Source organism: Chiroxiphia lanceolata, chromosome 1, assembly GCF_009829145.1.
Source record: "Chiroxiphia lanceolata isolate bChiLan1 chromosome 1, bChiLan1.pri, whole genome shotgun sequence".
Lineage (NCBI taxonomy): Eukaryota > Metazoa > Chordata > Aves > Passeriformes > Pipridae > Chiroxiphia > Chiroxiphia lanceolata.
This window is the reverse complement of record NC_045637.1, coordinates 122,063,241-122,134,518: the sequence shown is the minus strand read 5'-3', so window position 1 is coordinate 122,134,518 and position 71,278 is coordinate 122,063,241. Positions and strand designations below refer to the sequence as shown.

The 71,278-nt window shown below is 40.5% G+C and overlaps 3 protein-coding genes across 18 annotated transcripts; 2 read left to right on the top strand and 1 right to left on the bottom strand.

The window, feature by feature from the left end:
* Positions 1-22,324: 22,324 nt before the first annotated feature.
* On the top strand, positions 22,325-39,469 carry NFE2L3 (nuclear factor, erythroid 2 like 3). Its single transcript, XM_032689156.1, has 4 exons — positions 22,325-22,394; positions 32,930-33,034; positions 33,764-33,847; positions 36,650-39,469. The coding sequence occupies exons 1-4, from the start codon at positions 22,347-22,349 to the stop codon at positions 37,850-37,852; spliced, it is 1,440 nt and encodes a 479-aa protein (XP_032545047.1). The 5' UTR covers positions 22,325-22,346; the 3' UTR covers positions 37,853-39,469.
* Positions 39,470-41,599: 2,130 nt separating this feature from the next.
* HNRNPA2B1 (heterogeneous nuclear ribonucleoprotein A2/B1) lies at positions 41,600-57,928 on the bottom strand. Of its 9 annotated transcripts, none has more exons than XR_004357314.1 (12): positions 57,669-57,928; positions 52,641-52,751; positions 51,525-51,671; positions 49,978-50,188; positions 49,546-49,647; positions 49,367-49,456; positions 48,879-48,941; positions 48,302-48,421; positions 47,908-48,030; positions 46,838-46,920; positions 45,392-45,522; positions 41,600-44,557 (listed from the first exon to the last, which is right to left on the bottom strand). XR_004357314.1 is itself a non-coding variant. In XM_032689191.1 (11 exons), exons 1-10 carry the CDS (start codon positions 57,696-57,698, stop codon positions 46,859-46,861), a joined length of 1,059 nt encoding a protein of 352 aa, XP_032545082.1. In that variant the 5' UTR covers positions 57,699-57,928; the 3' UTR covers positions 41,600-44,557; positions 46,838-46,858. The 9 variants fall into 9 exon arrangements, 7 of the variants coding, with proteins under 7 accessions (XP_032545082.1, XP_032545103.1, XP_032545061.1 ...); XR_004357318.1 differs by having other exon boundaries at positions 49,376-49,456; XM_032689191.1 differs by lacking the exon at positions 45,392-45,522.
* CBX3 (chromobox 3) lies at positions 57,928-68,921 on the top strand. Of its 8 annotated transcripts, none has more exons than XM_032689259.1 (7): positions 57,935-58,059; positions 59,609-59,659; positions 62,830-62,973; positions 63,425-63,567; positions 65,102-65,267; positions 66,617-66,711; positions 68,254-68,921. In XM_032689259.1, exons 2-7 carry the CDS (start codon positions 59,636-59,638, stop codon positions 68,378-68,380), a joined length of 699 nt encoding a protein of 232 aa, XP_032545150.1. In that variant the 5' UTR covers positions 57,935-58,059; positions 59,609-59,635; the 3' UTR covers positions 68,381-68,921. The 8 variants fall into 8 exon arrangements, with proteins under 8 accessions (XP_032545196.1, XP_032545150.1, XP_032545186.1 ...); XM_032689249.1 differs by lacking the exon at positions 59,609-59,659 and adding an exon at positions 61,434-61,583 and having other exon boundaries at positions 57,949-58,059; XM_032689277.1 differs by lacking the exon at positions 62,830-62,973 and adding an exon at positions 61,434-61,583 and having other exon boundaries at positions 58,015-58,059.
* The last annotated feature ends 2,357 nt before the right edge of the window (positions 68,922-71,278 follow it).

Sequence of the window (71,278 nt, the reverse complement as noted above, 5' to 3'; positions counted from 1 at the left end):
ACAAGAAAAATATTAAGTGAAAATGTAGCAACTTTATCAAAATCTTTACAGTATCTTAGCAGCTAAATGTAAAAGAAGATGAACCATAATGGGTTGAGGTTCTTTTCAACTTCCTTGCACCTACGTATGCATTTATGAGTCTATAAACCAAGTAAAAGAAAACCAGCATAAAAAATTCCTGTTCTGAGCTGACACCATTTAGATCCATTTTGCCTGGGTGTGACTCCAAAGATTTAGGGGTAAAAAGTGGCAAGAGCAGTGTCTGAATGCAATGTAGTGATATGTAGTGTGTACAAAGGTACAAAGTTAGTGACACATATAGATCACATGTGGTTAGAGTCCAAAGAGAAAAAACAGAAGAAAAATAAGATACTAAAAAGGTAGGAACCAGTAAAAAGCAGAAATAATTGAGGTCCATAGAGTAATTTCCAGTAAGAAGTTGAAGAAAACTATGATCTTGTTGTTGACAATTTGCAAACAAAGGAAGTGAAAGATTTTTGATATATTGTTCATAATCCACCAAATTCTAATTAGAACACACCCACACATGAATGCAAGGGTTGAGGGGAGCTTTTTTAGCTAATGTAAGAAGTTTTGATCTGCCTCTTAAAATGCTATAGAGGATTACCCCAAGACTTGTCTCAAACTGGAGCTTTCTTAGGATGTTTATCTAAACAAACCATTTGAGGGTATCCTCACGTGTCAAAAAATGTGCAAATGAAAAGTCTTCCCCTAACAAAGGAAAATGGCATCCCATGGATTATATTGCTAATTGCAGCTATATATTTCTTGACAACTGATTATGGCAATAAAAAAATTTTCTAGACGTACACATCAAAAAAGAAAAATAACTCAAAATCACATGTAATGACTGCAGTTCTTCAGAGCCTGCCAGGAGAACTGGATGCCTCGAGATGCGTTCGGATAGCACTGATTCAGTATCAGCCCATGGAATCCACCTGTCCATAGACTCCATAAGACAAATTTTTAATTCAAGTCCAGCATTTTGAAGATCATATTGCAAAAACCACTGCTAGACTTATATTTAATTGATAGTCCTATCTGGCAGCAGAGTTTTAATAGACAGACAGACTTTGAGTCAATCAATTACCATGAGACTTGGTCCCCTATTCTGTTGATGCCTGGAGTGTCTTTTTTGCACAGAGGGGGGATGTCTTTGAGACCATGAATCTGATATTTATCTCTATTACACCTGCACGTGGACAACTACATGCACAAATATTCCAAAGGGAGATGTCAAGCATTTGCATTTACTTGATTAGTATATGCAAGCAGAGTAGTTGCAATCAGACTGTTATTTGGTCTCAAAAACATGGCCTAAATTCTTCTAGCAAACAACGACAAATTGATTCTATACAAAAAATGGGATCTGGAGACTTAAATCTCTCTGCCATACTCTTGTCACAACCATTGTGAGGAATATGGATATTCTAGAAGATTATACAGAAACAAAGCATATTAAATGTTATTGGTACTCATGAATAATTACGGCTTAACCAAAACACAGTGCATGGCATAGCCTAACTTCTGTCAGGGTACAGTGGGAGGTACAGTAGCTCTGACCCATGCTGAAGCAGGACAGAGAAGTGCTTGCTCGAGACTCAGAACTGAACCTCGCCCATTCATAAGGAGGTATTTGGTGGTGGAGTCAGAGAGCCAAAGGTGGCTGGACTTGATGGTGGCAATGTTATTCTTGTGCTTTAACTGTCTTAGTTATTAAGCTCAAAAGACCATTTGAGCTTGACCAGTTTCATATTCAATTCAGGTCATAAGGATGCAGGTGCAAAGAAAGGAGTTATGACATTAGTAAAGGAAATATCGACAAACATCCTCCTTCAGGAGTGTCATGACACTTTCAGAAGCTTTGGAAAAAGACTTGCAACCTGTTACCCATGTTTTCAGGATTTAAATAATTTTAAAATAAAATTAAAATATTATTTGACCAGGAAAAAAATTTCAGCCCTTAGAATGTCTGCATCTCCAGAGCTGAATCCACTGAGGGGAGGCTGTGCCATGGTACCGGGAGAGTTAAAGTAGTAGAAATTCCCCATGAAAGAAAGGGAGAGCAGCTCCACAGTTCCATTTCTCCTCAAATCCAATTGTGTGCATTCAGACCTCACATTCAGAATAATCTATATACTGGCTTATCTTCAAGAATGAGCACTCTTCTCAAAATCTGTACCCTAAGGCTCTGCCTCCTTTGTTACATAAGTGAGCTACCCCCGCCTTGTGTATAAGCCACAAAAAGATGATGATATATACTTTTTTTTCCTCTCATTGTATACCCATGTGTTTGTATATTGATTGCCTTTACAGCCAACAGATGCTTTTATTTTAGGATTCTTAAATAGAAACCCAAAATCATCTTGTATCTGCATTTTTCTGATTCAGATAGATGTAAAAGGTTTTCTTTATTTACTGAAGGAGAAAGTTTTCCTCTGCTTGCCTTCTACATTAACATTTTTTGAATAATTGATTCCCTTCTGGGGAACAGAAGCAGAGCATCTTCCTCTACCTGCTGATCACTTCTGAAACAAGATGTAAGATCTGATGGACCAAAACTCCTTTTAGATCTGTATGACAAGGGCTCATTCCTTGAATTATTTAATTCCTACAAAAAACAGGAGCCCCTCAGGCTCAACATTTATTGGAATAAACCAATGTCTTGTTTTGCATTGTGGAGGAGGTGCAGAAACCAACTATGAAGAAAAACCTAAGACACTGATAGAAGATTTTGAAAGATACAAGTAATTTAAGGATTACAGTAATTTGCATGCCTCCTATTCTTAGATTTCTTTCAAGTCAGGGTTGTGTTTAGCAGATTTGGCTATTAAATGATAATATGTGCTAATGAATTAGCTATTCATTCCTGTATCTAGGTCTTTACAAATCATAACACATCTCTGGAAAGCAATCTTCTTTCATTTTCTAATTGCTGAGCTCAAGGGTTTGGGGTTTTATTGCTTCTGGAGATTACACAGGTAGATTTTAAACAGTGGTTTCAGTTTGCCTATCCAACAGCAAAATTACAGCTGAAATTTCAGAATAGGATTTGAAAACATTTTCTTCTTGGCTTGTATTCTCCTAGTTCTGCATTCATGGACATGAAAATATCATAAGGGCATAGGAAACAAGATCTCTGCCCTAAGAAGAAGATAATTTAATCCAAATATAGAAGATAAGAACAAAAAGATCAAGTGAAGAGGTGGTTGCAGATAGTGCCGGGGGAGGGGGAGGGAAGGGCGCTTTGAGTGAAGTCTAAGTGGAAGGAAGAACATCTGAAGAGAATTTAGAAAGCAAAGAAGGAATTATCTTAATGAAGGAGTGGCTGATCCAAGTGCAAAGTGTTTCTTGAGAGTACATATGACTCAAGGAGAGGAAGAAGGACAGAGCATTAGGTGAGAGTTAGGTGAGGGCTATGCCTCATTCCCATCAAAAGATGTTTGCTTTTGTAATTTATGCCAATAAATATGTGCTGGCAAAATTAATTTTTTCTTCATGAATACATCTGTTCAGCAAGTGATGAACAAGGAGTTTTACACATATATACATATACACAGTCATATCTACAAAACATTTTTTGTCAGAAACAATACCACAAAGACAACCTGCAAATCTACTACAGTGTTAAAGATCCAGCACATTTCCTGCACAGACCTGGCCAAAATTATGCCAGAGGGCAGTGGAGACAGTTAGGACACCTCACACTACCTAAAAGACCTTTCCTTCTGTGCAGAAATGTAGTCAGACAAAGAATAAGGATAGGGAAAGGATAGGGAGTTTATTTGAATCCAACATGTAAAAGAAAGGAATCAAGGATGGGATGAAGAACACAACCATCAGAGGAGCAAGAGAAAAAAAGAAGTAAGCTATGAAGCCTGTGATCCAAACTTTTGTATATATCAAGTTCAAACTGTCGTCAGATGAATATGGGCTCTGACGATTCAATTTATGCTGGAAAAAATCTTCTGAATCTGAACAGTGCACAGTTTTGAGTAAAAAAAAAAAAAAAAGAAAGAGAAAGAGACATGTACATTGAAAGAAGGTCATTAGTTCCTCCATTTGAAGAATGTGTGAATTCAGCCCACTGGTGTTTACAAGACAAATGTGCTAACTTTCATGCTGGGTGTGGTGCTTTGCTTAATTTTTGATGTGCCCTAATTATTTGCATTTACCCCTGCCCTTACAAAAATCATCTTTTTCAGATCTCCTCCTCCATCACCTCCTTTCCAGTAAAAACAATGTAAATTACTTCACTTAACTTCTGCTGATACTTGGAATAATGTTATTTATTTGAAAAACAAAACCTCACTACTAACTAACTAATAATACTAGCTAATTTTGCAGCCAATAATTTTGCAATGAATTTGCATGGCACTTTTATCTACCAGTACTGATCAAGAACTGCAGCAGTCAGAACAGCTCAGACCTAATGCTTTGGACTAGACACTGTAGTGACCTAAATTCAAGAGCTAATCCCTGTCTCAAGTAGTTTGTACTATAGATTATACCATGACAGAGATTGCAGAATGGGAGATTAAGACTTACCTTTGTGAAGCCCCTTCTCCTCCTCACAAATTACTCTTTCTGGAACATTATCATCAAATAAAACATTATTTATTTATACAGCTCTCTAAAGTATGTTAAATATTTGAAGGGAGAAAGAGGCAGGATGCAGAAGAGAGGCATTTTTTGGTCTGCCAGAATCAAGACAAACTGTTAATTTTCCTTTTTTTTTTTGGTTGGTATTTCATATAGAACAGAACACTGCTTCTTATCTCTTGGCAATGAAGATTGGCAGGTACTGCTTGATACTGTTTTAAAGGTACAGAGCATGATACATTATGTAAATTAAAAAATATTAATAACCTCTTCCAGAGGAGATTTTCCAGTGTTTTATTTGAGAGAAACTGAAGTCCAGAGCATACTCTTTAATGCAAGAAAAAAGCTCATAAATTACATTCATAGATCTTGTCCTGTAAACCTGTCTACCAATGCTGCTTTTTTGTACAGGCAGATCATTAAGGCATTACCTTGACAAGAATTTATTTACCTATTTGTAAATAAAAATGGAGCAACAGTTATACTTCATTTTGAAATTGTATCACATGTTTCTATAATTAATTTGGCTCAACTGCTCTATGATTTCATTTGTTCCTATTAATGTAGAAGCATGTCAGAGCTTACAGAAGATGTAAGCTCTTACTAAGATCTTACTTAGGCATAGTTGTTATACAGTGCAGTGCATCATTTCCTCGTTTGTGCTGAATGTGAATTACTGTGCTAGAAGAAACTTGAATAATGCCCTAAATTCCTCATACCTTCAAGCACAGATGTACATCAGTTTGAGTTGAAATATAATACATTAGATCATTTGTATGTGTTATCTCAGGGATGAATTTTACCCACTCACCCTTTACAAGCTCCCAGGACAGAAAAGCCAGATGAGCCAAGGGAGTTGGATGGGACTTGCCTGGGTGTGGAGGCACAGGTGGACTGTTCCTCAAGATCCTGAGCCCTCTCCTGGCAAGTCTCTGTAGAAGCGCGCGTACTCATGGCCCAGTCTTAACGGGGATGAGATTTTCCAGCTCCCTTCTGACATCATGTCTTCGCTTCAGTGTCTTTATCTAAGCCTCAGCATCCAGATTCTAGAGATGGATTAGGCAAGCTGTGGGCATCAGAGGCTAAAACTGTCTTCCAAAAAGCAACACAGCTGCTGCTGAATCGTGTGGATGCCTGACTTGCCTACCTCCACCCCTGGCAGTGTGTATGGTCCTGCTTCCAGAGGTGCCCAGGCAGCACAAGCTGGAGCTCCTGCCCTGCATCAGCTTGCAGGCTGCCAAAATCTTCCAAGTCTGACCCACCCTGTCCCAGTACACAGATATATAGAGAAAAGGCTGAGCTAGAACAGAAGCTATCATCTCTCTTTTGCATGCAGCCTAAGTAACCTGAAGATTTTCCTTCTTGGCCCAAAGGGGTTCAAATTCCCATCTTTTATATTCAGAATGGTACCAGGCTCCTGGCTGGGCTGAGTGGTTTGTGAAGCTGTGCCACCAGGCAGCACAGCAAGCACAGCTCCCAAGATGGTCATAGATTTTCTGAAAGTGTGAATACCACCACCACCACCCATGCCCTGAACACAAGAATCCTCCCTTCCTGCTGACCACCCCTCTCACCAGGTGAGAGCATCTGAGTCACCCATAAACTTGTAATTTCTTTCCCCTCACGTGGAAGTCATGAAGAGACAGGAGATGAAACATCCCTCTTATGTGGAAAAAAGTCCAAAATTCATGGCTTCTCAGACAGGATATTTTAACCAAACAGACCATTAAATGAAAGGTAAAGAGCTTGAGTGTGCTTTTACTAAAAGGAAAGAAAAAAAGGGGGGGAAAAGGAAAAAGAAGGAAAAAAAGCTGTTCTTATAGTTCCCTAAAAAAATTTAATTATATGCATGTACTCTATGGAGAAGATACCAGACTCAGGGTGCCAAGTGGATGGCAGTGCATGACATGGCCCTGAGACAGGCACTTCAAAAGTGACACCTCCATATTCAACGGGACTGCTTGGAGGATTAGGGGTTAAATGAGCAAGGCAGGAAAGAAAGAGAGAGGGTTTCACCTCTGGGATAGGGAGCCAAGAGCTGCTCTGGGTTTTGAATCCTGCAGGAGAAGGAGGAGAGGAATCTCCTCAACATTTTGGAACAGGGGTTTACACTTTGGACTTCCTTAAATGCTCCCATGTGCAGAGAGAGCTCTGTATAAACACCCTGCTCTTTCAAACAGGGATTTTTGCCAGATTCCTCTGCTAAAGGCAGAACTGCAACTCCCAGAAATCTCTGAGTTACTTTTCCTCTCCAACAGCTGGAGGAAAAGGAGAGGTTAACCCACTCTGCTTGTGGAGCTCCCACCACCGATCCTTACCAGCACACCTAGATGCAAAAAGGGAACTTTTCTCCCCACAAAGACTTTTTCTCCCATGCCTGCCCCCCAAAGCCTCCATTTTTTCTCTGATTCCATCAATAAAAAGAAGATATTACTAAAAATGAAGATTACTTGTCCACAAAGGTTCCCTCCGTTCTGTCATGGTTTAACCCCAGCCCCATGCTAGTGTTACCTTAAAATCTGGAGCCAAAAAAGACTCACCAGGCTAATTTAGTAGGTAAGACAGAGAACAGCTTTTTAATGAAGGCCTTCTGGCACGAGAAGTACAAAAATTGCGCACACCCCCGTGTCCAGGAGTTCCACAATTTATGGTCTAATCCGAAAACTCTGCACCCCCAGATCTGCCCCTCTGGCACACCTCCCTGGAAATTGAGCCAGAGGTCCCAAGACCCCTTTCTTCCTCACCTTCCTTTTCTTCACAGCAGGTACTGTCTTTGGAGCTTCTCCAAGGTTCCTTCCAGGCTTGAAGGTACCTTTGACTATGATGGTATTTTGTTGTTCAGGCCTGGGGTGCAAATGTGCTTAAACAGAACACGTTTATTACAGTCCTACCTTGAAAGGAGCCTAAACAATCTAAAGAATTTAGAAAATTCAGTATGAAATGGGGGAATAAGGTTTAGTAAATATTAACTACTGTTCTAAAGTGTGACAGACTATACAGCTACATTAAAATCTACAAAAATCTAAAAATACTAAAAATTCAAAGGTATCACTAGCTACTATGAAGAAAATTAACTCCATCCCAGCCAGAACCAGTACATTTGCTAAAGTGCAGGACCAGCTCAGAACAGGGGCAATATGATAGATTTAGTTTTAAATCTTGTCTACAGAGAGAAATGAGATCTGACATCTCCAGAGCAGCATCTTTGGATGTGTAAGGACTGAATGTACTGAAAGAATAGGCAGGTGATATGCAGGAATAATGAAGACCTCTGTTAGCTAATCACTTGGAGATCTCTTGCACTGAATGGCAGCCACTCAAATGTGCCCTATTTATTCTTGACAGCTGTCAGCATTTGCAAAGTCACAGAAAATGCTAAAGTCATAGAAAAGGTAATGAAGGAACAAAGACCTAATATGATTTCCTTTGAGGTTGCTTATGAAGCCAGCACCATCCCATTTGATAGAGAGCAGCAGATGTTTACTGTATCTTCGTGGTACACACAGATGTGGCTTTGCTTACTAAGTACACTTAAAATCTAGAAGAACCCAGCACCCTCCTCAGGGATTTATTACGAAATATTTGCAGGTTCTTCTTTGCTAATTTGTAGACATGTATTTAAAATGTATAGGAACACAGTTTAATAATATGGCTAAAAAGAACAAAATTATGGCAACTACTTAACTCTGAATTCAAGTAAAGCCTTAGCAAATATCTTTATTTGCCTAACAGAAAAAGTTGCCTTTTCTACCTACTAGAAGGTCTCATATCTTTACTAGATATCAGGTCTCACCAATCCATTCTCCAATAACTGTAACTCAGTCACTGCCACTAAAAGACGACAGATAACCTGTCTCTCAGTAAAAATGTGACACTGGCTAACAGTGTAAAGGCCCATAGTGCTAAAATTTAATTATTTTACATAATATATGACAAGGTATCACAACCTGCAGTGCTCAGCACAGAAGCATCCTCTATGGTTTCAACTTGGTTTGAGTTCTGTCACATTTCAGGAGTTCCCTACACTGCTGTGCCAGTAATGAACTCTGTCATGACCCTGGGGTCCCTCAGCTGTCCTCAGGGAGATGCCTATGCTAAGACCTGGGGCTGCCCAAGGGTGTCCTGATCCCAGGCTGGGGTGGTGAGACAGGTCCTACCTGCGAGGTCCTGACCTGCTGCCCGTGGGAATCTCAGGGACCCCAGGGAGCACCCAGTCCCCATGGTGCTCTGGCAATCACTGCATATTGATTATGAAATTTTATTGTACTATTTGTTTTTATAAACAATAAAAAATAATTACAGATGGCAAAATAAAAAAGGAGGTAGGAGTGTCTTCCAATGCATTATCCTGACCTTATTTATGTGTGTGTGAATTCTTGCTGAATTTCCTGAATGACAGTGATTAAAAAAAAAAACAATTTGCAGCAGTTCTTGGTTACTTGTGCCAATTATCCTGTTTCTAGAAAATCTGTTATAATAACAAAAGGATGCATAAAGGCAATCTGGCTTTATTCTTTCAAAGTGCACAGAATTGAAGAAATCTACAGAAGCAATGATCGCCTGAGGATGCTCAGGCTTGCCCTCAGCTCCAGCAGCGCTGATGTGGCTGGTGCTAAGAGAGTCTGGGGAGCTGAGGCTTTGCGTCTCCTCTCCTTGTCCCAGGGCCTGCTAAGCCCAGGGATCTCCTAACCACCCTACCAGTAAATAAAATGTTATGCTGTCTTGGAAATCAAATGGGAAACAAACCATCTTTATGCCACTGCATGAACCACCAACACTGTGTGTAGAAAGGTGTGAAAACAGGCAAGAAGGTGGATTGGAAGAATGGACTAGCTCACATGAAGTTTTGACTGAGAAAAATCTCTAACATTTCTACAACAAAGAATGTTTTGTTTCGTTTTGCTTTGTTACTGTTTCTCATAACACAGATCATATGATATAAAGGACAATAAAACAATCAGACAGTGGGTCATCCCAAACAACATATGAGGATATTTTGGACACCTAAAGTGCAAATGAATTCAAAAGGGAATTTGACGAATTCATAAGAAATAGGCCCAGGGACAGCTGAAAAACGTGGCAGCCCAGATGCAACCTCTTGCAAAGGAAGACCCTGTGTGGTGCATTGCCAGCAACTGGAAGGGACCAGCATAGGAAGGATCCTACCCTGATCCTTACACTGTTCCTGTCAGTGCTGGGAACATGTAAATGTAATAGGTGTTGTTTTTAGGCTGCAGTGATCCAAACACTAAAAAACAATTCCACACAAATAACAAGTCCACTTACTAGAAATAGCTGTGAGAATGTGAACTACATCTTTCTTCTATTTGAGCTCTGGAGGGAAACTTTCTTGCAGAACCTGCTGCAGGAAGTTCCACATAAAGGCAAGTGCTGTGACAGCCAGGTGACAGCTGTAACCAAAGCCTCTGAACTCCATCACCCTCGGGAGTAATGCTGGAGGTTTTCAGACCCTCCTCTGTGACATATGTTTCCTTCACCACCAAAGAAATCTTTCACTTCCTTTTGTGTGTGAATTTTCATAGAAATTGTAAGTTGTTTCTTAGACGGAGCGCTTGAGTCAGTCCTTCTTTCATTTTCTTTAACAGCAAAATGGGATTTGTTGGGTTTTTCAGGAAGAGGGAGAAATAATTTTGATATTTCCTCCATGAGATCTTCTATATTGGTGATTAAAAGGATCAGAATTACACAATAAAAGACCCGCAAAACTGCCCGTTCTAAGCCAATGAGTGCATTTCTGGCTCTAAGTGTAAGGACAGTTGTTTAGAATTTTCTTATTGCATTACAGAAGTCTGTGTAATACCATATAGAAATGCAGTTTATAAATAAACACATTTGGGTGAGTGTCTTTAATGCTCATCTATCCAGGGTATATGGACTAGTGTGATGATAAACTCAGTACATGCACATTCAGGATCTCTGGTTAGGCTAAATATTTGCCTGAATCAGCATAGCATGCTTTAATAATGTAATTCGATTTTTTCTCATTTTTAATGTTATTTCAGTCCGTTAACATAATTTGGTGAGCTATTATAGTTGTTACAGCTGCTAGTTTTGCCCCTAATACTGATTTCACTTATGACCTCAGTCAGAACTAGATTTAAAGTTTGAGATGATGTAAGTGAATAAGGATTATTAGATTTATTCATATGGCAATTTAAATAAGAAACTGCCTGGCTTAGAATAAATGGTAAATGAAAAATGCATGTGATTTATAGACCTGTCCACTTTAGAGATTTATATGCAGAGTAGGATGATTAAGGAAGAGACAGACCTGATTACATGAAATATGTAATTTCTGTAATGCAATATTGAAAGCAAGCTGCTAAACAGCAGCAGCATAACAATGATTGCCCAAGCAGCTTTTATTACAATATTACTGTACAGCTGGTATGCAGTCATGTAAACACAAGCAGTAGGCTTACCACCATTTCTTTTCCTTGACAATCGGTAGATGTTGTTATGTTCCAATAAAAAGCATCTTCCTCTCTCAGAGACTGCAGTACCATCTCCTTGAAGCAGGCTATGGGACTGGAGTTGCCTTTAGGCTTTGTCTATCCCTCCCATTTTAGAGCACCATTTTCCTGTGTGTCTCCTACAATGTTCCTATTGTCTTTCCTACCAATGTGTGTTCAAGCACTCCCAAGGCTGCATGCCAGGATTACTGCCTTACATTAAACTCTCCTGTATCAGAAACAGGTAGAGATTTCTGAGACATGGAAGAAGCAATCATATCTGTCCCTCAGGACTTGAGAAGGTCCAGATGCATTATCACAGAAACAACAGGATGAGAAAAAATCCTTTCACTTTTTTTCTACACACCAGAAAGAAAAACCTCTTCCTTTGATTTCCATCAAGCTGGAAAACAAAAATTAAATGTATTTCCTTTCATGGGTTTTAAGGCTGAAAGAATCTGTTGTAATTATTTAGTTTTTCTACCTCTGCATAATACAAGCTGTGGACCTCCATTCAGCAATTCTAGATATCTTCTCTTTAGTTGAGAACTCAGTGAAGCCCTAAAACTAACCATTAATACAGTAAAAGGCCTTCATGAATAACACCAATGAATGGTGTTTTAACACCCCTTGGGTCAGAGCTTTGCTACAACCTGCTGTGTCTCTTAAGGCACTATCTGAGCGTGTGAGAATAAGACAGCAATACTACCTGTGGTTATTGTGGCATTTTTGTGCATATGTATATTTTCTCCATGTGGAAGTTTGAAGACCACATGGGAAACATGCATACATTGTGTATAGGGCTACTAGGCTATGCCATTCTACATAAATTAATACACTTTTTATGAGAAAGCTTAATAAGTATGTTCCAAGCCAGGGGGTCTTCCATAACATAATTTGCAGAGAGCGAATTGACCCAGAAAATTTTAATCTAAATCCCAATCTGATTTGTATAAAGTAATTTAATTTCCTCCCTAGTATTTGTATGGATTTTATCAATTATACCAATTAAATTGTCAAGCAGATTTATTGACCAGTCATCTGCAAGACACTTTCTTTGACTTACTATTCTGGTATCATCAATGGTCATGAATGTCTAGCCTTAGTTTTTTGGTGTCATTATGTGCAGCTAAATACTGGAAAGAGAAAGTTCTAATAAATGAGTGTTGTGAACTGAATATTGAAATGAGGGTCGAAAGCTCTTTGTTTTGAATTGTAGACACAAAATTATAGGTAAGGGCAGATGCAATTCATTTAGGTGCTTAGCCATCCTATGTGGAAACCACACATTTCATTTCTGACCTAAGAGTTGCACCTCAGTTGGAGATCTCCATGCTGATAGCTGTTATCTAAATGTAATAATTCTTGCCAAAATGCACATCCAGTTAATTTCAAATATGAAAACTGAGGCATAAAATTAAAGGTTGGTTTTGAATTTGACAACCCATGTTTTTCAGCACATCATATTTTGTCTACTGCTTAAGTTCTAGAGGAGTGGCAAATCTTCCTGAAAGAACCTTGTTATCCATCTTGAAAAAATTTATTATTAAAATAAATTTTAATTTGCCAGAACAGATTACTTTAATTTGCCAGAATCAGACATCTTACTTCCACTGAGTGAGTCACAGCACAACTTCTGATTTCTTTGTAACCTTGTCCTGATTTTTTTCTACAAGTTTACCAAATGAGAATACTGCTGGTAAAAGAGTCAAGAAGTTACAGGTCTTTGTAGTCAAGGCAAAACCAGACTTACGTAGTTGACAATCAAGGGCATTGCCGTGGAGCATATTCAAAAGTAGCAAATTCTAAAGAAAAAAGCAAATGCAAATAATGAACTTGAGTGCTTTGGTCCCCATTTGGTTACTAGACGAGGCTGCATGGCACACAGGTTCCCCTTCCATTAGGAGTTCAGAGAATATGCACCACAGCCAGTAGTGCCTTTGGTCTCCTGGAATATTCTTCTAGAACTAGGGGGGGGTTAAAAATACTAAACACCCAGCATGAGTAAGAGAGGGCAGAGTTGTCTACCATCAATAAAACTATGTCCTGTGGTGTTGGTTGCAGGGAATCACAAATCTGGTTGTTGTATTATCTCCTATTACAACTAAACCTAAGATTTCGCTTTTCACTCTTGGCATAGGAAGTCTGAATTTTTGATTCATGTCACTGTAATGTTTGAACTCTAGTCTTAAAATATTTTGAGAAGTTTGTAAAAAGCAATAAGTGGCGTGAGATGGTAAACAGAGCTGATAAGTGAAAGACAAAGAATTTTTGGAAAGAAAATAATTTGTTGAAGTACTGAAAAGATGCTTGGACTATTCCAGAAATACTTAGCTATGTGCATAATGTCAGTATTTTTGGAAAGCATGGCTGTGAATGTATGCTTTAGCCAACAGCTCTGCATCACTCTAGTGGATGATGTCATTATGAATAAAAAAAATAAATAGTAGCTAGCTATATCAGTGCCAAATACAGCCTAAATACTCCTCCTTAGCTACTGGATGCCTCAGGACTGTTCCTCTGTCACCCCCTTTCTCATTTCAGATCCACAATTCCTCCTTTTTGTCTTTGAAATCCCCAACATTTCTTGACAGCACTCAAAGTCAGGTTGGATGGGGCTCTGATCAACCTGGTCTAGTGGAAGGTGACCCTACCCATGGCAGGAGGGTTGGAACCAGATGGTCTTTAAAGTCTCTTCCAACCCAAATCAGTCTGTGACTCTATGATTCTTTATGTAAATTTGAAAAATAAAGAATAAGGGGGGAAAAGGTTAACACACAAGCAAACAGTGTGGGAGAATTTTCTTCTTTCAACAGGTAGCTGGTTGCTGACTGTTGTGAAAACAGTTTGCTAGAGGCTGGGACATCAAATACAGCGCTAGCTATTGAAGGTAATATCCCAGATGTTGGACTACATTAAATCCATGTTAAGTAGGCCAGGAAATAGGAGAAAAACTTCATCCCAGATGCATAGTTTTCTTTCACAGGATTTCAGTCTGCTCTCTGATGCAGAGTAGCTGTTTGACTCACAATGGGTGGAAGTGTGCAGGGTATTGAGTAGTCACACTCATGGCTAAACAGAAGAGAGCCATTATAACACATACTCCAAAAAATTCCCTCCACTTTGCCACCTGCTTTGCACAGCTGGAGCAGCACAAATCTGAAGAAGTAGAGAGTACCTTCCAGTCTGCTCTGAGGCACAATACAGACATGATATTGTGGAATTACTGATTGACTTCATCCCATCCAGGAATCCTTTATATGTTTCAGACTGACAAAAATTAGAGTAAGTTGCAGACAGGCAGTGACCCCATCTCCACTGCTCCTGAGTCTAGCATCTCACCTTGAGGAAGACAGCAGTGTTTTTACTGGTAAGTTTTAGGGTGCTTTCCCATTAAAGTTCAGGGGCAGAGAGCCAAAACATACATACCAAAACACAGGGAGTAACTGAGCTCCTCTCATGGAAAAACTCAGATGCTGCTGCAGAAGCAAAAGAATCAAAAGTGTCATAAGCTGAGCTCAGACAATATTTATTAGAGAAGCCCTCTCATTGAGTCATGAGGTGCAGAAAGGACCCTCTTGCTTTCTGAACTCCTTCTCAGAGAACAGTCTACGTGTGGCTGGATCCAATTTTAGCCCCAGACTTTGTCAAGATTTCATGTCTAAAGGATTATACAGGTGTAATTGAACCTTTATGCAACTTTGTCTCACAGCATTACAGGATGACAAACAAAATATATTTCTATAAATAAAACAAACTAATTATTTAAATTCATTACAATAAGGGTAATGACTAGGAAAAAAAGACCTTAATTGGAATTACTACACAATATAGATAGCTATAACTGCTAGTATAGTGCACTTTTTGAAGCAATATTGAAGAAATGATATTAAAGCTATCAAAGGCAATTATTAAGTAGAGATGGATGTTACACACTCATACCAATGACCATGGGCAAATCTCTTTCATTCAGCCTTGAGGAGTAACTCTGATGGGCATCTTCACTCCAGGAAGGATCTTCACACACCTTATGCTAGAAGCCCTCACCATGGAACAGTAGGACTTGCCTTTTATAGTATAAAGTGTTTGACTGTCAGTTATATACATTTGTAGATTATGTGTTGTCAGGCTTACTCAGCAAAATACACTTTGTTGCTGAAAAAGATGCTATGAGCTCTTTGGTTTCTTCTGCCTGACAATTCTGACTCTTACTTCCATATCAGGGCTTGCACATCCTTCCTGATCCCAGTCTCAGTCAGGAAGCACCCGACTTGCATGTCCTCATGGTGTCTCTGACAGTTTAGTCAAGTTGGTCTCAGCACCTTTCAATGCTAAAAACAGCAGACCCTCCTTGCTCAATCTTATCAGGGACCAGCAGATTCTCCTTGCTCAATCCATCACTGATAAGTTGTAAATAAGACAGAGTTTGAGCTGCTGTATCCCAGCTTAGGTAGAGCATCCCGCTACAGAATCATGGGGAATATTATTTTTCAGCCATGGCAATTGCATAGTTTGGGTTTGATTTCTGATCTTCATTGCTTAACCTAGCTGCAATTACCCAGGACTATGATTTAAGGAGACAGTATCTCATTCTTTATTATTATTTTAAATAATTTTTAAAAAGTTTTATTTAAAATGTAGCCAAGAGCGTACTAGTATCATCTGAATGACTCAAGGAACAGGTATAGCAGAGAAGAAAGACCCATTATTAAATTAACTAATTCATCAGGCAGGTCAGCATCTGACACTGTGGGAGGAGGAAAGAAGGTCAGGAGCAAGGTTCTTGTGAGACCCTACTTCAGAAAAAGACGGATGGATCTCATTCAGTCCCCAACAAAGTGATGTGAGGGATATGACTTGGCAGCAATTCACATCTCCTGCTCTGCCAGCTCCTTTTTTGACCACAAATATTGGTGATGCTGCCTTGTGAGCTGTGCAGCCAGCAGCACCTCAGTGGGTTATCCAGCAGGTGTCTGTACTCACTGCATCAACCCACAGATCCACAGGGGATGGTTTCTTTTTTCATTGCCTTCTGTGAAGATCTATGCCATGCAGACATTTAAAAACATCCCCTACTGAGTGGCCAAAAAACCAGCTGTGGATTCAAAATGGTGTCAAGTTTTCACTTACATGAAGTCTTTAAAGAAGGCAAAGGATTTCTGGGGTTTTTGAGAAAGTGGTGATTCTAATTTATTTATGGGATTCCAAGTCCCATAAAGGTTAGGAATAAATGTTACAAATAACCTTTATTCTATTGGTCTTGTGCATCCAATACACACCAAGACAGAAGAGAGTGGTTCAGCCGACATATCATTTGCACATAAATGCAGGTAGTAGCCTCTGTCACTAGCAGAATTTGTGTTCTTTGTGAGCTCTTCAAATATTACTGTTATTGCTATTGTTATCCCTGTTGGTATTTTAGCAACAGCAACCATACCAAGGGATTTAAAATAAATATGAGATGCAGGATCCCAGAAGGTATAAGAGATTTCAGTTTTTATTTAGGCATGCATAGATGGTGCCTTCCAACATGCTCATCACTTGGAGGAATTGGTGCAGAAGATGTTTTGCAGAAGATTTTCAATCTAGTAAAGGTTAATTGTTTTGTGTAAGTCATCCCAGCTGTAAAGGATGTCATGGGTTTGACCCGCTGTAGACTTCAGCTAAAGAAAAGCTCCCATGTTCCAGTTGAAATCTCTAAGCTAAATTCCTAAAATTGCTAAGTCGTTTAAGGCTGAGGTAAATTGCAGAGCTACTTCTCTGAACTCTTTATGTTCCAGCAAATCCAAGAGTCAAAACGTGTTCAGCATTTAGCCACGAACTCCACTGCTGTCTGGATACTAGCTTTCTAAATGCTGTGGCTACAAAAGAGAATGCCATCTCCCCTTTCACCTTGCAGTATCTTGCCTTTCTATCCCGAGTTACCACGGTCTCAGTGACAAATTGTTCCTGGCATACAACTGTTTCAATAAGGAAAAAGAAACCATATATAAACACATCTCAAAAGTGCCAAGTGTTCTGTCTCTGCTGTTCTCCTGTGCTTTGCTAGTTAGTGGCTTAAAGTAGCATAGTGATTCAGGTTGTCAGGAATATCAAGGCATTGATTGCCTCCATAAAGACAGGACTTCTCATCATTCCACACCTGTGGATTCCACAGGTGCCACTACTATGGAAGTGACAGCTTTAACTGAAAAAGAAATGGAAATGTAGTTCTTTCAACTGACAAGTGATAACCAAGTGTAATAAGTGATGACTTTTATCCTCTTCCCAAATATAGCCAACACATTCCTGCCACATACATCAAATTATTGTATTTTCTGCATTTCAGCTTATTTTGTTCTGGTTGAGATTATTTAAGGGATTTCCTCCTTGTATTTTTTTTTTGTCCACCTTCTCTTCCTTAGCTTTCAGCTAGTGTCCCTACTGGGGTTTTTTGTTGTTGTCTTTTGGGTTTCAGTGTCTGGTTCTTTTTTTTGTGTGGAAGACCAATCACTTCTGATTTATCACCCTCTCCAGGAAGAAGCCAAGTGTTCCAGGTCACAGCTGTTATTTCCACAGTCCTGCACTCCAAGTGTGTTTCTGTACATGTGTTCTGTCTTCTCCTGTGGCACATGCCATTGTGACTGTGTTGGTAGGAGGAATTCCTGCTGAGCTGCAGCCTCATCTGGTCCCCAGCTACTGTCTGAAGAAGGAATTTAAGGCATTAAGGTGCAGATTCACAAAAAGCCCGTAGGTGCCTAACACCCAATTATACAGGGCTGCCACCAACTGTCCTTGTACTGGCATTAATTGATATAACAAAAATACGTCATAGAAGAACAAAGGATTTCCTGAGCTAAGGCTACCAGCCCAGGACAAATGGCCTCCCTCATGGAGGATGGAGAGGGAGCTGGGTCATATCCAGGCACACCTTAAAAAACATGATGCTGGACTTTGGAGGTCTGCTATGTTTTGAACTGTATGTAAAGGAGGAAAAATGATACCTCCCCAGTTTTAAAAGGAATTGACATTTATTTTATATTCTCCAGATGGTAGAGAGAAATACACTAAGTAGGTGGACGATATGAGTCAAAAGAGAAAACTAGGGTCCCTCTCTTTTCTATGGGAGACTGCTGTGCAAAGGCGGAGTGCCAGCAATTGGGGGGCAGTTTGGGTAAGGTTTTGGAAAAGGAGAGTGGGCACTTAAAGTAGTCAGGATGAATCTAGAGGATAGGTTGTAAAAAGAAAGTGAGTTTCAGCTTCACGTCACCTCTTGTCACATACTTAACTAGTTAAATCTGTGAATAAGTGTCTCAATGTCCAGGGGGTAAGGCTTTTTACTTTTTACTCTTTCAATACCTAGAACATAAGGTCTCTCTGTGTTGAAACATAATTGGCTTCCTACCCTTGAGTATAAGTAGGTAGGTAGATAGGTAGATAGACAGAGAGAGAGATAGATAGATTGATAGATGGATGGATGATAGGTCTAGATCTGTGTCTGTATCTGTTTATACCACTTGCAAGGGGGTATAATGAGAGACAAGGCATGAAGGCATGTATGCATTACAGACCTGCGTAGGAGGACTTCGTGAGCCACTCTCCCATGATCTGTGTCCAGCTCCAAAAGCCGTGGCCTCAACAGCGCTAATGCAGCTATTTCAGAGCCCTTCCAAAGGATTTGTAGGAAGAGCTTGATAAAATACGTGATCCATCCTGGTATTTATACAGTGATTTCACTGTCGTGGTATCTCTATATCTGTCATAAAGGAGAGCTGTTTTGAGTGTGTTAATGTGATAAAAGCGTGACATATAGAAAAGTGAGTCCAACATATGTGCTCAGCTTGTGCCATTTGATTCAGAACACACTAGATCTGGCCACTGCAGATTCATTCTCTTTTTCTCCTTTCTGCCCACGCAAACACCTGTAATGAATTAATTTTTTTTTAAAAGCAGAGAGCAAAAATCTGACCAAAATTAATTTTTTGTTGTTGTTTTGTTATGTTTTACAGCTAATACTATTAGGTCCAATAACTGAAGCCACTTATGCATGGAAAAATTTGCAAGAGAGTGGCTAAATCCAGTTCAAGTGGTAGAGTCTCCTATGACACATGAAGTATGAAAGTAAAATTAGAACAGAGGCATTAACATTAGCAAAGTATTAAAAATGTTGCTACATTGTCACAGTCAGGGTCATAAGCTAATGCCATGGTGAGAAATCAGTCAGATAATAAAGTAGGAAAATTATTACAGTTTAAAACCAGGCATAAAATTCTTGACATTTGTATGTTTGTGACTGACAGTACCTGCCCGCTCTGAATAAGGGTCCAAACTTCACACTTATCAGCTGCTGAGAGGATTTCTGCTCCATCGCTTGACCTCCACTGTAAATGCTCTGGTGATAAAGAGCCTGTCCTTCCTTTTCCACACTGGCATGAAGCACAAAAGCGTGCTGGGGAGCAATGCATCCATCTAACACAGCAGAATCAATACCAAGAGTTGAGTAACACACTCATCGAAGCTGATGTTAATGCTTCTCTGAGAGAAGATTATTTGAATAGCTTACCTTGATTAAAAGTATGTTTCACAAGAAGTAGGTTTATAAATTGTAATAAGCAGAAATAATGCATGGAGTGTCACATGCAAGAAACTTTGCTCATGTGTTATTAAAAAAAAAATTGTTATTATAATTCAGCAGTTACTGAAAAACAAACGGTTATTTACTAGATTCACTGAATGTAAGACTGAGTACTTGATATTACCGAGAGCTTTCTCTGAAATAAATGACTATAGATGCACTTAGGAGCTGTAAACAGCTGGGATGTAATCTAAGCTCACCTGTGGCTCCATACACAGACACATATGCACTCTTTGTTCTCTATGAATTCAGACAAGAAGTCTTATAAAAACTTTGTGGCACTTACCGGGGCTCTGTGCCCAGCTTTCCTGTATGTAGAGACAAGTGTAAGGGACCACATGCCAGAGGGATTGACTCTGCGATTTGAGTAGGTCAGGAGAAACTCTGAGAAGTTACTACATTGCAAACAAAGGTAAAAAAGGAAAAGGCAGCTTTCATTTTTACATGGCCTGGCAGCCGGGAGGGCAAACCATGTCGGGGGGGGCAACAGGCAAAACATCTCCAGCCGGTCAAGGGAGGGGATTGTCCCACTCTGCTCTGCACTGGTGCAGCCTCACCTTGAACATTGTGTGCAGTTTTGGGTGCCAAAAGAGAGCAATGAAGATGGTGAAGGGCCTAGGGCAGAAGCTGTATGAGGAGCAGCTGAGGGCACTTGGTCTGTTCAGCCTGGAGAAGAGGAGACTGAGGGGAGACCTCATTGCAGTTACAACTTCCTCGTGAGCGGAAGAGGGGGGGCAGGCACTGGTCTCTTCTCTCTGGTGATCAGTGACAGAACCTGAGGGGATGTCCTGAAGTTGTGTCAGGGAGGTTTAGGTTGGATATTAGAAAAAGGTTCTTCACGCAAAGAGTAGCTGGGCACTGGAATAGGTTTCCCAGGGAAGTGATCACAGCGCCAAGCCTGACAGAGTTCAAGAAGTGTTCAGACAATACTCTTGGGCACATGGTGTGACTCTTGGGGATGGTCCTGTGCAGGGCCAGGAGTTGGACTCAATGATTCTTGTGGGTCCCTTCCAACTCGGCATATTCTGTGAATCTGTGACTCAAAACTCAGTTCAAATGAAAAACTAACAGCCAAAAGCTACTGTAACAGTTCAGAGCTTCTGTTAAATATTTGAAACACATCTTGCTAAAAGAAAAGACTAAATGATTAAATAGGCCTGTTTTATGTATATTGTTGTAGTGGCCTACAGTGGCCACAAAGAAGCTCTTGTCTCCCTTGGGGAGTGGAATGTGGCAACCTCATTTTCTTCTCTATCTCTTGCAAGAAATACTACAGGCTATATCCAATTGTCACATAATTTCTTATCTACAAACTTAAAAAATATGTGCAAAGATTTTGATCATGCTGAAAAAAAATCCCAAAACCAAAAGGTTTAACACCAATGAATATGTGGAATATAAGGACTTGTGGTGGCTGTCTGTGCTGGTATTTGTGCAGTGAATCATGATTGTAAATATGGTTAGCTTAACACATATTTAATTTATTTTTCCAACACCAAAATCAACATTGCTTCCACTTTAAAAGCCAGAGACCTCACTCTGGCAGGGAAGAAAAAAAAAATAGCTAGCAATGGAAGATTGTATCCTAGTCCAGTATATTTGGATTTTTTTAAAAGAAAACTGTTACTGTGTTGGAATTCAAGAAACAAATTGCAATAAAACTCTAGGAATACTATAACACACACTACCCCAGGGTGTGGTATCACACTGGACACAACGAAAAAAGGGAAATGTCATCTGTGATAACAGCAAAATTGAGACACTGCACCCTTTACACACAGAGTTATCACTGCAGAAGTGACACTTTCAGAGTCTGCCCAAACAGCGCAAACGCCTTGTAAATGCCAAAACAAGCCTGAAGCACTCAGATAAGTAGAAGTGATGAGAAGCGATAAGAGGGTTTTTTGGGAGGACGGAGAGAACAAAACAGCTGGAAAAGATATCTCTAGCATGTATGAGGGTAAATTTGTGTACTGCTGAGGGAAAATGCAGTTCAATAGGTCGGAAAGCAGAGCCACTGGAGAGATACTTAGACACTGGGTTGATTGTAGCTAAAAGCTTTACCCGTATTTTATTAAATTTTTTTTTAAAAAAGGGGGAGGGCAGGTGGAGAATCTTTTAGCCTTTTTTTTTTTTTTTCCTCCCAGCTGTCCTTCCTAACTTGTCTCTTTTATTTCTAGCTCGCTGCAGCAACCGCAGACTGTTCCTGCCCCCGGGCACGCAGGAAGCCCCCAGGACACAGGTGGGGCTCCCGGGCCCGCGGTGAGAGGGTGCCGAGGTGTCCGCGCCTCCGTCCCGTTCCGGCGCCGCCTCCCGCCCGTGAGAAGGGTCGTGCGGCGGCGCGGGGTGTGCGCGGGGAGCACAGGAGCGCAGGGCGGGTTTGCGGCAGGCTGCGGGGGCCGGGGCTGCTGGTCCCTCTCTGCCCCCGCGCACACACACCTACGAGGCGCGTCGGCTGCGGGGATCGGCGGGGCTGCGCGGGGCAGCCATGGGCCACTGGCCCCCCGAACCTTCCCGACCTGCCCCGCCGGGTGTCAGCCCTAGCTCCAGCCCCTGGCCCCAAGGGAGAAGCGGCACCGCCCGACTCTGCCCGCCCCGCCCGGGCGGAGCCGCCCCCGCCCCGCCGCGGGAGGAGGATGGGGCGGCGCGGTAGCCCCGCGCGGAGTCGCTGCCCCATGGCGGAGGTAAGGGCTCGGAGCGCGGGGGGCTGTCCCGGCCGGGCAGGCACCGGCACAGCAGCGGCGGGCGCGGCTCTGCCCCGGCCGCCTCGGCCGAGCGACGGGGGTGCGCACCGGGCGGGCGGGCGGGCGCTCTGGGGGTGTTCGTGGGGGACGAGCTGTGGGGACGCGAAGGAGGACGGTTTTCTGAGCCAGACGCTCACCTTCCCCTCCTCCCCCACTCAAAAAAAAAAAAGAAAAAAGACACACACCGCCAGAGGGGTGTGTGTGCCCTCCCTGTGTCCCAGGCGGGGGTCCCGGACGGCGGGCAGCCCAAGCGGGGCCGTGCTGCGGAGCGATGCCGCGCAGCCTCTGCTAACGGAGTGACCGGCGGAGGCTCCCGGCAGCGGAGCGGGGGCAGCCCCGTAGAACTGCCCAGGCATACGCCTGGCCCCAGCGCCGCTGGCACCTGCCAGGCAGAGTTGCAAGGCCAGGACGGACAGTTCTGCGTGGCATTTCCTCGGAAATCGTCTCTGTTTTTTTCATGTGGGCGCAAAGGCTTCTCGACAATATCGCGCGGCTGCAGAAATGCAGCTTCTCTACAGTGCATCACACGCTGCACCCCTCATCTTGGCACAGGGCACGTGTGCGTACTTGGGTAACTACACTTGTCAGGAACATTTCTTACATCTCGGGAGACTTACTCTGCAGGGACTAACCTCCAGGCTCCTTTTATCGGCCCTCTGTTATCAGTGCAGCATCTTGACCAGCGTCCCTATCTTGGTCACAGCACATGCAGCCCTTACTGCACTTTTGTCTGCTTGCACCCGTTCAGGCCGTTGTCCTGCAGAGAGCTGTACAGCTGTGCACAGCTGTAGTCTAAAGATTAGCCAAGCCATTCAGCTGCAGGGCCAGCTTTTCTCAGTTAAGTTTCTGTTGGCATAGAGTTTCATTGTTTCCTGAGTAGTTTATGATCTGGGAATTTTGTGATAACACTGAGGGGACACAAAAGATACAGGAATGCCGAGATGGTGGGTTCGTGACTGATGTTCAGTACATTTTGAAATATCAAGTTGAACTACCAACATTTTTCAAGTTGGTTAAGAACCATTGTGAATAGCTGCTTCTTAATATGAATTAATGGACCAGCATTAATGGATATTTATTAAATTTGTCATGCAGGGTAGATTTCTTTTTTTCCTTTTTATTTTGTTTTTTTTTTCATTCCCTATTTCCCCATGTGTTAGCTTGGTTATTTTTGTAAAGTATTTGAAAAACTAGTTTCAACACCCTGACTGTAAGGGATCAGTCCTTTCTGTGGAGAGAAGATGATTCATTTCTTTGCTAAATGTAGGTCTGTGCCTCTCTCTTTAGCACATTTTATTTAAGTGAAATAATGATTGAAACAAAATAAGGCAGTGTTCAGTTCTTGACCTAAAAGGTAAAGGGACTTTTATGTGAAAACCCCTATGTCTCTTCCACCAGACTTTTCTTGAAGCACATGGCAAATCTAAAACATGGAACACAGAGGAAAAAGTTGATCTTTGTTTTAAAGGTGACCTTTGGTAGACTTGACTAAGTGTAGTTGTGTTGTCAAAATGTTATTGTAATAGTATAATGGATTTCAGAGTGGTTCAGCTGATTTATAACCTTCATTTTGCCTTTTGTAAAACTAGATTTGAGCGTCTCTCGTATCCACACTAGGTCAAGACAAGGAATCTCTGTAAACAGATGAAAGTATTTGTTTTGTTCTGCTTGGTATTGTGTGGCATCATGAAAAGTTAGCAGCTGGATTTATCCAACCCTGGATTAATTTTATTCATTGGACTCCAGTCCCTGCTGAGAATGTTTCTGGCAACACAATGCAAGCTGTTGGTCCCCATTGTTAGGGATCGGGTATGCAAAACTACTCTGGAAGACAACTGCCGATGAAAAAGAAAATTAATTCAATGGCTGAAACATGCTAAACTGAATGGGTTTGCCTGGCCTATTTTTCTGTCCTGTGCTAAGATGAGGTGCAGTGTAGTGTTAGGACAGCCTGAGCACTTCATTTTTGACAATGGGTAAAGCAAACAGGTGGGTTCCTACACTCAGCTTGCTGCCCAACAGACTGGAGTCAGCCTGTTCATTTCTGTAATCAAACTTACATTTGCTGATGAAATGTAAGCCCCACAATAATTGCCTTAGTAATAAATATAACAAAACATGTTTCTTCTGGAATACACCTTTTAATGGAGAAAATAATCATATTATCTCAGTGTCTTGCTATTCATTCTCTTAGATGTATGTGTGTAACAGGACCGGGGATAAATATGTTTGTAGCACAGCAGAGACTACATAAAAAGAAGTATTTTTTTCCAGGTCCTGTCCATACTGCGCTGTCCTGCATTGCCTACAGCAGGTCATAGTGGGTGGTTGGTAGAAGATGTGCCCTATGGCTTAGAATATTAGTTTAGTGCCTCTGTGCTGTTCTGATCTGGGTCAGCCCGTAGATTTGGCTTTCGTGGATGTTTAAGATTGAGACTAAGGTACTAGGGTTCCTGTCTGGGAACCATGAGTTACATCTTTGGAGGAAAAGAAGAAAAAAGTAATTAACTTTTACTTCGAATAGCCAGAAAACATGCATCAGTTCATGCAAGGAAATGGATTAATTTCTGTAGTAATGAAAGGTGGTTCAAGTCTGACCTGTTTACAGAGCAACCCAGATCAAGAGTTAAGGCTCCAGTGGCATGTTTGCAAAGGAAGGAGATAAAAAGCCTAAAAGCGAACCTGGTCTTTTGGGGGCTGATTATTTCTCCTGGTATTTTTTTTCCAGATACAACAGTGTTTTTGCTGCACCTAGTCTTTCTCTTCACAGTTTGCTGAAAAAAGTGATTGCAATCCTGGTTTTTTTCTTAAGAAAGGATTTATAAGGGGAGCACCACTTACTCCTTAATATTCAGCGCCTATTTGAATACTGACATCCACTACTGAACACATGGTGCCTAACTTTTTTTTCCTACTCTAACCTATTCACACAAGTAGGTCCCATTGAATAGGCCATATGTGAGTAGGATACATTGACTTACACAGGTAAAGGTAAGGCATGTCTGCTTATTTTTTCCCCAATGTGTTTGTAAATTATTGTTGGATTGCTCAGGGAAATAGCTTTTCTAAGGAAAACACTAAATTGAAATTGAGGCAAGAATGGACTACGTAGCTCTTCAGCTTTTTATCTGTCTAAATCTTAGAGTAAAAATGTTCTTTCCAAATCCCATGAACCCCCAAGCACTGATACAGCCCATGTCACGAAAGAGGCAGTGCCTGAATAAGGGCAGCAGTAGCTGTGCTGGGTCATTGCACAGTTCATGAGACAAGCTCCAGCTCAGGCTGAGACAGAGAAGGAAGGGTCAGCTCCCACCCAAATCAAGTAGGTTTGTTATATCTGGATGTATTAAATTCTTTTTTCAGGTTTTGAAAGCCTTCCCAAAAGCTGAATTCCTGCACTTGATTAAAGAACACTTATTACTAATTAACAGCATAATGTTAACAGTTTGTGAATTACAAAATTTAAGGAAGAAGATGCACAGTGGATAATTTGTATTGTGTGTACTGTTGTCTCTATGTTCCTGTTTAGAAAGGGCAGTTTGAGTCAGGTTATGCAAAACCTCATACAAGCACAGTTCTTTGAACACTGTTAGAGGCAGAGTTTCATGGTATTAAAGTACTGGAAGGCAGGAATCCATCCCAGACTTTTGAAATTTGAAATATTTACATTGAGGAAGAAAATGAGTTACGGATTTTTTTTTTTGTTTTGTTCTGAAGGCTTTTCTCCAGTCCATTTGAGAGCAGTCCCACTGAAGCTGTGTGCTTAGCTTACAGAATGTATTTCAAATTATTCTTTTCTTTTTTTCTTTCAAACTTATTGAGCACTAGGACCTGGAAATATTGCTGTGGAGGAACATCCACAAATAGATAAATGGGCTGGGTCCCTGCTTGTGGATGGCTCTTACCAGTTAGCCAGAACTCACCTAGGTTTAATAAGGAGGTGTGGGAAGGATCACTTGGTGTTCCAGAGACAGGTGGGGTAAGAGAAGAACCTCAAACTTCCAAGGTACATATAATTGAAAGACTGTGATTTTGACTTTTGTTACAGTGTGTTGCAGGAGGCACAAGGGTTTGAAAAACCCAAGTCTATGGAATGTGCAGGAAGGGTGTTTGAGCTGGTGGTGTAGGGCTGACCTATACCAGCATTTTCTTGCTTTCTAGAAAGTGGGGAAGGTATTTCCAGTGGGGGAAGTGCATGAAAAGTGCATGTGAGAGTAGATGAGGGGAATATTGGAATTGGAGTGTGGTAAATGTGGAAAATAGAAGAGGAATTACATAGAGTGTCAGAGGGAAGGTGAAGATATTCAAATCCTAAAGGAATGAAGTGTCAGACTGTGGATTTTAACAGCTCTCCCTATTTAGAGCTATGAGTTGTTAGGCGTTTGGTGTTGCAATGATGTCAGTACCTTAGGAAAGCTGGGAGTAGAATACCTCACAAGGAAAACATCTGGAGCTCAGTTGTGAACAAAGGTTTATCAGAAAAGGTGATCCCTGGATACTTTTATGTTTATTCAGTAGTGACTACATGATACCCATGAGGATATACAACCAATCTAGGGTAAACGTAGAGGAGGAAGGGAGGGAGGTGTCTTACAGAACCCTCATGTCATGTAGTTCACTGACCAGAATAGAAAGCATCTTGGGAGAGCAGAGGCATAGAAAGAGCTCTTGGGTTTCTGGTTTGGGTTTTTTGGGGTTTTTTTTGGTTTGTTTTTTTTTGGGAAGTTGTGTTTTTGTTTTGTTTTTTACTGTGCTCAATCTGAAAGAGTGACTGAATAGATGTAATAACCTTAATCACATTTACTGTCAGGTATATTGCATCCTTTATGATGAAATCAGTTTCTGGTGGAAAACATCAACACAGGCAGGACCAAATGGCTGGAGTGTAAACCTGTTTGGTCTATATGTTAAAAGTGTTTTCAAAGTTCATTTTGAAGAGGATATTGAGCTGTTTTCAGCATGACAACTGATGTCTTAATTGAAATCAGTGGCAACACTATTGCTGTCTGTGTCTTCCACTTGTACTTCTCTGCCTCCATTTGGGGAGTAGATTGGTGTTAATTTTGTGTTTATGTTGTAACAGAGTGCACAGATTATGTGTTTTGTAGTAGCTGAGCCATACTATATAAACCCCTGAAATGCACGTGGTTAGAGAGGGGCTACCATCTCACTGCAACACATGGGAGTGCCTCTCACATGTGTGTTTGATTGAAGCCCAGATGGTATCATTAGGATTTAGAGTAGATATGTCATAAACATTTTACAGGTGCCACATTTGGAGTCACAGCTATGCACCGCTTGATTTCCTCAATTGAATTGCTGATTAGCAGGGTTTATTGTCATTTCAAGTCTAGCTATATATAACATAAAATGGAATCGGTGCTTCCATCCACCATTCCACCCTCCATGCTTTCTAAACTGTGGTTGCATTTCAAATAATAAAGTACCCTTCTATTCTGGTATTTTCAGGATATTATAGGGCTCATTATGAGTATAGAGAAACAGCAAGAAATGTTTTCCTTTTTAACTGAAATTAAGTAGGTATCAATGGGTAAGATTAATTATCATCACATAGTTAAAGTATACAGGCAGAAAGCAACATCATTAACCTTAGAGCTGAATGATATTGGCTATGCATCATTATATTTAATTATTAATTGTATTTAATCCTACAAAGTAGCAAAATGGAACTACTGGTTATGTTACTAGAGGCAGTATTTCTTCTACCTAACTTCTACTGGTATTGGACAATCTTTAAGTTTCATTCTATGATTCTGTTCTGGAAATGCTACTTAATTATTCAAAATGTGCCAAAGATCACCAGGCCTGTGCTAATAACAGCTAATTTCAGCTAATAACAAGGAGAGGGCCAGTTTAACAGAGAAATGCAGTTAATAAAGGAGAAGGGACAGAAGTTTGCAGAAAATCATCTCTAAGGTTAATGACATCAGTGAAGCAATTTAAAGCTTGACAACTAAAATAGAGAATGTAATGTAGAGTAATTAGAAGACAGCACGTGAATGGGATACATGAGTAATCAGCACAAAATAAAACATCCTTTTGCAAATAATTGTGGTCATGTACGTTTGCTCTGGCACTGGGATATTTGCAATGGTAACTCAGAGTCCGACTGCAGTGAAACAGCTTTCAAGGGGCAGGTACCACGTGCCCCTCAGTGCTACGTGTGCACCCAGGCAAACTACCCTGTCTGCTTTGTTCTGCTCTGGCAAGACCTTCCTGTTACTCCAGAGCTAGTTCAGATATTTGTGTGCACTTGTAGCCCTGAGCTGTGTAGTTTTAGCCCTGTTTGCCAACTCCACATAGATCAATAGCTGAAAACAGCATGTTCGTGCTTTCTGCTGCTCCTAGAGAGGTGCCTTGTTCACCCGTCCAATACATCACATAAGCCTATTCGTATTTTGTTATCATTAAAGGTTCTGCTCCCTATACATTCTTTTATGGACAACAGGTAATACATGGGTGTGGGACCACCTTAAGTAGCAGATTTGACATAAATTACTATTTTTCATATTCCGTAGACTGACAAACTGAAGCCAACAGTTCACCTGAGGTAAATTGTGCCTTAGGAAAAGGGCAGATGCACAGTTAGAGCCCAGCCCTCCTCCTACAAGGCTGGTGCATAATTTGGTAAATCAGACTTAGTCTCAGATTGTTCTTTAACCCAACTCAGACTAGCAAATGCAAAAACAAGACGAGAACTTGAGATACTTGGGATTTTATTTTTTTAATTATTCTTTTTTCTTGGAGTTTCAGTGTAATTCTCTGGCTTTGTGCTTGTGCAGAAATCCTTCCAAATGCAAATCAAAGGTTGCCTTCAGGTAGAGTTGCAGTTTAGCGTTTGGAAACAGCCTGCTGTGGGAGGTGTGAACTTCCACACCCTCCAGTGGTAAAAGTGGAAAGGCTGCTGCAGTAAATGGGCTTGGTGGTAACATTAAGTCTTCCACAATCAGCAAAAATCAAGTCTTTTTCTCTGTATGGAGACAACCACATGCTGTCCTGATCTCTTGGGTTCATAGTGGTATTACTGTAATTCAATTATTCTTCTGACACCATTATTGCAAAATAAGGAACAGGACAGAAACACCAAGTGTGGCAGCGCAGTACTGAGTAAGTAGTATCTACACTCAGTCCCTCTTGTCATTAGATGTATATTCAGACTCTAAAATTATGTTATCTTTAAAGAAATGCCTTATTGAAAAGCATAATATGGCTGTTTCTAGGGGAGACATACCTCCTATTCTCCCCATAGCAGTAGTCCAGCAGTCAATCCCAAGTGATGCGCAGGCACTTGGGAAGCATTCTGTTGTTGAGCTGTACTGTTCAGCTGTTCTTCATCACTGGGGAAGACCTTCAAGCTGGTGGAAAGTGCAGTGTCAGGGTATAAACATTTATCAGCATAATCCAGGGGATTTTTGGTAAAAGCCAAAACTAAGAAATGAAGAGGAAAAGGTTCTGGTTGCGTTACTTGATTTCCATAGAGGGTTTCACTGAAATGATCGCATATGTAGAAATTGGTGATGTGAACAATCTTACATGTGCTGTATCTATACCACCACTGTTGTGAAAAGCTGGTTACAGGGCCATGATCCTTCAGCAACTGCCCTAGTAGTGATGAAAACAGGGTTTTTTCTGAGGATGGATAACTTATTGCAGTAATAATCAGTGTGAGCAGCCATGAGTATATTTTAACACTATCTGCTGGAGGAAGAAACAGTGTTAGTAAGAGTAATATTCAAAGCCACACGGTGCAGCATTATTAGACTCTTTCAGAAGAGATGATACATTCCCTTTGGTAAGCTCTACAGGAAATGGTCATGTCTGCAAATGTGAGACCCTACTTCCCTCCCATCCCCATTGGCACCTCTGTTCCATTCACATGAGTAGGAACTTTGTACAAAAAAAAAGCAAAAAGGGTGGAGAGACTGACCTTCATGCTGTGCTTAAGCCAAAGGGTCCTTAGGGCAAAATTGTATGTGATCCTGTAGTGCAGTTGGTGGCTCTCAGCCTGGAAACTAAAGGTACCAAGATACCGTCTCTGGCTGAGCAGAGAAAATAGTCAGATTATATTTTTTTTTCCTAAAAAATACATAAAAATCAATGCAGACTCCAGAGAAATCCTAACATTTGTGGTTGGAAATATTCCCCATCTCCTTAGTGGTAAATAGCTTTATATACTGATAGGAAAAAACCTGAAAATTCAGTTGTCTGTGACACTGGGGAAACTGAATCCATTATAGTCTTCACAAATTTCAGTGAGCTTCAGGAGCATTTAATTTCTCCTCAGAAAAGAGCTGTCCCCTCAGGCACATCAAAAATTCAGTTTTCCTTGCAATGGTCTTGGGAAGGACCATCTCCATTGTAGATTTTAGCAGACCAACATCATTTGCAGTCAGATTTGCACTGTAAGCAAGTTGAACTGTGAGGGCTTAAAATGATCTGTGGACATGCCATGGACTCTTCCCAAAGTTACTGCAAGCTTTTCTTTTCTCTGGCAGTGAAATAAGTTTGTACCCCTGGAAATTTCAATAGGAGTCATTGCATTGTCACTCTTATACTTTCTGTAATCAAAACCAGTGTTTACTGTGGGTTTTTTGAGGCATCACACTATAGATATCACATTTCTAACTATTTCCAGCATTTGCCTCTTCTGCAGCCAAGAGAATAATGAATTTGCTGTTTTGTTCAGCAGCTGAAGACTGCTGCAAGAGCATCTTTCCAAGCCACTTGGCTCTAGGGGAGCTGCTTCAGGTCTTTAATAGCAGTTGTCCTTGATTTCTTATTCACTTTTGATGGTGATGAATTTTATTAATTAGAATGATTAGCAGATCATATTCATTGGATAAATATTAGTTTGGTTCTCTGTAAAATTAAAGACTACCCCTAATCTTGCAAGCACATAACTATGGGACTAATTTCATAACTGTGAGTAGCTCCGTTGAACTCATTTAAGTGTTTGCAAGTAGCTACATACATGTTCTCAGTGTCCTGTGTACTAAATTGCCTCTTCTTCTGTTTTACTACATAGAGAAAACGGTTGGGGGTTTTTTTGTTGTTGTTGTTGTAGTTTTGTGCATGTATGTATGTGTTTAGGCAAGTAAATTTGTCTTCTCATAGTTGGCAATATCAAGTCATCTGGTCATTTCCAACCGTGGCTGACAAAGACATAGTGTATTGGAATATCATTTCTAATGACTGGAAATTGTGTTAGGCATCATTGAAGGAAAGTACTTACATCACAGTGACAGATGAGTGCCCTGTACGTCTGTCTTTTTTTACAAATGACTGTTTATAAAGCTAAAGTTCCCTTCCAATCTTGAAAAGAAAGTTCAGAAAAATTGAAAGCAAAAAATAAAATCAGTTTAAAATAAAAATAATTTTCGTATTTTAAAATATTTAAATAGAATGGATAAAATTGGAAATAATAATTTATTTTGAAAATATATTTAATCTTACTCCAATATCCTGTTTTAAACCTTTTCACATTTAATCTTTAATGTGTTTTGTATGAAGCAATAATTTAAAAACTCTTATACGTTTTTATGACTATTAGAACTGCAGTTTTTATATAGTTTACGCTTTCATATCAAACCTGTAAAGTAAATAAATCTGTTGTGATTTTTAGAACAGAACACCATCTCATTATGTTTGCTGCTGTTGAAAGCTTGTCTTTTCTGCTCCTGCCACAGCATTTTGTTGGGAATATGTGGAACTAATACAGTGTGGCCACTTGGTTTCCTGGCTGCCATTCCACTGAGTTTCACATTTTAATAACATCGACTTGCCCTATAAAAGCTGAAATATCAGTGTATCTTTTAAAAATGCATTTTTAAAAAATATAAATTAGCACTGATTCCTTCTTACCCTAGCAATACAAGCCCTATAATAAATATTTTAGAAGTCTGATGATATGACTATAGATAAAACAAAACTTGAAGATTGCTTCTGAGACCACTATATCTGAACGACTTCATCACTAGAGATTAAAAAAAATCATCATTTGGATAAATGGGAATGGGTGATGGGAAACAGAGCTGCTATTACAATACATGTAAATGAGGGATTTTGCTAACCAGCCATATATAATTCCATCATTGAATATATATCTGGCTCGGATATGTTGTTGTGAAATGACATACAAATGACATTGATAGCCCAAACTTTTTATGAAATCACATCATCCTATGTCTGTATTAGAAGAATGTGTTTCCAGTGTCCATTTCTACTGCAGATGGGTTCAGTGCCTAGGCACCAGAATAGTCAGTGGTGGCTGCCCACCCAAACTGACACTGGTCTCACTCTGCCCTCAAAGTCCACACAGTCAGTTCATCCACATGACCTGTTCAGTGTATATTTTATTTGAAATGCTATAGCTGTAGAAAAAAGAAAAAAGTGCATTTTAAAGATTGATTTTGACAGTGTGTTACATAATAGAACTGTTTTGTTTGTATCTTCAGGATGTTGATCTGAAAGCGTGTCAGGAAGCTTTGGATGACTGCTGTCCACACCGAGGAGATGATCAGCTGGAACTGCAAGAGGAGGAGGAGAAAGACATAAATCAAGTAAATGATGAAAAAAGTGGGAGAAGAGAAAACTCTGAAGAGGAAGTGAGGGAGGATATATCCTTATCAAGATAAGGAGAAGTGAAAAGAAATGGAGTTAAAGGTTTTGAAAGGAATATTTTATTTCCTGTTTTCATTTGGAATATCCCTTGCAAGGACAGGAAAGGAATGGTCACTTTAGAGGATACTTTGTGAATGATGCCGTTGCACACCTTCTCGAAAATCACCTCTTCCTCTCCACCCCCCAGTACAGTTTATGTAGTTGAAATATTCTAAAGTTTACAAAAAACACTTGCAAATAACCGTTTTGCAATTTGGTTTGATTTCCTTCATCATGAAGGTGTTGTGCTTGTGGGCAAGGATTTTATTTTGCCTACAAACACTAGAGACATGGATGATAAATTATACTGTTCTCACCATTTATGTAAAGCTTAATGCTTGGATGTAGAATTCCATTTGGGACACTGGACTGTTCTGTGCATTTTGGGGTTTGTTCTCCCTGAGAGCTACAATGAAAAGGGCACTCAATCTTCTTGAGACCTTGTGAAAGCTGAGCTGTTCTGCTGATTCTAGCAACGTGTTATCTCCCATCAGTATGAGGACTTGATGATGGGGTCAGCAGCATTATTTCACAGAGCTGTGCTCTGTTTCCTCTCAGACTGTGATTTTTACCTCCTTTTATGTAAAATAACTGTCCTTTACAACATGTTTCTCTTTCTTCTGTCACAGAGCAATCGCAACCATGTAGATTCCCTTCTCTCCCTCGAGGGCTATTTACAGCTTCTGTCATCGCAGATGGAAAACATGCTAGAGGTAAATGAGAAAAAACATGTATTGCTAATAGATTGGAATACAGTCAGCAATTACTGGGTAATGACTTATTCTGTTTCATCTAGTAACCACAGCCTACCTCACCCACTCCAGGAATATACCAGCAAATCAATGTAGTAAATCTTACCTGAAGATGCTAAAGATGCTCCTATCCACCTTTTACAGCAGCTGTCATTGGCTCTACTTGAAAAATTTTCCCCAGGAACTTGTCTGGGATATGAAAGCTACAGAGCTCTGTCTTTACTGTGATCTGGCGTTCAAAGTTGGATGGAGCCACTGGACAACCTAATTAGTTCAACTAATAGTTGCTTTTCTGAAACCTAATGCCATTTCATATTTATACAGCAGCTCTTGGTGTGTTTCTCTAGAACCACACTGAGTTATTACACAGTAGCAGCTATTGAGCATTTATGGGGAAAGATTACAGTTGTCATAAATACTGGGTCATGTGCTTACAAGGTCACTACCCTCAAGGAGAACAGACCCATCTTCACTGCAAATCAGGTCAGTCAGCATTAGCAGCAAACCCATTCAGTTTCTGGCCTTCTGATACTATTGTTTACTTTCTGTGTGCCTGTCTTGACAAAAAAACCCCAGTAGTTATTTTAATTGGAGTCTCCCTTCTCTCCCACAGCTCATAGCTGCAATCATTAACCATGAAGCTATTCTCTACATTCCTTTTTTGCAACACTTCAAGGGCATCTTACATCCACTTCATCGTAGGAGCCTCTTCCAGGGCCAATAGTGTTTTCCATATAACTTCATACATTTGGGAACATAACTACCTAGATTTGATAATCTCTGGGTTGGATAGTGCCTCCCAGCCCAGAAATTAGCCTTCTCCTCTGTTCAGTTCTGGTAATGGATTGCACGCTAACAAGATGCAGAAGTTCATCAGTTTAGTTTTCTTCATTCTCATAAGTTGAAAGGAATTTGGCTGTAGCCTTCATGCAGCTCTAACAATACACAGTTCCATATTTTATTTAAGACTATTTATGCAGTGCCATCTTCTGTTGAAAATGGACTGATTCTTCCAGGTATCGAATCTTTATTCTGCAGGGGGTCTAGTCCAAGGTAACTCCCTAGGAGAAATAAGGCAAGACCTTCTTCTGTTACCTGAGCTCTCAGGAAGGATAATAGAGACTTTAAGATGTTCTGGTCTTTATGGTACATCATTCCTTCCCTGTGGAAAGTGCTTTTTACATTGTCTGTCCAATGAACGGCAATCCGAAAGCCCTTTCCTGCAACACAGTAAGGATGGAGGAATCCTTTTTGCTTCCTACTAAACGTATTTACATTCTCAAGTATTTTGTATCCATCCATGGATATGACTACTCTGCTTGTCAGCAAGTACCCTGACATAATCTCAGGCAGTGGCTTTGTACTTCTAGAACCCAGCAGCTATAACTCAGGCCCAGAAAAGGTGGACCTTAATGCTACTGGAGCATTATCAGTCCAGTTTACTGTTTGGACTTCAGGGCTGAGGGATCACACATCAGCTTTATTTTTGTAAAGAAAAAGTGAGTGGTAATTTAAAGTCAAAAGACATCCAAAAAAGCTGTGATCTTGGGGGGGCTGTTTCCTCTAAACTTACTAGCAAAGGAATTTGGTTGAAATCTGGTTGCAACAGATGTCAGTTAAGAAGATCTAAGCCAAATGTGGCACCACACAGCCCCCAAAGCTTTATAAACTGTGAAAGAAAAGTAGTGAGACTGTGACAGCAAGATCCTAATGTTCCTGTCTTCCACCCTTCTTTTATTCACCAGTGTTCTCACTGGTTAACTTCTGTAGGTGAGCTATTTATCTTCTTTAAAAAGTTAATTTTCTAGTGGGTTAGCACATTGAACCAGCTCACCCTTCAATCATCAATACCACTACCAGTGAAGGGCCATTGTTGCAGTCTGAACTGGATACCAAAAGAAAAGGAACCGATAGGATTAAACAGGAAACCTTGGGCCACAGGGGCTGGGGAAAAAACACCATCTAAAAGACCAGACAAGATCCATTGTCCTGATCTCCCCCAGCAGGATGTAAAGAGACTTTGCATGATGCTATCAGATATCCCATTGTTTTCTCCCTCCCTGTGTAAACCCTTCTTTGGGGTAAAAGCTGATCACCCTTCCCCAATGTAACCCTGCTTACTGGAAATATCAAACCTTTTACCCCAAAATGTAAATACTGTATCTGAGAAATGTAAATCCATTTTTCCCCTTATGTCACCCCTGTTACTGGAAATGCTAATAGATTGTGGAAACCCCTGTTCAGAATAACCCTGCCTCCTCATTAGCATGTAAGCCCCCGAGACCCTTAAATAGCACTTGTGTGTTCAATAAATCATTCCAGATTTTGGCCCCATATCTGGGATCATGATAGCTTTGGACCGTTACAGGCCATGACCACTCCTCCAAGAAAGGCCTTTTCTTAGACCAGATCAGGTGTAACACACAAGTGTAGTTTGATGTACACTTGGCAACAGTCCCATTTCTACCTCTCAACGCTCATCAGTCCCACACTGTCCTTTGCAAGTCCTTCTCCCATTCCTTAAGTCACTTACTTCTGCACCCTTTCTATTTCCTTTTGCCAAATGCCAGTACAGATTATGCTTTGTAAAGACAGGAAACAGCATTCAGAATAGCTAGAAGAAGAGTTTGACATATAAAAATTTTGCTTTAATAGAGTCAAGTAGTGGATTATTAAAAAACAAATTGATTGTGACTGTGTAGACAAGAGATATAGAGGCATTAATTCTATAAAGATCCCATTTTTTCCCCCATTATCTTTTAGGTGAGCTTACTGGAAGATACACAAGTTGCTACTTCTAGTAGAGGTCAAAACCCATCATCCTTACACCACAATATAAATTTGACCCAGACACTTCACAACTATTTCAGTCCTCCTGATGCCATGCTACTAAGAACAGAAACTCAATCAAATTCAAAACCAAGACATTTACAAAGGCAAGAGTCTTTTCCTCAGTCAAGTTCTAATATCACGAATCCAGAATCAATACTTCATGGGCCAAATTTGACAGGGCTGGTTTCAGCAGCTGACCTTAGAAACCTAACAGCCCATGATGATAATTTTGATGAAATTAAACTCATGTCTTTGGCTTTGGATGAAGACTTTGGTCCTATAGAAATTTCTCAGATCTTTGAAGAGTCTGGCTCAGATTTGGGACTATCTTTGAATTCAAGTCACAGTACCACCTCTTATTCAGTCTCCTGTGAAGATGCTGTTGGGTACAGCAGTGGTGTTAAATCTGCTCCTTCACATGGCGTAGGAGCTGTTGATGGCCATTGCAAAGAAAACACTAAATATGACCATGGGGAATATCCAGATGATGCTGAGTGTCCTCGAGAAGCCACACTTCAGCAGTTTCTTCATAACCACACTTACAATCAGCTGCCAAGTCAAGGAGCATCCGCTCCAGAGCATCAACAGTCATGGATGAAGAAATCGAACGATGTAAAGGATAGGTGCCATAATTCTACTGATACAAACCACAGCAGTGACGAATGCTCTGCAAAAGCTCTGAAAATACCGTTTTCAAACGATGAAGTTGTGAGCATGCCCATCGACTCTTTCAACACCATGCTAGCGAAGAACCAGCTGACAGACACTCAGGTATCACTTCTACGTGACATCAGACGAAGAGGAAAAAACAAGGTAGCTGCCCAAAATTGCCGTAAACGCAAACTAAATGCAATTCTTGACTTGGAAGAAGATGTGTGTAATCTTCAAACACAAAAGGAGAGCCTTAGAAAGGAGCACTCTCAGTGTAGCCGATCAATCAGCCAGATAAAGCAAAAATTAAACAACTTGTACTGTGATATTTTCAGTAGACTGAGGGATGACCAGGGTAGACCTGTTAACCCACACCAATATGTCATTCACTGCAGTAATAATGGTAGTGCTTTCATAATACCCAAACACTTGGTCAAATCTGAACAGAAACAAGATACCACAAAAGCACAGAAACAAAGATAAAATAGCTGAAGATCAACTAGGTTTTATTTTGCCTGGAAGAACAGGGAGACTTGTGTGAAAACTGGAGGTCAGTGATTACAGTAGTTCAAACAGAAACAACTATACTTGAGGAGAAACACTTCACATTCAAAGGTCTGTCAAACTCACCTGACTGGGATCTGTTATAAAGTCTAAAAGCTGAGGCTTCTGAATGAGGAAATCAGAGTTTTAGTCAGAATTAAAGGAGCTAGCCCATCAGTGTAGGTGTAATTTTATATACCTATGTTAAAACCAGGAATTTCATTGCAGGTGATGGGGGGAAGAGGGGAGAACATCAGTGGGGGGGATAAAAGCCAGCTTTAGATCAAAGTTAGACATGCAAGAAAAATGTGTTTTAGTCTTGAGTACTTGATTCTTCATACAGAAAGTGACCTTATTTTATTCTCTAGCACTGAAAGAAAAATTGTAGCTCTAGTGCATCTCCAACTTAAATTCACTGTGGATTCCCATATTCTCAAGAGATAATCTGTGCTTTGCATTTGTTCAGAACTGTTCTGCTTTTCCTAGTTTTCCATTGAGAAGAGAGGCCCAGGAGGCTACTGTATTTTTCCTCACTACTTTCACCATCACAGCTTCAAGCAAAGATAATGTACCAATTAATTTTACAACTCAAATGATCAATCTGCAAATAGATTTTCTCTGAAAAAGTGTCTGATGCAGTATTGTCTTACCTTCAGCCTCTGCAACTGAATCATTCTCAGCTTTCTTTCCTGAAAACAACTGATGGTGAACAAGTTCCCATTCTGCTTCCTAGTGACTGGGATATATTTACTTGTGTACCTCCCCTTTTCTCACCGTTTTGATATCGTCAAGGAGAAGTACTAGTTTTTCTTTTTGGCTTTATTAAACTGGTATTTTTTAGTGTCTTCAATGTTACAGATTATTTTTTTTTAATATTTTTCCTAATCTTTAAAGTAAATTAAATTGAACCAAATTACTGTTTATCTGTACTTGTGACTATATGAGTTTACATTGATAGCACTGTGAATGAAGTTTTTGGGTTGGACATTTCTTTCTTTGTGCTATGAAAAAGAAGACACTTTATTCACTCACACGCTTACAACATCCTGTCCTTTACTATTTTACAACCTGAAAAGGCTGCAAAAAGAGATGGCCTAAAAGGCATGTAATGAATGACTAGGAAGGAATATTGAGGTATAGTAGTCTCTAAGGTATGAAAATAAATACTAACATCTAGATAGCACAAATAAATTTTTATATATTTTATAAACAAAACATAAAATTGGTGTTAAAAAAAATTCTCATTGGTCATGGCATAATGACAGTGGAGCAAATTTACAGTCAGGTATGTTAAAAAACTGCTTGTACCAAACACATAAGAACTACATATTCAAGCTTAAATGCCAAATTATACCTTTTGAAAAAAACTGCCCTTACCACGTAAATCATGTTGGTTGCTTGCACTTATGTTTAAGAAAACTGATAGTTTATCAAGTGATATTTTCTAAAAAAAGGAGCACTGACTCAGTGCCAAGGGCACTGGAATATCAATAATGAAATCAGCCTGCTTGAACAATTTGCTTAGCATTTTATATTAAAAGATTTCTTTCAAATAAATATGTGCATCTGTTGTTTTATTTTTTTCACCACAGCCTCAAATTCATAGTGTAAATTCATAGCAGAAAGTCTCATTAGTGAGGCCATGAAATTTGTTAAGCAGCAGTGTGAAGCAAATCTACCCTAAATGGTATTCACAAGGAATTCATCTAATAGTTAGATCACGAACATCAACCAAAACACGCAGTAGGTACCAGAAACATGATGAATTGTGAACTTTACTTCTAGTTGCAGGGGGAAAAGGTACATATTTGAGTCAGCATGATTGTAATCTCTTAATTAAATGACATAAGCATTTGAAAGTCCAGGCACTTATCTTTTGCAGGACTAGGCCTTTAAGCCTATTTCTTTTCCCATGTGCACAAATTCTGATACTAGATTAGGCTGATAAATCCAGAAAGCCAAGTAGTTGTTTTGGGGCCTCACAAGGGCAGGGGGAAAAAAAAAAGAAAGTAAAAAAGGCTAAGCCTTTTGGTGCCCACTCCTTCAGTAGCAGTGGCAAGTGGACTCTTGAATAAAAGCCAGCTGCTAATATGACATACACCCAACTGGGAAACAGTTACTGCCCTCAACTAACTCAATAAATGTGTGAATCTCAATTGCTCAGAATTCAACTAGCTACCATACCCTTACAAAAACCTCTTAGGCAAAATACCAATTGTGAGCGGACTGTAACAGCACTGGCACAGACACTGAGCATTAGGTCTAGATGTACTGCACGATTTTCTTGAACATTCAACTATCTGCTCACAGAACAGACAAAACTGTAGGTAGAATTCAAACCAATGTCCTGTTTTTACAGCTTGAGTAGACTGCCATTAATATTACCTAACAACTGGTGTTAGCTTTTGAAGTGTCTTCCCCTTCTGCAGCTAGCCTAGGTTTAAAGAAAAAAAAAAACACAAAAAAAGGCAACTAAGTCCCAAACATTGCTCAGCCTTGACTATGCCTTACAATTTCACATCCTTAAATGACTGGTGGTTAGGCCAGACAGCCTGAAGCTTTTAATACACTTCCTGTAATGGCCTTAGTCTGTATTTGCAACTCATACAAAAAATGTGATAGTGTACAGGACTTACAGAGCTATTCAGGAAGATTGATAACGGAAACTTGCTACTGAAATGGTTGTAAAAGGTGGGTAACACCTGACTGATGTCTGTCCTGGCTTCATTATTGATAAATCTTAACTTTCAAGAAACCAAAACCTGAAGTGTACAAGTCAGGAACTTTATTTTGTAAAAACGTATGATGGATTATCAAACCTGGTGTGTAAAAAGCTATTAAGGCTGCATCCTACCTTACTATGTAGAAAAGCAAGTCTCTGACATAGGAACAATAAAAACATTAGAACACTGCAAAGCTGAAGATTGTAAACGTAGCTGTTGATAGAGCAACAAAAAAATGGAAATGTCCATGGTAAAGCTATTACGTAGCCTGTAACACTTCCAGCTACACTACATTTTTCATTACATTAATAGTGAAAAGAAGTTATCTTCAAGGTAGAAAAAGGTCAGATTATGTATGAAGAAAAAAGAGTGGTGGGGATACCACAGTGCATATATATTACTTCTGTTACTGCTGGAAGCAACATGCTTGGGCACTACAGAGCATGGCTGCTCTTAGATCCACACCTTTCAGGAAAAACATCCAACCAGAAACAAATGCGAGCCACGTACTTTATTAGACTGCAATACGCACGGTATGGTTTATGACATGTAAGGCTGAACACTCCTGGAGAGGCATCCTGCAGACAAGGCCTCCCCGAGGAGTCACAGCACACAGCTCCAACACTACAAACACTGCGAATGACCACTACAGCACCGCGCTGAAGTGTAGCTTTAGCTTCATGGGTTTGGTTTTATTCAACAGATTTGGCTTTTCACAAAGCCAAATTTTACAAGCTAAGGCTGCTCCTGCTCAAGAGCTTACAATCTAGTTTTAGAGGGGAGAACCAGAAAAAAAATTTCAATGAGGAAATAAGAGACAAAGCAGCTTCATATCAGTTTGTCAATCTTTGACCCAAAACACACACACAGCATTTTTATCTTATGGGAGTCAGAAGTACAGTATTAACAAGAAGCTTGAGGAGAGGCAGCAGAGGCCTATAAATGAGGCAACAGGACACTCAACACCAGTTTGTAGTGAAAAACTATTTATTAAATAAACCAAATAGAGATGGCACATGTAACCATGTGAAGTCTTATCACTGTAGGGTACCTCGTAAAAGTGCTGCAACTTGACACCTGCTACACAGCTACTAGAACTCCATTAAGTGCATCAGCCACTCGCTTTCACACATGAATGCCCCAAAATGAACCAAGAGCAAGCATACAAATAAAGAGGGAAAGCGGGGTACTGGTAACAGCAATTGTCTAGGACTTTCCCCCAGTCGCACTTTTTCATACGGTGAAGCAACATGGGAGGTCACACGTAGTTTGTAACTACATGGTCCCCTAATGTGTTCACAGCACTGTCAGACAAGTCACACAGCTATTTATATACTGTTAATTTTACTGCTGATAAACAAGTTCTTTCTCCATTAACTGGAATAACTCCTGACAACACTGAAACTTCTGCTGCAATGCAAATCAACACTAGCTGCAAAGCAAGAACACGACTGTTAAAAGGGACAACTTCTGGAAAAACGGAGCAGTGTTACTGAGACAAACCCTTCCATGTAATACTCCTATACATCCCTAGTACACTGAATGGTACAGCTGAATAAATGAGGACTGGGCATCTACCTTAGGAGAAAAAAACCCCAGGAGCACTACTATGGGGTTTCACTCACATCACACACCCAGCTTTGAAAACAAACTGAAACACTACAGCTACACAGAATGCACTGTTCCAGTATGTTCCCAGAAAATCATCCTGCACCACCGATGTGGTCAAGCTGCCAAAACACGCTCAGCTGACAACTCCTTGAAAATTCGTATCTGTTTCTGGGGCTTGGTTCTTCTTCCCCAGAAGCAGTATGATTTCATCCCCAAGGTATCATGTACATTCATCATAAACCTAAAATACAGTCTTCTTCCCTACATGTAACAAAGTTCAAGTCCTGTTCATTGTACAATATTAAAAGCAATTGTTCACATTTTCCTAAATGGTTTTCACCACCTGCAGGACAACAGAAATTAATAAAATCCAATTTTCATTGTAAGTAACACTGTCTTGATGGCCAGACCCCTAGTATTGACCTTTTCAACATCACTTTATGTGCAAGTCAACCACTGTATTTTTTGGCTCCCATACCAGTTACCAACAAGTTGTTTTTCATTCTTTCCTCAGTCTGCTGCAGAAAGTGTTTTTGCTGGGGGAAAAGTGGGCCTAGTACTGACAACCTGATCCTTAGTTGTTAGTACACTGAAACATGTTATGCTTACTTTGAAAACGAAGGCTATAGTGACATAAACCCAACTTGATAGAAATTCAGAAGTACACACTGTCTACAAATTGATGACCAGGAACTGACCACACACACTGCTGTTTTTATTTGAAGTTGCTGACTTCCAGCATCAGGCTGACTCAAAATGGTGATTTCTTTCACCAAATTCATTGGTGAACACTGCAACTGTCACTTGCTTTAAGAAGGTACCAAGAGATAAGTCATGAAAGTTCAACAGTAAGACATCAGGAAACTTAAAACACCAGGTTTTCAATACTTTAAATATCCACTAACTTCATTTTTGCATAGTGCTGTCCCATTATACACTCCTTTCCCCCACTGCCTGCAGATCAAAATTAAAAAATCCTCATTATGGAAAATATAAGACATTTAATTCAAGTAAATTTTAAACCTTGTTGTAAAACTACTGAAAGACTATCTCAGAAATAATTACTTCCCTTCAAAGTGGTTAGAGTTTTTTTTAATGTTGTATGAATGTGGACTTGGCAACTGTAAAGAAAAAACTTCCATCAGCTAAATCTAAGTTACAGGAAAGAAGGCAAATTCCTTATGATCTGATCAACTCATTCTGTTGGAAAGAAGAAAGTAAAGCAGATTTTATCTTCATTTTCTGCTTCCGTTGCAGCCCACCTGTTACCTATGCAAATATTTTAAAGCTCAATTTAAAAAAACAGAAAAAAGTTGCATGTGAATCCTTAAACAGTATTATAAAGAAGGTTAAAGACACGATGATTCTGCCAAAGCTAGGCATATAAATTTCAAGTACAGAATAAACTGCGTATGAAGGTAACTGGTTAAAACAGTATAAACTGAAGATACTTTCCCTCAAATACATTCCCAACTGAAGTTTTCCCAAGCTCAGACTTAGTGTTTGATTTCGAAGGGCTTTTGTTTTGTTTGGGGTTTTTTTTGTTTGATTTTTTTTTCCGCCCCCAGATGCAGCTATCAATACAGTTCTGGTACAGCAAGAACTCTACATTCCATTTGGTCTTTCTCTCTTCACCCTAAAAGCTCTTTACAGGTGAAAAGGACATTGTCCTATTGCAATTTGACAAACTGACAAACACAGCCAAAAAAATCTATTTTTAAGCACTTGTGTCCCAACAGCAAAGAGATCAGCATTTTTAAGTTGCAGCACTGTTTCTCCCAACAGAGAACAGATGCCTACGGTCAGAGAAACAAGTTTGGTAAATACACTTATCAAACTGGTTCTGGTTTAAATTCACCTCAAAATGGAATGTTTCAAATCATGAAAGGGTCTAAAAGCTGCACATAAACATTATTTAATGTTAGATACACACTAAGTTTTTATTAAGCATTACACTAGAACTACTTTGGTATAAAAAATACTTTATTTTAAAGCTATGAAAGTTATAAATATATGTAGTTAAACTTTCTACTCACAGAATGTTTGCTATTTTAACATTAGTGATTTGTTTCTCCTAACGAATCTGAATTTTATTCGAAAGGTTTACAAGACATTATTACTATAATTTAAAAAACCCAGCATTACAGGGAGCTGTGCTAATTGTGATGTTTTATCAGTATTCATTTAACCTCTAGATTTTTAATGAAGGCAGCAAAAACAACTATTTTCTGATGATACAGAATTTCTTATTTCTTGAAGCGTTTCTGTGGTTGACCACTTCTTCATTAGTTACCTGCAGCATGGCACCTTCCTGCCAAAGAAAAAAAAAGTGTATCTGAAGTTGTTTATCACATATGTCTAAACCAAATTACCAATAGGGGAACTTCAGCCATTTTTTTTTTTTTTTTTAAAAGTATAAGCAGTTCACTGGTGTGTCTAACACAAAAGGAACAGGACTTCTGTTAGCTGAGTCCATGTTCTTCAGTGGGTAGCCTTTTAAAGGCAATGGAACTTTGAAATTAGGGCATTTTTTGGTTGCCTTTTTTGATAGGCTTCTTTGATTTTTATTTAAAAACCAAATCTATTAGAGTATGGCACCCTTACTCTGAATAACTCGTTTATTACTTGATGAATTTCATTAATTTGAGGTGCAAACATTCAATGCAGTAAGAGTAAGGCTGACTGAATTTGGCACTAAGGTTTGTTAGCTGCAAGAACTATAAAAAATGGTGGAAACCTCAACGTTCTAGCCAAATTCCAATTTACATAAACACATTGTATACTAAAGAAATACCACCTGCAGTTTCATTTGAAGTTTTCACTTCCCCGCCTAAAGAACTGCTTATGCAGTTGTTAAAAGAATGGACGACACATTCCTTCACAGAGGCAGATGTATTCTGTGGTGCAATTTTTTTCCTTACACGTAAACAGTCTACAGTTACTTGGGAACCTTCAGGATGAAACGTGTTATATAAAATAGATTACAGCAGACAAGACACAAAACAACATAGTTCATTTTCAACAGCACAGAACTACCTTCATTGCATTACCTTGCAACCACCATAATGCATAGACTCCCAAGAAAAAAGAAAATGTTGCAGGATGCAAAAATAAAGTTGTATGATTTAATTAACTTGTGACCTACCATTTTAACTACCAACACCAGGGATGGAACCCTTGCAAAGCTTTACTAATGGACACTTGCAGGTCTCATTTGTTCAACTGTAGCAGTGTACAGTGGCAGCAGTCTATGCTTGTCCAGGGTTCATATCATAGCTAGATTCCAGTAGGAAAAAAATATGTTAAGTAGCTGAAATTAACAAAAATTTGTTTGTAAAAAATTTAATACAAGAAAACAGGATTCACAAATTTCTTTTCAATTTGTAATTGTTAACTCAATTAACTGCTATGTTAAACTAAATAACGATAATCACTATGCTGAAAGAATACTGTCAGACAATATTAGATTTGGTTTTGATACATTAAGAAAGGAAAAGTAAATAAGATCTTACCTAAAGAAGTTTAACTGAAGCTTAGAACTATTTTGCTCTACACCCTCAGCCTTCGTTGGCATCCTTATTAATCAACTACCGTAGTTAAAGCTTTGCAGAAATACAGCGCAGCTTTTTAAGACTGGCTGAACTTAGTGACGTTTTCAAGAGTTCTCTTGTACTAGACCTGTGTCCCTGGAGGAGTACCTTGCTGGGGTTATTTCCTTCCCTTGCCATTGAAGAAGCAGCATCTAAAAAATCTAAAAAGGTGTTTCTCCTTGCAGAGATACCCCTTAAGTTACCTAGATATTTTACACCTGATCATTTACAGACAACATACTTTTTCTGACCAGCATTTAGTTTACACGTACAACAAAAGCTTTATATTATTTGTGGGACCTTATACTACCCACTCCTTGCCTTATTTTACAGTATTAAAAAAAAAATCTAAAATTACACAATATTTCCTTTAGAATTATTTTATTAAAATCATAAATGTACAACAGCTTCTTAACTCTACACACGCACTTAAATTTTTAAAAGGAAAACGTTATGTCTTATTACACCATGATCCTGGCTAAAAGCTTTTCAAAACTTTGAGAAAAATCTTAAAAAAGGTTTCACATGTCACCTGAAACTTACAAATTTAACATTATCAAAGGAATGCTTCTACACTTACAAAGACCACTAGAAAGAAACAACAATTAAAAAGCTAAGAAACTGTCTCAAAGGCATTTTTACAATCCTTCCTCCACGGTAAGGTAATGTTATTAAATAATCCAAATCCATTCACAAAATGGCTCTCTGCATCTGCTCTGGTGTCTTCTGCCATACCACTGCATATTTATGCATGACTGAGATAAGTGTTTCCTTAACATTGTTATTTCGATAACCTGAAGCTGTTCTGTTACCTCTGGGCTCTCATCCTCTCCTATTTATACAGTGAAGCCTGTTTCAACAGAAGTAAAGAGTAAAAAAATAGGTTATGAAATTATTCATCTAACCATTTTTTAAAGGAAAGACAATATCCTAAAAAGCTTTAAACTCCTGCAGCTACTCTCAAGAATCACTGCATTTTTAACACTTAAAAACATACTTACCCATGGCATGCTTGAAGAAACTCAGTAACGGCTCCTCCCTCCATATCCACCACTTCCTCCACTGCCTCCTGGACCATAGTTTCCTGCAATTGCAGAACAAGAAAGCGAATCGTTCCATCAGTGCACTTCTCAAATCTAGGAATGCTTTTGACTGAAGCAATCAATCAAAGCTTGACTGAATGAACATTAACATCTACTTTACTTCCAGAAACAGCATATACAAAGAATTTAACATTTCGCTGTCTTCCCCTCGCTAACCTCCAAAGACTTTCACAGGAAGGAACTACATGCCAAAATCTTAAAAGATTCAACAGTGTTACATGTAATTTGACACACTGTCCTGTCTTGAGCCTGTGAAGGCTGACTCCACTTGCATGCTGAACCTTACAAGAAAGGGCCTTATGTTTCAGTTTCCATTTCACAAGCTTTACATGCCATATTAAACAACATTTAGGCAACAAAAATCCAGGAAGTGTCAGGAAAAAAATTACACAAGAAGAGGAAAGAAAAAAGAAATCCCAACAAGTCCGGTGGTGATTAACTACACTCTCTACAAAGTGTAACAACTAAAATCTTTGCAGATTGGAAAATGCAAAACATTGTAGAGCAAGTTTCTATCTTTTATCCCTGAGACAAGCTTTGCAGTTTTAAGCTGGGAAACTGTAGCCAACTTGCAGAAAGAACATGAGTGCTGCAGTCCATCTATTGCAGAAGTTACCCAATTTCTACACGTCACTCTTGGAATTATACACAATGGCCTGGGTTGGAAGAGACCTTTCATCCTGTTCCAAGCTCTCTGTCACGGGCAGGGTTATCTTTCACTAGACCAGGTTGCTCAAAGCCCCATCCAGCCTTGCTTTGAACACTGCCAGGGATGGGCCATACACAACTTCTCTGGGCAACCTGCTCCAGTGTCTCACCACCCTCACAGTAAAAGACAGTTTCCCAAAATCTAATCCCAATATACCCTCTCTTTAGTTCAAAACATGTCTTATCTTCTTTTCTATTTCTCCAAAGGACTAAAAGCCCACCCACTGACTACAAGGAAAGCCAGGACATATATACAATACCTCCACCATATGGTCCCCCCATGTTTCTACTGCCACCAAAATTTCCACTCTTCATCGGACCGTAATTTGAAGGTTGTTGGTTGTAGTTTCCAAAATCATTATAGTTCCCACTTCCATAATTGCCTGCATTATCAATACAAAAGTGAAGAACTATCTAGATGAGCTAAAACGGATACAACACTAAGTTACCTCATTATTAGAATTTTTAATAAAGTAAGAAATTACACAGGTATTCCAGCAAGGCATGCAACAAACAGTGTTTTCATTCTATGTCATACTACTTGGAAAACAACAGCTTCCTTAGGTAACATTTATAAATACCCCTCGCCCCAATTTCAAATTATTTGCACTAATTTAAACTCAAATGCTTGGATGTTCCAAGCCTAAACATTACCTCCTCCATAGTTGTCATAACCACCTCCATAGCCCCCACCCTGGTTGCCATATCCAGGTCCTCCTCCACCATATCCTCCTCTTCCTCCTCCATAACCAGGACTGCCACCGAAGTTGCCACCTGTGACAACAAAATCCTTTAAAATAAACTTTTCAATGTAGGAGGCACTTCAATTATACAGAAATAAAGGCTATTCTTGTGTTTAGAAGTCTACAGGGGAAAAAAAACGTAGTTTTGGAAAGAAATTTCTATGAACAGTATTCTTAAAGGCACATACCAACTCTGTAACTGGACCATGATCAAACCTCACAAGACAGACTGCCTAAAAGCCTCACTGATAGGCTTAATTAAAATCTTTGGTTTTCAGGAAATTTAAGGCACACTCCTATTATACAGAAAAGGGCATGGCTGTCCACGAAATAACCATACGAAAGTTTAACACGAGCCAACAACCATGTACGCTTCTTAAAGCCAACAAAATGGTTTAGGCAATTAACATGAGTTTTATACAAACACTAAATAAATATGAAAGTCTTACTGAGGGAGAGAAAAACAATCACCACAACAGCAAACTAACCTCCAGGTCCTCCGCCATATCCGTTATACCCATCACCAAATCCACGGCCGCTTCCATACCCATCTATTGGAAGAAAAAAACCCAACAATCTAGTTGAATTCTCAAACCCCTACGACCTTAAGAACCAAATCTCAGAAATTAAGGACAGGTACACTTGACTTCAATACACATACATCCAATCAATGTTTAATCAATTTTTCCTTTTCTTGCATTTGTACAATATCCAATTTTAAAAGGTCAGGTGAGTGCTGCACAGAATCAGAGAAGTCTCTGAATTCCTTAACAAACAAGATGATTAAGTTTAGTTTACTTCTGGCTTTCAACAGAAGCTTAAAAAACCCCAAAACTTCATTTGCAAATTATTTTTCCCGAAAAATGTCTAACTGCTACAAACTGCATTGTATTAAACAGCAGCAGAACTTACGAAGTTACCCAAAACCATAAAGACAGTATTAGTAAGGTAAAAAAAATAAATGCTACAAACATGCCTGTCTTACCGGCTCCCCCTCTGAAATTGCTGCCAGGTCCTGGACCAAAGTTGCCACCACCTCCACGAGCATCACCAAAACCGAAGTTCCCTGTAACAGTTCAACATTTGTAAGGAGTGAGGTCACGAAAAGTGAACACAAAAATGAACCACAAATCACTAACCATCACTTTTACATACCTCCTCTCCCACTCCTAGAATTCTGAACCTCCTGCATTTCCTGTCTAGAGAGAGCTTTCCTTACTTCTGCGTTATGGCCATTGATGGTGTGGTACTTCTGCACTGTAACCATATCAAATAAGATACTATCAGCATATAAGTACTGATCTGGCAACAACTAAGAGCATCAAACTTCCAATCCATATACACTCAGAATCATTTAAAAAAATACAAAACACCATACAATTTCTAAACAAAGACAACAATACTTATCTGAAATACACGTTCCCACAAAATTCACCAAAACCATGATGTAGCAAATATACAGTACATAACTTATATCGTATAATAACATATACCATAACAGAATCATTATCTCTTTAGTTTTACACAATTACCAAGACTGCAAGGGTTAATACTACCAAAAGAAAGAATGAAATGAAGCTTACTTACATACAATTTTATCCACAGGATCATGGTCATCAAATGTAACAAATCCAAACCCTCTCTTTTTACCAGACTGTCTATCAGTAATGATTTCAATAGTGTCGATTTTCCCATATTCTTCAAAGTAGTCACGAAGGTGGTGCTCTTCAGTGTCCTCTTTAATACCACCAACAAATAGTTTTTTCACAGTAACATGAGCACCAGGTTTTCCAGATTCCTGTTCAAAGAATTCTTTAAATTAGCATAAAGAAAAACAATTTCACAAATCACTATTTTGCCAGGATTTCAGGAATAGAATATTGATAAACTAGGATTTTTCAAGCACTGAGGTACAGCTCTCTCCTGATACATGCCCCTGGCGACCTTGTTAGGGAAGCAACACAGGGTCACTTGGAGGTTTTTCCTCCCCCCTTAAAAAAGCCTTAAAAGCACTAAAAAATATATGGATCAACTGCATGGAAGTATTTAATAACTTAAGCTAGAGCATAATTTTTATAACTGAAACCAAGATACATCAGCTTCCTCTGCCCAACTCCCCAACAGCAGTGAACCATTTTTTACTCATAAAAACGTCTTTCAACCTCTGCAAATTAACAACTGTGCATTTTAATCCCTATTTAAAATACGAAGGCAACTCCAAATATTCATGAGCTATTTCTGCACTTTGAGCATGATAACCAAGCTGTTGCACTACCTAAGAATGACTTAGTCCTAAAGTTTAGCAGTAGCTTTGTGTGTATAAGCACTATGCATGTATGCCGCTGTAATTACCTTTTTCCAAATGCTAACCAACCTTGCATTCTGCAGGGAATGGAAAGAAAACTGGAATAGCTAACAGAGGTACCAGTGATTACAAATTCCACTTCCCCATACCTTTGGGACAGCTCATTTAATTCCAGCTCATTAGTCCAAATATACTAAACACCTGAGTCCAACGTGGTAAACAGAACTTGCCTTATAATCCACACTTGCTCCCCAAGTACCTCTGAACCACCATAACCTGGCTTGCAGGTTCACTGCACTTCTGTGAACACACCTGCTCTGTGCCCTGAATTTGAAAATCAAGTATGCCTGGGGCTAAAACCAGCACAGTCCAAAAATGATTCTGTACATCACCGCTAGAAAAAAAGTTTCCCTACTACATTTTCTACTTTTAGTCACTTACTATACACCTTTTAGAAACACCCCAAAATGATCCTGGAATAATCATAAAGGACTGACAGGACTTTTATTAATTTGAGGCTTAGTAACAGTTCCATAATTACAGGCACTCAACATGTTTTTGCTAACACTACTTTCAGACCTCAGATAAATCCCTTGCAGACATGAATAGTACAGCCAGAGTACCTTCACAATTCACTGTAATTACAGACATTTATGCAATTGCGTCAATTAACAGACCAAAAGTGTGGGAAATAGTGCCCCAACTATAGCCTTTCAACCAGAGAATTTAAACCATGGCAACTTGCAAACAAGAACAAAGCCTGTGTCCGACCAAAACAGAAATCTTTTTTCAAATCAGGTTAAGTACCTACTTTCAAAGCCAATCTTACCTCTCTAGCCACAGCTCTCTTAGGCTCAACCACCCTTCCATCAATTGTGTGAGGTCTTGCAGCCATAGCTGCATCAACTTCAGCCATGGAAGAGAATGTTACAAAACCGAACCCCCTTGATCTTTTGCTTGCAGGATCCCTCATTACCTAAAACCAATAAACACATTTAAACATTTTATACCTGTGTCAATATTAAGCTTTACAGTTACAGTATTTGGAGAAAGCGTGTAAACTTAATTTACGTTTTCCTTGACGTAATTTTGAAACACAATGATAATAAAGTAGCATGCTGATTTAACATGAATGGCACTGCTTGGCATCACAGAAATTCAAACCACTGTTGCTCTACAAGACTATCTGTTAACTCAGAAATGCAGCTAGACCAGTGAGGTACACCTATATTTATGTTTGTTTTCTAAAAAAAAAAAAAAAATAAAATAAAATAAAAAAAATAAAAAAAGATCATACCCATAATTTCTTTTAAGCTTTCTGAAGACCGTAAACTTTAAATTTGTGTTATGAAACAGGTATTTAGTACTCCCAAAACAAATTCTGTGGAAGAACTTCTACAAGAGCCACCATCCCTGGTGGTATTTGAAAGACACACAGACATGGTGCTTAGGAACATTGTTCAGCGGTGGACTTGGCAGGGCTGAGTTAACAGTTGATAATATTAAGGGTTTCTTCCAACCTAAATGCCTCTATGAGAAGATCACAGAGAAAGACATCCTTTTCCAGCTTTATCAAGGCTGTTTACCATAATACCAGCTTTCTGCCAAATGTCACCAATCACACAGACGGAACTGTGCTCTGTGTGAGCACTTCCTACGCGCTTCAGCCAATGACACCAGTGTTAAATTGCTGGAATCAGTGGTTACATAGTCTGGGAAGATTTTACAGGAAACAGATTGTAAACGCTCCCTAACCCTATCAACAGAGTTTGCAAGGGAAAAATCTATGCATTGCTCCCATGGACTGATTTCTGTATAAACCAAACTGGACACTTAAGCAAATCTAATATTCCATATTCTCATTAAGCTATCCAGAAAACAAACTCCCCATTTAAAATTACTAAACATTCCATGCCATTGTTGTGTATTAGTATGCCAAACTTACCACACAGTCTGTAAGCTTTCCCCATTGCTCATAGTAACTCCTCAAGCTTTCCTCTGTGGTTTCAAAGCTTAACCCGCCAATAAACAGTTTGCGGAACTGCTCCTTTTCCCTCTGCCACAGAAAAGATTACATTAATATAATTAAAAACACCTCTCTTTCATCAACAAATTAAACACCAAGATTTTCATAAGTGTCAAAAACTTTCAGTTAAGTCTTATTTCCAAAATCAAGATTGACTCTTCCAAATTTTCTACCCCATTAAAAAAATAAACAATTTATGCAATTCTACAGGTCCACTTTTACCGTGCAGATTTTACTGGTGTACTTATTCCTGTCTCTCCCTCCAAGTATCAAAAACAAGGGAGCACACTCAAAGACTTCCAGAACATTCCTCTCAAAGACCTTTATGAGATGTTTTTTAAAGAAAAGGAACATAAAAAGAAACCTGAAAGTTCTCACTACAGAGAACTACACACTGTCCAGTTCTATTCTAGGTGACATTTATTTCTAAAAACCATTCCAGCTCAAACCGCTGTACATGAACACTACTTTATTACCCAAGGCAATAAAGGTAAAAATAAACAAAATACAACTAAAAATGTTCTAAAACGGGTCAACATTTGATATTTTCCTCCATAATTATTAAAATAAATGAGAGTCAGAGCATCTGTAAAATTGATCTGGGATCCCACACCATTGGAATTAGCAGCAAACCTCTCCACCTCAACAGCAGCAGTATCAAAACAACTCCCCTTAAAACAGACCTGTGAATAATACACATTTGTATCCACTAATATAAATCATGCTTCCAATAAGACTTTATTACCTTACAGAGAAACCATCACTGCACTTGTTCAGCAGAAATCTCTGCTGCAATGACAAGGACGTCATAAAAAAACTCCAAAAAACCCAACACAAATGGACCAGTAATACTCTATTACATTTACTCTTTCATATATAGTCATATACCAAAACAGGAAGGACAACCTTCCAACCTTCCAATCATTTCAAAACACTTTTACAGCAGCTTTATATACCAAGCATGCATTGTAATTGGCATTTTCTACACACAGTAGTATCACTAGCTCGTACCTGTTACAATTTCATGTCAAGCAATTAGAAATGCACTAAAAAGCTGTTCCCTTTTCACAGAATTTTTGATTTCTGAATGTTGTTTTAAAGAAAACTGTCCTGCTAAGAACAAGAGAATGCAAAAGCAATGACGACTTTAGCTTTATACTGACATATAACTTTAAAAATCGAGAAAATCTGCCTGGGTGTTTTGGTTTCCTTTAGGGGGTGGTTGTTTTTTTAAAAACCCAAACAAGGCACAGATAGTTGTAACTGGCAAACACAACATGACCAAGTACGCATGGGACAATAAGGTAAATGGATAAAAGGAAACTAGAGAAACAATGAGACTTAGAAAATAAGCAAAATACCTCAGCGCACATATGCTTTTGGAAGTATTAAGCCAACCTGCATGCAGACCAACATGTTTTCTGAGGTTGTTCAAGGCAGGCCTGGATCTAGATATTTGAGAACCGCCAGTTTAAATGCCTCTTGAAAACACCTGCAATCTGCTGTTGGATCTAATATTTTTTCTTCTAAGAACACAGACAAAGCTAGTACTGTCGCCTCCTTCTACAGACAGGCAAAATGACACACGACAGTTTAAAAGCAGCAAACCTATGTTTTATGTCATGTCATTTCCTTTTGCCTTATCTCATAAAAGAAATAAAGAAAAGAACACTGCATACCAGATCTGGGCTAAAAACCCCCATATGCTTCCTGTTATACTATAATTTTTTTTAATTTGAGTAAGCTGGCAAAGAAAACTTTTTAAGCAATAATATTGCAAAAAAAATCCTCCCTTGAAATTACTTCAGTTCTGCTGCCTAAAAATTAGGGACCACGTGGTTACTGTTTCATAAGCCCACAAAAGACACTTTTTCCTATATAATCAATTATACCACATTTAATAATGCACATTATTATAAAAATACAAGAATCAAGCACATTTAGTAGGCTGTAGGCTTTTTCCAACAAGTATTAGGTTCACCCCTGAAAAATTACAAACGTGTAAATAAAATTCAAGGAAAGAATGGAACTTATCAGCTGGAACAATGACAAAACGTACCACACATTACTAACTAACATCGAACAGGACAGTAATACACTTTACAGACATATTCAGTGTCATACCTCACCCAGAACGACATCTAGGCACCACGTGTCAGGACACACCAATAACAAAATTTATTACCAGTACTTTAATGAAAATCACTGTGCAAAACCAACATAAACATGTTGCTCCACTAACACACACACACAGCCTCTGAGCGTGGAGAATCTATTTGTTTAAAGTGCTGTCAGTGTGAAGCAGCTCTGGTTAACCTAACATTAACCTCCCACCAGGGTCCAGAGAGCTCTGACCACGTAAAGCTTATGCTGAAGATTTAAAATGTACGATAATTATAATCACTCAAGCCCCTGTCCCTCTTAAAATCCTGAAGGAAATCTTCAGTTGGTAAAAGCACACCGACACTCCATGTCTACCAAGGCCTACAAAACAAAAACTGGAGCAAACACCTCCTTGAAGATTTCCACAGTACACCCTGCGGCAGGAACGGACTTCGAGAGGAAATCTTTACAACCCCTGCAGAATCTCCATTCGTGTGCATTTTAAGTTTGCCTTCACAGGTTTAAAGAAACACTTAAAAGGACTAGAAAACGCACAGCCTTTACTGGAGTATTAGTCACCAAAGCAAGGAAACCTGTCTAATTGCGCACACAATCTACGCTGACTGCAGAATTAGTAACTAGGGTAACAAAATTGTTTGACGGAGACAAGCGATAGGGGATCCCAAAACTACAGAGCTCCGCAATTCCTCGGCCCGGCTCCCCGCCCGCCGCCTGAGGCGGGCGGGACGTGGCGGCCGCGCCGGCTCCGCCATGTGGCGGCAGCAGGAACACCGCGGCCCCGAGCCGGGCGGGGAAAATGGCGCCCGGGAGCAGCCGCCGCTTCCAGGGACAGGGCTGCAAAGCGCTTCCAGCGTGCACCTACACACCCGGCACCAGGAAGACCTCTCCGGCGCTCCTGCCCGCCCCTGCGGATACTGAACGACTACAGCTTCCCCCTCTGCCTCGCCCGCTCTCCCGGAGCGACCCCCGCAGCCGGCAGCCGCGATCCTCGGCCAGGCCGCCATTTTACCCCTCCCCCTCGGCACCGCCATTACCCACTGCACCGCCCCGGCCGCTCCGCAACTCGCGAGGCCAAGGCGGCCCCCGGCCCGCCCACCGACCGACCCCCGGAGTCCCGGGTCCCCTTCCTCCGACGACACTTCAGGGCAGCGCGGCCACTGCTTAAGAATGTGCTGTTCACCGTGCGCGGTTACCGCAGCTTCCGCTGCCTTGCCCGGCTGCGCGTCAGCCCCAGCCGCCCCTTCCAGAACCTTCCTCCGCGCAGACACCCAGCGCCCGGCCCGCAGTGCGACCCGGCGGCGGCGCCAAGACCCGGGTAGACAAAGGCTTAAACCTGCTAGTAATACCCAGCCCCGGAAAAATTCACTCCTCCCGCAGAAGCAAATGCGCCTCCCTCCTTAAAAACAAGCTCTGAATCCTCCCTTACTACGTACCATGTTCTTCATGGTTTACGTATTCCTGCTCGAGAGTACCGTACAACCGGTCGGTAATGGCTGCCTGAACTGTTACGTAATTTGAAATTCAGCTCCGCGTAGAGCTAGCGCCCTCCTTCTTCAGCCCGAGCTCGTTTCCGATATTATGGATTAATTAATTTAAAAAAAAAAAAAAAAAAAAAGCTAGAATCTGGAGCTTAAATGTCTCCAGAGGGGCGGCAGTTCTGTATAACGCCCCTACGTGTTTTTATCGCGCAATGAAAAGTCATCGACTCCGTTAGTAATGGCCGTCTCCGGAATGAGCCGAAGAAGCCGTCGTCGTCGAGCTTATGCGCTTCGACAGCCGCCGGAAAAAGCCGAACAGGGAACGGAAGCTCGTTCGGCTCATTTCGGCAATTTCCGGAACCTGCCGAAGCAGGCAAAAACGGCGCTCGGCACCCGCTCGGCAATTTCCGGACAGAAAGACGCAGCCAGTTATCGACTGCCCCGGCCCGCTCGGCAATTTCCGACAACGGAACGGGCTCGCGAGACGTGCTCGAGCAGAGCCGAAGCGGCCCCGACCACCGCTGGCACCGTGTCACGGCTGGGTTTTGGGGGTTTTTTTATTTTTTTTATTTTTCCGGAAATTGCCGAGCGGACCCGAAGGCTCAAAGCTCGGGTTATAATTAGCCGGGGGCGGCCCCACATTGCCCCTCCATACGCGGGCAGGCACAGCGTACCCCCAGAATATCGCCCTGGCTCCTGCCCCTTCCCCCTCCACTCGGGCAGGGGGAAATGCGAACTACACAGATTTCGGCACCAGCGCCGACACATCGCGGGGCCCCGGCGGCGGGAGGCGGACTTCGCCGCAGCCCGCTCCGCTCTACCCCGCACCGCCGGTATCGGGCACACCGCCTGCTCTGGCGCTCTGCTTTCCTCCCCTCCTTCACCCCCTCCCTCCCTCTCTCTCCCTCTGGCGGCCCCGCACACACCGCAACAGAGGGTGAGTGCTGCCGCCCGGCGCGCAAGAGAAATGGCGCTGGAAAGGCTCCTTTCTTCCCGCCCCCTCTGCTTCCCCTCCCCCTCCGCTCCACCGCGGATCCACCCGCGGCTCCTCCGCCCGCAGGGAAGCCTCCCTATCTGGCTCCCCGACCCTTTTTTCTACTTATGAATGAGTTTTGGAGCCCCACAGCCCCGCTGCTTTCCGAGCCCGCTTCCCTACCCCCGCCCCTCGCTTAGGGCCGGGCCTCCCCAACGCAACGCGGGAAATGGCCGCGCTCCACACGGGCCCCTCCAGACGAGCGAGGCCCTCGCTCCGCGGCGGGGGGCGGCTCCGGCCCGGCGCGGACTCCCGGCGGCGGCCATCATGGCGGCCGGGGTCCGCAGGCCCGCTCCGCTCCCCCCACCTCACCCAGTCGCTTTCCCTGTCGCCGCGAGGCATCTTCCTTCTTTTGGACGCCTGGCGCGGTCCTGCGCTCGCCCCGCGTTGGAGAGACGTCTTGGCCCCCCTCCTGTGCCGGCGGCGACGACGGTCGGAGGTTGTAGCGGCTCGCGCGTAGGCGGTGGCAGCGTCGTGCGCTCTGCCCCGTCACAGCCGCCGGCGCGCAGTGCTCGCCCAGCCCAGCCCAGCCCAGCCCCGCCAGCCGCCGCCGCGCTGCTCCCCGCCCTCCCTCCTTCCCTCCCTGCCCCCACCCGCTGCCTCAGCCCCCCGCGGATGTCGCTGTTGCTGCCGCCGCCGCTCAGTGCGCGCAGGGCGGGAGCGAGGAGGAGACGGGAGACCCAAGCGGCTGGGCGCCATTGAAGTCTGTATCCTTCTCTCTCTCTCCCTATTTTCTCTCGCTGCAGCTGCCTCCTTCCACCCCACCCGCTCCCGAGTCCTCTTCCCTGATTCCTCTTCCCTCTGCGGCTTGCTGCGGGCCGTCGCGGGGAGATGCGGAGCGCAGCCCACCCACCTCCCCCCCCACCTCTTCCCCCGCTTCCTTGGCGGTGGGGGGTGGCGGGCGGAGCGGGGCTGCCGGGGGGTCGCGGCCCCGGCGCCCGCTCGGCGAGGGAGAGAGAGAAGGAGGGAGGAAGGGAGGGAGGCCCCCGGAGCCGCGGGCGCTGCCGCCGCGGGGAAGGAGGGCAGCGCCGGGGGCGGGGGCAGCGGCACCAGCACCAGCGCGGCAGACAAAGCCGGCCCGCGGCCGTCCCTGCGTCCCTGCCGGGCCCGGGAGAAACGTGGCGGGGCGGGGGCAAGGGGACGGCGTGGAAGGGGCCCTGGTGGCGGGGGCGGGAGCGGCCCAGGGCCCCCTCTCCCGGCCCCGTTACCTCGCCCGGGGCGGCCCCGCCGGCCTCATGTTCGCCCGCCACAGGCCCGAGGCGCAGCCGCCCCCAGCAGGCCTCCGCAGGGCTGCCTGTTTTCTGACGGAGGATTTGTTACTGGTTTTGTTGGGGGGGTTTTCCCCCTTTCTCCTGCCTTTCAAGCGGGGGGACACAAGGCAAAGAGTCTTCGCGCTGGGGCCCTGGCCCCTGCCCTTCTCCCACCTCGCCTACCCCACCGCCTATGTTGCTGCCAAAATCCACCTCCCCTGTCAAGGGGAGGATTGGGCGGGATTACTGAGTCCGGGAGGTATTCTGGCCTTGAAGGACTTTTCTCTTTTGCCTTGCCCAGGCAAATGGGGAATTCTAACAGTTCTATAGCTCGCAGTGGGGTGGGGACAATACATGCCTAAGGATCTGGTCGGTATGAGAAATGACATGGAAAAGGGAATGAATTACGTTCAACATGATTTGCGTAGGTTAATTATGTAGTATGTATGGCTTAGCTGAGTTAATATTGCTCTAGGACCTTAACTCTTGCAAACGTGAGAATTAGAAGGCAACGTTATAGTTGCATTAAGATAAATATTTGCTGTTTATAAGCATTTGCTACCAGTTAAGAGTAGTGGGTGATTCATTACACCACAGATATGTAGCTGTTCCCTACCAGATTCGCAGTTAATATACTTTAGGTATATCTCCAACTGCTAGAATCTGAAATCCTGTTCTGTTGGGTTTAAGGAAATAAGCATCCCTGATGGTCCTCCCCCTTTTCCCTAGAAACATCTCTAAGCCTTTGAAGGCCTTGGGAAAAACCTTTTTTAACCCTATCTACCACCTTGTTGTCAGTATCATTTATCCTGGCTAGTGTAATGGTGCGTTACTGCGTTATGCCAGACAAAGTAATAACCTACTTTTTGTTCTGGATTTAATCTGTATAAGAAATGTCATATGCAGTGAATACATGGGGGTTGGAACAAGGACCATGTTTGTCTTGGGATGCCTTTCTTCGAGTTATGCAAACTTCCTTTTAATTGTCATGCATTTTTCTAGTAAAAGCTCTGCAAGTCTGCAATAAAAATGGCCTCCAATAAAACTACATTGGTAAGTTCATGCACACCTAAAGTATATAAGGATTTAATCAACATATTTTTCTTCAAACCTATAACTTGGCATCTCCATTTAAAAGATACATCCACATCTCCCCTCCCCAGCATTATTCTGACCAAAATTTCAGATCCAGAAAGTAAGGCTACTAGAAAGGACATTGGCTTTAATAAATCTGCCATTTCTAAAGAGACGTGTTGGGAAAAAAGTGTGAAAGGACTCTGTACTATTTCATCTGTCCTACAGTAGAAAAGACTAAGGATTTTTTTAGCTTCCTTTCAGCACACCATGTAATTCATCATACATGTAAAAAATAAAATTGAAATCATGTACCAATTTAATTTCTGCCAGTGTATTTAGAGAAAACTAATTGCCTGAGAAAAGGCAGTTTTTACAGATGAAAAGTAATATTATTGAGAAATTATGTGGCATAGTTAAGATGCCTTTTGAAATGATTTTTAACAAATAACAGTTTCTTTGAATTTCATAGGAGCAGAGATTATCAGATGTCAACCCTTCCTGGACCATTTTAATGATGCATTCATGGATCTCAAGTCCTGTAAAGCTTTGCTTGACATTAAAATATGGACTTCTAAGGGCAGTTGGTTGCTGGTTACCATTCAACTAATGATGATATATAGTTTTGTGAAAAACAGAACTGAAAAAGTATAGTGTGAGATACATCTGAGTTTGAGGTGGGGAAGTAAGCAGAAAATATACATGCACAATTCAAAATTTGGATAGCAGAACAACTGCTTTATAACAAACTCAGAAGGCCTGTTCTTAAATTTACTGAAATGATTACTAGTTCACTCAGCTTGAGATATATTAAAAACTTGTATTAAATCCTGACTTAGAGGTGCAATGGCGTGCTTCCTCTATGTTGTATGATAACAAGCTATTTTAAAAGATTTCACCAAGGTGAAAGTCTGCACTTTCTGTTTGTAATTGATTGACCACTTATCCCTAACTTGAGGAAGAATTAGCCAGCCTGGGGGGAGGGTGCCTCAGAGAGAGGAAAAAATCTATGAATGCAGAATTTTAAATCTTTTGATGTCGTTAAGAATTTTGCTGCACAGGTCAGGAAAATCAGTTACGGTTCCCATGGGAACCATAACTAATTCTGCTTTATTATGTATTTGCATGTAAAACCTAAATGTATTAGGGGATAGGGTAGCCCTAGAGCTATAATTCTGATTTTCTTACCTCTTGTATGTTAAAACCGTACACCACAGTGTCACTTCAGTGTTTTAACCTCGCCCCTAAAAGAAAGAGTGGTTATCCATAGCTCTGCATCTGTCACATGTGACTTTTGAATGCAGAAAGGGAAACAAGGCATAGAAAAGCCTTCAGGGTCAAGTGCCTAAGTTACAGCTTATATCATACAACCCCAGAGAAGGGAGATTCAGGGGCCTAGTGGACATTTAGTACCCTTTAACTTCAGTCAGATAACACATTCGCTTGTGGGCTGAGATTTGCATGGGCGTGTATAATCTCAGAATGTACAGCTTTTTTAACATGTTCAGTATTTCTGCAGGCTCTGCAACCAAGTATTATTTTAATAAGTTCAAGAGTTTGGAGATTAGTGCTGATGCACGAGACCCAATTAAATCTTTAATACTAAAAGCAGCATAGTCTTGATTTTGTTATTTCTTATTGCACTTCAAGAAAAAAAAATACAGACCCCCATGACATTAATTTTCTTCTGTGGAAGATACTTAATATACTTAAGTCTTAGAAAGTAAAAAAAAAAATTGTTGCTTTGATACAGAAATCCAAAACATTGATCTTTAAGTGACAAGAATTAGTGAAGCCGAAAAGAGTACCAGAAAACAATCTTCCATTGAATCAAAGAATTTTAGTCCAACGGAGAATACAGATGGAGATGTTCCCCACTTGTAGCCTGCTTGCCTCATCACCAGTAATTATAATGTTATTACTATGGTATAGTGAGTCTGTCTTTTACTGTGTTGTTGTTTTTTCCTCTGCTTCTTTTATTGTTTGTTTCTTTTCCTCATCTCTACCCCTTTCTCTTTTTCACATTTCCATTTCTTGAAAGAAGCTGCCTTCATAGAAGCATTGGACGTCTTCATGTTTTATTTCCTTTCAATTTCAGTCTTGCATTCTTTTTCCTGTGGAGGCAAAAAAAAAGCCAGTGTGCTTAAGTTGACACTTTTCAGACATGAATGCTGTGGTCAAAATACACCTGGGATATGCAGGCAGTTAAAATCTAATTGGAAATGCATACTCTGTTCTAGATAATCTCTCTTCTATGCTTCCAAATCAAAACAATTGCCATGCAAGGTATAATCTATACAGATACTTCTTGTTTCAATAAGAAACTAGAAACTTTTTCTCCTCTTTGTCGTTTGCACCTTCGATTTATGGGCTGCTAACCCAGAGTAAAGCTATTTTGGAGAGAGAGGGAGGGAGGGAAAAAATTAATTATGAAAAATAAAGGGTACGAAGACAGGGCTTTGGCAAGATAATCATCTTCAAATCTTCAGTTTACAAAAATGAGACAATTTTTTTGTGTCTAACATACTTTTTTTTTTTACCTTTCACCACATCAAGATAAAATTCTATGAAGTCTAAAAAATTGAAAATTCCCAAATTGCAATATTCTCAAACTAACCCACATCAATTCTAGAGAGGAACAGAGACAGACCATCAAGCAAATAAAGGTGCTTTGTGGTTTTTGCTTGTCTGCTTTCTGTTGTATAGAAAGTGCTTTAGTTCTCTTTGATTTAGGGTGCTGCATGACTATGTGTTTTAAGAACTTAAAAGTTTATGGCTGCCGCTTTAACCATTTCCTTATAAGGTGTGGTCCAAAATGGCAAGCAGAATGATTTTGGTCTGCCAGTCCTCCAGAAAAGTGACACAACATGATAGGCTTGTTCCAACCTTTTTGAGATTACAAACAAGGAAATTCTGAAATGTGTCCTTCTACTACGATTTGATTGTGCCTTATTAAACTGGGAATGCCTTGAGGATGATGTGGATGTAATATTTATTTTAAGAACTTAATATTATTCGAAACATAAAATGTAAACTAGAAATAAGGTTTTTTAAGCTAGCAACATTTCATTAATGTGTTAACAGCTGTACTTAAGGATAGCAGTCTTAAATTTATGCACCTTTGTGACACATCTTTGTAACTTACATAGGTGCGTGGAAGAAACTGCAGTAATGGAATGCTCCTAGCATGTGTCCTGTTCAATAGTTACGGGTTATTGTTGAGTATTTTGCTTATTGTAGCACTACACTATAAACTTCGCTGCCATCAGTTTCTCCTTGGTTTTTTGGAACAGGTAGTAACCACCTTTTTTTGAGTACCATCTCTTTTCTATTTTATGCATTTTCACAGTTCTCTTATTTCTTTTCTTTATTTCTGCCTTGCCCTCTGCCTTTTCACAGGCATAGAGTTAAATTTTAGAAACTTCATAATTTTTTGAGCATGTAGGACTGAGAATTAAATTTATAAGGGGAGTATAGTCACTGAGTATGTGGACAAAAAATTTAATCTTTTTAAAAACTGGTGTTGGGTGTCTCATTAAGCAGCTGAAAAAAACCCAAAACATTAATATGTCTTGCTCAGGTTACCTGACCACATGCACTAACGTAAAAGGAGTCTGAGCTTCTGGCTTTAGTGTTAATAAGTACATGATTCGTTGCTGTTTACTGAGCAAAGTTGGATTTGGCCAGTGAAGTAACCGTATAAAGCAAAAGAATTAATAATGCCATTCTGAATTTCTTTTGTAGCACAAAATGGGAAAGAAACAGAATGGCAAAGGTAAAAAAGTTGAAGAGGCAGAGTCTGAAGAATTTGTTGTAGAGAAGGTCCTGGACAGACGTGTTCAAAATGGAAAGGTGGAATACTTCTTGAAGTGGAAAGGATTTACAGAGTAAGGCATTTCCTTTTTTTTTTTTTTTTGCCTGATAGAATGATAAACACGAACCATTTATTTGAGATAACTGTACAGAGATGGGGTGATGGGGATCCACTTGAAAGAACCTCGAGGGAAGGACATCCGTAAATGCATATTCAGGTGGGACAGTCAAGTCTGAAAATAAAATAGAAGATAATGTAGCTCAGTGTTTGTGCTACATAAAATATTTAGGGACTTTAACCAGGTCCTTAGTGATTGTTCTCTGATATAGGTTCTGTGAATATCTATCAAGGTAAGCTAGAATGATAGTTGCTACATATGTAGTGGAATGAATGTTACTTCTGAGTAAGAAATTATGCAGGGATTTAAACTACAGGCAGCTCTGAAGCAATGAATTTGAAGCAGATAGTTTGCTTATTATTCATTTTCCTGAACTACTCTTAAATTAGCAAATTTACCTAAGGAATTCTGTGGCATGGTTGCCTTTTTGAGTGTCTTGCCCAGGACTTACATATGTACACAAGAACTTTACAGTGGACTTATAAAGTTGATTGTTTAAGAAGAAATGCAGTTGTGCCTCTTCTCTCCTTCCAGTGACACTTCATGGCAGCTTGCTTTACTAGCTGAGAAAAGGCAATGCACCCAACATTTGAGCATAAGTGGTTACATATGCAATGATTAATTTTTGTTGCATACCTCTCAAAATTATTGCATTGCAACATTGTGCTCTCTGGCACCTGAAATGTGTGGGGTGATTAATATATAAATGCAAACACGTGTTTCGTAATTGAGGGTCTTATTTGAACTTGTTACAGTAATGGAAAAAAATTTATTAAAAGTTGATATCCTGCTTGTGCAGTAGCACTGTGGCAGCATGTGTGCATGAGTACTTCTGATGAGCTGCTTAGTTGTTGCAGGAACTTGTTAAAATTTTAGTTAACAAAATGCACGCTCACTGGAACATGTGCAGTGCCGAGCTCTGCCCACCTTTGTTCCCTCCTGTAGTCAACAGAAGGAGGAAGATAGTTCCAGGTATAGTTGTGCTCAGTTCTCAGAGACTTCAGAGAGTGTTCCTGGTATCTGGAAGCTTATATATATATATGCGTAAGCTGTTTGTAACAAGTGTTGTGTATATCTTGTTCCCTGTGAGTGCATCTTTAGTCCTTGTATCATATGGTTTCTTTGCATAGACAGTCTTCAGAGGAACCATGGAAGCAAGGCAGTGTAAATGGGCAGATAGGTTTTCATAGAGTGGGAATTGCTTGTTTTAACTCTGATGATCCCACTGAGAACATAGGAGTTAATACAGCTGCTTATTGTGCTATCTTTTCTTTAAGAACATTGTTTTTCAACACTGTTTGAGCATACTCCTTTCAGTCATCAATTGCAGTACATGAAGGCTACTAAAGATGGCACAATAAACATCCTTAGGGTTAGATAAGCATCCTTAGAGTTTAAGAAACCTACCTTATATAATGAGACAAAATTCACTTGCTTAAATTAAGAGGAGCCATGTGGTTAGTTTTACATAAATGTGTGTATGTTTCAGTGCTGACAACACATGGGAACCTGAAGAGAACTTAGATTGTCCAGAGCTAATTGAAGCTTTTTTGAACTCTCAGAAAGCTGGTAAAGAAAAAACAGATGGTGCCAAAAGAAAATCTTTGTCAGATAGCGAATCTGATGATAGTAAATCAAAGAAAAAACGTGATTCTGTAAGTATATGTTCATGTGCTAAGCTTTTTTCCCCCTACATTTCTTCCCTATCTCTCCATCCCCCAAAAAAATCTATTGTGACTTTGAGAATGAGACTGAACACTGATTTAAAAGTGTAAAAATTGCACAGTATCTGGAACTGTGGTTTGAAAAGGATATACATTCATTGTGGTTAATGAGACTGTCCAAATGGTAAGTAAAAGATGATTGAGTGACATGATGATTAAAAGTTCTTGCACTGTCCCATGACACTTACTGAATAATTGAAAATAAGTCTGGTTAAGAGTTATTAATTAATGGTGTTAAGTGCTCAGTTTGTATTAGAGCAAAAGGTCCAAGATGTTAGGCTTTCATATTTAGCATATGATTTTGAATAGGTGAGTCGCAGGATGGCAAAATGTGAAGACCAGTGAGTTTCTTACATCAGGACCAGACACGATGGTGGAGAGGGAGTAGAAAGCGTGACTGCAGAAAGCCTACCTTTTCTGAAAGTATGGATTGTTTCTGCAATACAAATGAATGAACAACATGACACATTTAGTGCTGCTAAGTACAGAATAATGCAGATGTAGTAAGGCGTTCCAATAGTTTACATTTTTGTCTGTAAACTTTCAGATTAGCAGTTTGAAACCGCTGATATTGGCAACCATTTTCGTGTATGAAGACAAGTCTTAGACGTGTGGTTACTGTCAAAAGGATTGGAAAGTATCAGAAGGAATAGCTGATGAATAGTACAATGAGTATTTTACTTTCTGTATGGAGTCAGTTGTGTGGCTTCATCTGGTACAGGAGTGGCCACTGTCTCTAAAAGGGTATTGTGAACCTCTAAAGAAGCTAATACAGGAAATAGTTGTGATATTTCTTGTCACCAGTGTGATCTCAGTGAGCCAAGAAGAGTGGAGGTGTTCCCCAAGAGTTTCGCTGTTGGTTTAAACCAACCTAAACCTGTTATTTTGCTGAAAAGCATGCGGTTTTCCCACTTCCAGGCATGCATTTTTGCTTTGCCGCTTTTGTTACTTTTACTGACCATGCTTGTTTGTTTGTCTGCTATGATGATTTTAGAACACTTTTTTCATCTATTGTGTTTTCATAAATAAATGCTGGAAACATGGATGTAAAATTCTTTCGTTGTTACGACCCTAAATGACTTGACCTGAAGTTTGGTCATGAAAAAATCAGTGTCCTATTCTGACAATAATATGTAATTATAGATCTGATGTTTTTTTAAGACTATATTTTTTTGTTCTGATACACACATACATATATGTATGTACAAAAATTTATGCATCTAGCAACAAAATGGAATTTCATCTTAAACTAGATAACTATATTCTAACTTAATCAATAGGTTGATAAACCAAGAGGGTTTGCAAGGGGTCTTGCTCCTGAGCGGATAATTGGGGCTACGGATAGCAGTGGAGAGCTTATGTTCCTCATGAAATGGTAAGTCTTACATCCACAGTTCTTATCCATGTTACAAGAGGGCAGCAGTTGCACTTAGGCTCATGAGACAACTTCATTGCAGGAGTAAGACAGAGAAGCTGGTGGTCTCCTAATTAGTCTTGTATTCTTAGAAAAGCAAGCCTTCTATATTCGGTTAGTACGTAATCCCTCTTCCGTCAAAACCCAAAATATCTTTCAGTTAGTTTAGTTTTACAGAAGTAGAAATTTGAAAGGTAATTTCTCATAAAATAAGGGAAAATTGGCATTTGTATGGAAAAACTGGATCTTGGCAATGCTCTTGCTGAGGAAATGGCAGGCAGGAATAGAACTTTATATGTTTCAATAAGAAGAAGCCAGCTGCTGGATAGCCAACCATTTAACCAACCATAGTGTCAACTATTCTGCATGCAGCAAACTGGAACTGGAAACAAGTGGAAGAAGCAGAGGTGGAGATGAGAAATAAACAATATGGAGAGGCTTGCCATTATGGGCTAGTAAGAGGGGAAAGTGACATGGGGAGTTTGTGTTGTTGGGAGGATAGATAACATAGTATTGACAGAAGGATTTCTGGAACAAATGGGATAAAATCAGTACTTTCTAGCAGTTGAGAAATCAAGAAATTGAATTGACATTTGCTGGGGGTCACATCTCTTTAAGTGATGGGATAAGAAGGACAGCTTTCCACAGCCTTTGAGAAGGACGTGATTTTCTGAATGGAGTCAAACTGAGTGGTCTCCAGAGACATGATTTGTCATGTGGCGTGCCTGGATTGCTGCAGATTAGTGCTTTAGGAGATTGTCTCCCTTCTACCTTTCCAAATTCGCTATAAATTTTATGTGAAACTTAGAATTCTGAGTTGCAAAACAAAGATTATGAGTGTTTGAATTTCTGTAGTGATAATTGGCAAAATCAGACTCAGAGAACAAAAAGAATCTTTTTTTTTTGTTTAGTTCCATTGCAGTTGATTAGTGTTTCGTAATTGGTCATAGGTAACATGCATAGATATGACTGTGTATGCACAAAGCTGACTCGTAAAGGCAGCGTACACTTAAAAATGGAATCTGAAGCATGTCAGACTGGAAAGTTTGTTTTGTTACCCCAACACAGCATCAAGAATAGCAATATGAATACAGAAAGTTATTTGCATAAACAGTAAATATAATTTGGATGTAAGTACCACCTCTTAAGACTGGTGCTATTAATTTTTAAGTCTCACTTTGAAGTTTTGATTAGTCTTTAAAAGACAAAATTAACCAAATTTTACTTGTTTCATTACATACTACAGTATGTAACCATATAATTGGTACCCTTTGAAAAGCGTTTTCATTTCCAACAGAAAAAATATGGGAAGGGAAGGAAGATGGAGCTATGAAACCTTGTCATTACCATTAGTGTGGAAATTCTTGGTAGCTGTAGTGAAAGGTATACTGGAAACCTATTTCTAGCTGACATTCTTTTAAAACTTAGGACTTATCAAGAGCTGCTAAATATTTTGAAATAATGATTTTGCTTTTTCTTAAATCCCACTCTCTTCTACATCAGGAAAGGCTCTGATGAGGCAGATCTGGTGCTGGCCAAAGACGCTAACAAGGAGTGTCCTCAGATCGTAATCGCTTTTTATGAAGAACGACTAACTTGGCATTCATGCCCAGAAGATGAAGCACAATAATTGTTTGCATTGCTTTTTTTATATATAAGAATATTAAAACCTGAAGTTTGATTTATTAGCAATGTGAGAAGCATACATTCTAACAAGTTTCGAATTTGATATTTTTTTGAAGTAGTATGTTTTGCATCAACAGCAAGTAAATAAAAGCTTTCTGCAACTTGTTTCATTTATCACAAGAGAGCATTTGATACTACTACTTCCTCCATATTAGGTAAAAGCTTTTATAAAACATGGATGAACTTCCATAGTTATTACAGGATCATAATGAATGTCTAAACAAACTCACAGATGTTTTGTAGTCTTCTGTACTATTGATGTGCATGTATCTTCTTTACCCAAACCTAGCCCTTTAAACCCCTAGGGTCATTCTTTTTAGTATTTGGGATCGCTTGGTCTTCAGAAGACTAGGTGAAAACTAACTTTGTAGTAATTTGAATGTTATCAGACTTGTTATTATATTGTTACTTATATTGTTTACTTTATTGTAAATACTGGTGAACAGTGGTCAATAAAATAGTTTTATATTCTTCCTTTATACTGATAGGTTGTGACTCTTTTGAAGCAGTATATTTCCCAACTTTCGATATGTTAAACTCAGTTTGTAATATATTAATTGTAAGTTGTTTTTTGGGGGGTAGGTTGATTATTAATATTACGCCAATGTCACTCTCTAATTCCAGAAAAGCACCAGGCTTTGATTATTAATATTTTTATTTTGTGAATACTGCCTGAGGTGTAGTTCTTTTCAGGCAGGAAGGGCACATGAAATGAATGTGCTTTGGGTACTTGTGTAAGTCGTGGATAGCAACCATACGGGTTAGGTATGGCAGTTGGTCCCAAGGCCAAGTGACCTCTGCAGGCATACTAGGAAATATTTGATTTGTATTGACAGCATTAGCCTTTGCTTTAATTTCAGGTCTTAATAGGAGGCAATAATGTAGCTAGTGCTGGTTCAGAAGGAATTATTCTTCAGGCCATTACCTGAATACTTACATAGCTCAACCCTTAAAATGGAATATTTAAATGAAGATACTTAAGTCATGTTACTTGGAACAAAAGATGTAGTTTCTGTTTCTGTTTGGATTTTAAAATTAGTCCTATAGTCAGCTGCTTGGAGAATGCCTTCAGAAGAGCAGAAGTAAAGGGTGGGGAACTCAGGGGGAAGGAAGTTGCCTTTTACCATTCTTTCTCCAGTTGCCATTCATCTTTTCAGTTGCTCTCATCTACACACCTTCTTTTATTTGTGTTTTGACTACCATGGTATAGTTTGCCTTGAGCTGTGCCTCTATATGCCCATGACCAAGATTGTTTCAGAATTATCCTTAATTTAGAGTTTTGACTAAAAAATGTAATCCCATAATACACTGTCAGGGTCATAGAATCATAGAATGGTTTGTGACCTCAAGGATACTCTAGTTCCAACACCCCTGCTATGGGCAGGGACACCTTCCACTAGACCAGGTTGCTCCAAGCCCCATCCATCCTGGCCTTGAACACTTCCAGGGATGGAACAGCCACAACTTCTCTGGGCAACCTGTGCCAGTGCCTTATCACCTTAACAATAAAGCATTTCTTGTTATAATATCTCATCTAACCATACTCTCTTTCAGTTTGAAGCCATTCCCCCTTTTCCTGTCACTATATGCCTTTGTAAAGTCTCTCTCCAGACTTCTTGTAGGCCTTGTTTAGGTCCTGGAAGGTGCTCTAAGGTCTTGCTGGAGCCTTCTCGTCTCCAGGCTGAACCCTGACTCTCTCAGCATGTCTTCGCAAGAGAGATGCTACAGCCCTGTGACCAACTTAGTGGCCATTCTCAAAGGTGATACAGTTGATGTTTCCCAAGTATCTTTTTTTAGAAGATTAAAAAAAGGTGGGTGGTCCTGGAAACCCTCATGGTGTGCTGAGGAGTAAATGAAGGAATTCAGCCTGCGCTTGAAGTTCTTTCGATACTGTTTCACAAAATATTATTATAACTGTAGTTTCAAAAACAATTTATATTGTTGTCTGAGTTTAATGAGACTGAAGCGTTTGCTAAGGAGGATGAGTTATGAGGAAGACCAAGCTCCTCCCTCCAAGCAGTTGTAAATCGGAAATTAAGAGGATGCAATTGAGGAAATATGGAGAAAGAAAAAGATAACAGCCCTTTATTAAAGGATATATATGTGTATTGGCAGAGCAACAAAAGAACACAAAAACAATAATATTGCACCCAAAGTTCCCTACAAACCTTTAAACTAGGTTTGAAGGGGGAAGGGGTTGAAACTGGGCTCTCCAGAAAGGAGCCCAAGGGTGGACAGCCCAAGTTAAGGGCCAAATTAGCAGCCCTGCTGAAATGCATGTACACCAATGCACGTAGCATGGGTAACAAACAAGGGGAGCTGGAAGCCATTGTGCAGCAGGAAAGCTGTGATGCAGTCACTATCACGGAAATGTGGTGGGATGACTCGTGTGACTGGAGTGCTGCCATGGGTGGTTACAGGCCCTTCAGAAGGGACAGGCAGGGTAGGAGAGGTGGAGGGGTGGCTCTATATGTTAAGAGTCTCTTGACTCTGTAGAAGCTGAAGTCAGTAACAATAAGGTTGAGTGCCTGTGGGTCAGAATCAGGGGGAAGGCCAGCAAGGCTGACATCCTGGTGGGAGTCTGTTACAGGCCACCCAACCAGGATGAAGGGGGTGATGAATTATTCTACAAGCAGCTGGTAGATGTCTCAAAATCGCCAACCCTTGGTCTCGTGGGTGACTTTAACCTGCCAGATGTCTGCTGGGAACTCCACACAGCGGAGAAGAGGCAGTCTAGGAGATTCCTAGAGTGTATAGAGGATCATTTCCTGCTCCAGCTGGTAAATGAGCCTACGAGGGATCGAGCCCCGCTAGACCTCCTGTTCACAAACAGAGAGGGGCT

Excerpts from the sequence above, each read along its gene's own strand:
- NFE2L3 (XM_032689156.1), top strand. The coding sequence starts at position 22,347 with ATGGGGCGGCGCGGTAGCCCCGCGCGGAGTCGCTGCCCCATGGCGGAG. Across the intron at positions 22,395-32,929 it reads GTCGCTGCCCCATGGCGGAG|GATGTTGATCTGAAAGCGTG; the intron begins GTAAGGGCTCGG and ends TTGTATCTTCAG. Across the intron at positions 33,848-36,649 it reads AGATGGAAAACATGCTAGAG|GTGAGCTTACTGGAAGATAC; the intron begins GTAAATGAGAAA and ends ATTATCTTTTAG.
- HNRNPA2B1 (XM_032689191.1), bottom strand. The coding sequence starts at position 57,698 with ATGCCTCGCGGCGACAGGGAAAGCGACTGG. Across the intron at positions 48,942-49,366 it reads AGGGGGAGCCGGTAAGACAG|ATGGGTATGGAAGCGGCCGT; the intron begins GCATGTTTGTAG and ends TTCTTCCAATAG. Across the intron at positions 46,921-47,907 it reads GGGGGGACCATATGGTGGAG|GAAACTATGGTCCAGGAGGC; the intron begins GTATTGTATATA and ends CTGCAATTGCAG.
- CBX3 (XM_032689249.1), top strand. The coding sequence starts at position 61,542 with ATGGAGATGTTCCCCACTTGTAGCCTGCTTGCCTCATCACCA. Across the intron at positions 61,584-62,829 it reads GCCTGCTTGCCTCATCACCA|GTGCGTGGAAGAAACTGCAG; the intron begins GTAATTATAATG and ends TAACTTACATAG. Across the intron at positions 62,974-63,424 it reads TCCTTGGTTTTTTGGAACAG|CACAAAATGGGAAAGAAACA; the intron begins GTAGTAACCACC and ends TTTCTTTTGTAG.